This window comes from Oryza brachyantha, chromosome 2, assembly GCF_000231095.2.
Source record: "Oryza brachyantha chromosome 2, ObraRS2, whole genome shotgun sequence".
NCBI classification, from domain to species: Eukaryota; Viridiplantae; Streptophyta; class Magnoliopsida; order Poales; family Poaceae; genus Oryza; species Oryza brachyantha.
The window spans coordinates 18,987,905-19,038,914 of NC_023164.2; the positions used below are offsets into that span (position 1 = coordinate 18,987,905).

The window sequence follows — 51,010 nt, forward strand, 5'->3', positions numbered from 1 at the left end:
AAGCTATTCTATGTCCCCTCCCTCATAAGGTCCAAACCTACCTTCCACCTCTTTCTAAGGGCCTAGGACCCCTCAACTAGCCTAGTTAAAGCCTTCTCCCACCGGTCAAACCGCTCCTTTTGACCTTCCTCCACGCCCATCTTTGCCAACTCCCGTCTATCTAAAACATGCAGTAACATGAAAGCAAAATATAGTAACATGCCTTATGAAATGCAGTAACAACGTTAAAATATAGTCATGACGGATCTAGTTTTTTAAATCATATTTTTTAACCAATATGGTGAAAACGGTTTTGAAAAATAATATAAAACATATAAGATATTACTCTCTAAAGATTAGAGACTAGGAATACAATATTTTTAGCTCTCTCACATGTATTAGTTGTATTGCAATAATATACAGTCACGATGTTACTGTATTTCTATCGTGGCGTTACTGCAAATGTGCAACACACATATTACTGCACGTATATCGCGATGTTACTATACTTCTATCACGACGTTACTGCAATTCTGCAGTAACAATACACATATTTTATAGCAAAATAGCGTTATTACTACATAGAAGGCGCATCATTACTGCACTTATAGATATTTCTTAAGATTTTAAACTTTAAACAACTTTATTTCTCACCTATCACATAAAAAACTACACTATATCAACATATACAACATATTTTTTTCATTAAATTTTCTTAAATTTTTTAAATTCTCCTCAAATTTAAACTCGGTTACCGCGGCTTACCGAAGCCGTGCCTCGGCGAAGGGCACGGTTACCGCGGTTACCTTGGCGGTAACCGCGGTAACGCGAACCCTGGTCGTGATCAAATATAGGTTTTGAAGATCATATTGTTGCCTGATAAAAACATATAAATGGAAAAAAAAACTTAGCATTTTGATAAGCATGATAGTGGATTGAAAACATGAACAACCATTGAATTGGATCATAGGAGGTGTATGGAATTAAAGGAGCGATAATAAATCAAAGAAAAAAATCAATAGGTGGTACTCAAGCTAATTTTTGTCCCAAATCTCTCCTTCTGGAGCCATTCATAATTTTTATAAGATCCTTTAAATATCAATCTGTCACGCGCAGAAATTCCTCACCTGAATTTCTGAACTTAATTGTGTATTAAATCCCTGTCCAGGACCAGCCAGGGTATACAAAAAGACAATGTTGATTACATAACCATCGTTCTTAGAAACAACTGAAAATTACACTTATTCTAGCGGAAATGCAGCGAAAAGAAAAAAAACAAAGGGGTAGACTAGCTCCAGCGGGTACGGCTCCAGTCCACAGGCAACACTTCGACGGCGGAACAGCTCACTCCTGAGGGGCACCTCCATCGGACTCTGCTTCTAGCTCTGGGTTGGGAAAGTTAAGCAAGGCTGAGTACAAACCACCGTACTCAACAAGTAACACGGACAAGGGGGAAAAATAAATGATGCATAGGGGTTAACGAGGACGGGCTAGGGTTAGTTGCGACAAAGCAGCAGTTTAAATAAATAACAGAGACTGAAAGAATAAAGGTAATTTAAATACAGTAAAGCATAAATAAAATAAGCAGTTGTAAAATACCACAACACTGTCCAACGTTACACCACGTTGCAACAGGCCCAACCACTACTCAACGTTACACCACGCTGCAGTAGTCCCAAGTGATAACAGATTTTACTCAAGTTATTAGGATTCACTAATCACAGTGAAGCTGGGAGTTCGCCCGTAACCGTGGGCACGGCTATTCGAATAGTTTATACTCTGATCAGAGGTGTACTACTGTACCCACAAGACACGACTCCACTACACTTGAACGTGCGCCGACATACCACCACGGCATATCGGAAAGAAGACCGTGATAGGACCCGTTACACAACCCTCCCTATTTAATCGTACCACACTTCAGGTTTCACCCCCTCCTTTACACCAAGTCGGGCAGTCCACTCTTGTGCCTCGGTAGATCCGGAAGCAGGAGAAGCTTTCGTTACACCACGATTGCCCGTCCATACTCCATCACGCCTACCCTTGCCTGGGTACGTCAAATAGTTCGAAGTCATGCTCCAAATCCCACCTTACCCATTTCGGCATGTGGTTAGCACTTAACGACTTCCAGGGTTTCCCGTGAACCGGTCCTTAATCGCCATGGGTGCGAATCTCAAAACCATGCACCTATAGCCCACCATTATCAATATTTTAGTTGACATTAACCCGAACCAGGTAGTGAATCATTATCTCGGCTATTCAGAACTAAGCATAATTATATGTGATCCCATGAGCTATTTGTTCTAAGCATGGCTAAGCATTAACCTAGGCCTGACTCTAATCAAGTTACCCCTGGTCCAGCAACGAACAAAGTTGGATAAACAACGGCATACTAATAAGGTTTACCCGAAAATAGCATAAAGTAAGTATTTTAGTTAAAACAATGCATATTTGAAATAATAAAGCGGGGTATTTGCAATAATGGGTTCAATATGTTCAAGGATGAGTGTCACTTGCCTTGCTCTGGCCCTTGGGGAACTTCGGCGACGATCTCGAAGTAAACCGGCTCTTCGGCGGGGTCCGAATCTAAGCGACAAAGCACAAAAATAAATAAAACAGGCACAAACTCTACTAAAACAGCAAAAGAAACTATTTTTAATGGATTCTTGATAACTTTATGAATTTAATGAAATTTGAATGGACCTAAACGGAGACTAGATGAATTACTTATGAATTTTAGAAGTTTTCTAGGTTTTTAACTAAACAGAAAAGTCCTAAATCAATTATTGCGCAATTAATGGGGCTGCTGACGTCAGCGAGGAGAGAGGGTACTGACGGCTGACAGGTGGGGACCACCTGTCGGTGAGAGAGAGAGAGAGGCGCTGACAGCTGGGCCCGGGAGGAGAGAGAGAAGGCGGGCGCGGGGAGCGACTGACGAGTGGGACCCACTCGTCAGCGAGAGGGAACAGAGAGATGGGGGCCGAACGCGCGGTCGGGCGGACGGCGGCGACCGGCGGGAGCGGCGGGCGACGCGGCGGCGGCGGCGCACGGCGACGGCGACGACCGGCGAGCGGCGACGGCGCGACGGCGACGACGGCCGGGTCGGCGGCGCACGGGCGAGCGGCGAAGCAGTCACTGACAGGTGGGCCCCACCTGTCAGTGGCGCGGGAGAGAGGAGGGAGCGGCGATGGACTTCGCGGCGCGGACGACGGGCGAGCGGGCGAGCTGGGCCGGAGCCGCGGCCCAGGCGGGAGCGCGCGCGAAGGGAGGGAAGCGGCCGGCGCGGCAGGGCCGGCCGAGCGGGAAGACGGGCCGGCTCGGCTGGGCCGGCCCGGGAAGGAAAAGAAAAAGAAAAAGAAAAAGGAAAAAGAGAGAGGGAGGAAAATTGGACTTCGGCCCAATTTGAGAATGAAGGGAAAAAGAAAGGAAAAAGGAGGGAAAAAGGAAAACCCCATTTTTGCCGAGTTTTAAATTAATTTGTTTGGCCAAATTTTATACTTCTGCAATTTGAATTTAAATCCTGTTAGTCGATTTGCGAGCCTCGATTTAAGTGAATTAATTCCTTTTATAGGGATTTTTTTTCTGAGTTAATTAAGCCAATTATTATTTACGGATTTCTTTTTACGATTTTAGGCTTAGGACGAAACTCCAGGTGTGACACAATCCCTTGCTTAAATAGCCAGATACCCTTCCGTCCCAAAATGATTTTATTTTTTGGTTTTATATAGAGCGTTTGATCATCATCTTATTTAAAAGTTATAAAAAATTAAAAAATGGTCACACATAAAGTATTATTCATGTTTCATCATCTAATAATAAAAAATATTAACCGTAAAATTTTTTAAATAAGACGAAGAATCAAACATTAGAACGTAGTGAGTAGAAAACTTTCCTACAGGATCTAAGCCTGGATAGACTATTAAGTACAAATCAAATAGGCGTTGTTGTTCAATGCGTTTCTGTACCAGTGAGTTTCCTGTTCCTATGTTCACGGGCAAAATCACAAGAAATAATCCAGCGAGACCTCATTGTTTTATTTCCTGAGCGCGGTGACTGCACCATATGCCCTATTGCACATTTGCCTTCCGGTGTCATGTTGCCGTCAACCTTAAGCTGTGCATTCCCGAGAAGAACACGGGTTATATAGACCCCCCTTTTAAGCGAATATTTTAGGATTTGATACTCTTAGAAGCGACTTTTAACGATTTATCATTTATCTATATATATATATATATATATATATATATATATATATATATATATATATATGACATGTGACATGTGACATATGAGTGACAAGTTGTTAAACACAGCTACTATAGTATGGGCAAAAACTTAAATGTCCATGGAAGATTACAAAACACAACAACAATACATGATTGTGTCGTTTCATAGTATCCTTTAAATCCTAATCCTTTGTTTCAAATGACAACCAAACACATGAATTAGATACAAGATAATAACTCAAAGAAACGTTTCCAGGAGGTTAAAACTCATGCTACTTGCCCTCCAAAAGACCAAAACCTCTCCCTATTGATCCATTGCTTAGGATACTTTGAATCACAATCCTTTGTTTCAAATGACTAAATATGACTTTTCCTTATATGATCCAAACCATAAAACTTTCTGATGTTTTTAATACAAATCAAAGGGCCTCTTAATGAGTACTGACGCTTTGGTTGAGAGTAAGAAAAAAATTAGGATGATGTGATTAAATTACTCTTCTAAAATTTCTTCATCCCGAACACATATATGTTTATAGTTCCTATGTTTTACATTCATCAATTTTGCACCCACATTCTTATGTTTTATATTGGTGTGTTTTCTTTCCTATGTGTGTCCAACTTCATAGTTATCGTTGATATGGAAACTAGGGTTTTTTTACCAGTAGGCTCGTGACATCCTAAGTGTTGTCTACATCCCAATTGGGAGGGGTTCAAATGCTCCGATCCCCCTCAAGGCGTAAGTAGGTGTTGGGGTAGTCTGGCATCGGCGTTTGCCAACATGGCATACTATTAAAGGCCAGTTGAGAGGAACCGCCAAGAGAATGCTTCGAGGTAAAGGGACTACCGCATTTAGTTACCGACATGCACAATATCAACATGCATGGTGCCTAACACCAATTCTCTTGCCGCAACATTAAGTGTGACATGAAAGCTCCTATTCCTCGTTGGAGCGGGAAGTAGTGTTGCCCCTTGCTGGGTCCCATCATTCATGAATGATGTCAGCCGAGCTTAATGACTACTTGTTATTTGTCCTCACTGATAGGTGAGGGCCACGGTACTTGTTATTTGTCCTCACTGATAGGTGAGGGCCACGGGACGGATATCCAGATGTGTGCACAGAGGGCCACCGCCTCTGTCCATGCCCCAAGAGCATGGTACACGAGGCCCGACAACTACGCGTAAGGCTACCACTGGCCTTCCACATCTCTGGTCCCATCACGTGTCATGTTAATAAGGATAAATCATATGCGTTAAATGCTTATCCTAGAAGGTACTATATGAAGGAAATGAGTCTCTATAGCAGAACGTTCTTCATCTAGTACTAATCATCGTGGTATCTCCTTGGCAATAAAAGGAAGAACAAGTCATGTGAACGAGAGCAAAGCAACAAAAGATAAGATAGACAACATAAAAGGAAGGTAGCGAAACGTAACCAGAGTTCGAATAATAAGATTAAGAAGCTAGATGAAAAAGAATACAATTGGTAGCAATCCAGATTAATCAGTGTTCATGAGCTAACGAAGGAAACTATCGGGAGCTAGAAAAGGAGACTCACAACCACTGATAGAGAGCTCTCATAGTCTCATCACTTGTGTTACACACACATCATAAGAACATCTACGCTACCGTATTGTCCAAACATGTTTACTTGCTTTGTCCGTGTGATTTCTTCACACATTTACTACACCACCTACCATATTTGAACTAGCAATTTTTCCCATGCTCCCTGAGTGCAACACAAAAAAGAGTTCTTTGATCTCTTGCTTAAGGGTTTCACATTTGACAATAGTTTTTATGTCCTTTGGGAACTGAAATGTTATCTCTCTATTTCTTTCTCTGGTCCAACACAATGTAATAAAGGTAACTCAGGGTGTAATTTTCTTAATATAGAAATAGCTATATTTTAGTGAATTATTCAAACACGTGCTTGTTTTGGAGAAAAAACGTGTGTTCCCTCTATTCGAAAATATAATCGGTGAAAATTGCATACCACAATATAAACATTCTTGTGTTGATTTCTGAACCAACTAGATACATGTAAAGGGAATCTAAAGCATTCAAATTTAAAAATTGATCACCATTAAAATGACTAAAAGAAAATATTTTGATACAGCCTTAATATTTGCTAAACAACCCAGAAATACTTATATTTTAGAACAAAGAAAGTACTAGATTTTATCTCCTAAGAAACTCAACATGTTGTGATAATTCAATAACGTGATTTCATGTTCTTATGTTTTTACTAGATTAATGTGTTCTAAACAAGCCTAAACAGATAGCAGATGGGGGCATACTGTAAAAGGCGGATAAACCAATTTCGACACTGGAAAGACATGCAAAGTGTTGCTGTCTCTGGATAATTTAATTTTAGCCATAATTGCAGTTAAATAAAGTGAGAATTATTTGTTCTGGCTTTGAAATGGGGCAAGAATGTTCCTCCCTTGGCAAGGAAGAGCAAATAAAGAAGATTCTACAGCCTAGGTCGCGATTTATGTACCTACTGGTCAGATTATTATTTTTTCAGTAGTCATGCCATTACGTTTCTTATTTGTGATGACTGATGATAAGTATGAAAAGAACAAAAATTATGTTAAGATATTTAAATCCTAGATAGTGCTATATTTTCAGATGGATGAGTACTAGCTTTCTCGATTTGTAACTGTTTCCTAGTCTTTACTTTATATCATCGAGTGGTACGTTTGGAAAAGCACGGATCAATTAAGATGCTTTTAGGGAGCACACGATAAACGATCTTATCTCGGTGGCCGTAGTACTCGAACCTTTTGATGGCGGAAGGATCAAGTTCTTGTCCCTCCCCAGTGGATAAAACGAGTGGTTTGGAAGGGTCCATGAACACATTTTATACGTTGCAACTTGAAACAGTCGTGCTCCTAGGTACTCCTAAGGAGGGGAAGATATTGATAGGACAGACACGGCATAAGGAATAACATCCCCGTGATTTAACATAAATTAACAGATCTAACTAAACTTAAAAAGAGAGATTTTACGGAGAGTGTACACGTCCGTGTAAAAAGTCGCAATACATGATGGAGGGCAAGAATTCCAGGAAGCGGTAGCAGGAGCGGCACATGCATGACGCATGCGGTGCGGCGCAGAAGGGCCCGGGGCCCTGTTGCCCCTGTGACACATCAAGGCTAGGCAAGGACAGACAGGCACCGGTAAAGGTCAAATCGAGCCGCGCGGCGAGGGCCGGAGCCCGGGCGGAGCGATGGGATCATCTAGCGCGAGAGTTGCCGTGCGGCGACAGCTACGGCGACGGCTGCTACAGCGCTCCGTCGGGCCAAGGCGAGCCGTAGCCCGCGTAGCGGCGTAGGTGTGGTGACATCGCCTGCTAGAGTGGTGGCCTGGTGGGATGGGGCGCGCGCTCTGGGTCCTCGGCTTGCCGAAACGGTCCGTCCACCGTCCAAATCCAGCTCGAGATATGGCTGGCGCGCCCTTCAATCCATCGACCCGCTTCCCAACCCCAGACATGCACCTACGCCGACCATCCAGTTTTATAATGAAAGGAGAAAAAAATCATGCCTCTCCATTTTTTTATTGGGTGACGTCAACTTTTATATTTAACATATCGTTTTATTCCAAATATATATAATTATTAATTATTTTTTAATGTGATTTATTATTTAAAAAACCTGTGATGTGTATATTTGATAAAACTTTTTGAATAAAATGAACTATCAAAAACTTATAGTTAAAAGTCAATGACGTTATAAAAAAGAATGGAGCGAATACAATATATTGATAGCTACTTACTCCGTATTCTATTAACTTCACTTTTGGCTTTTTTATGTCCTAAAATAAGTTTATTTTAAGTAATCATTGCATCAAAGCGTGTGAAAATAGGGAATAATTGTATTTAGAGTAGATAAAATGATAAATAGTTGTATCGAGCTTCAATAAAACAAAGATATTCTAGTCTTTTGGGTTTGTTCTGGTATGTATGGGACGGGTGAAAATGAATTTATTTTAAGACGGATGTAGTACTTCCAGTACAATAACAAATATAATAAGAGCAAGCTTAATGGTAAAATTAACTTCCTGCTATAAACTCATATTAAAGTCATCACATATAATAGATGAGTATAAGATTGCTATAGTTTTTATCTGCTATCCATTTCTCACACATATGCATTTAATATATTTTTTGGAGTATGCATATAGCTAGCTCCGACATAAAATCCAATCTCACTTTTTTTTTCATTCTCTCACTACTCCACATCAGCTTATAGTCAACTTATAGACTACTATTATACTTACTCTAAGAATAAGTGTATTAGCTATAAACATACTATATATATGATTGAATGTCTATTAGAGGAGAAAACTGAGGATAGAGAGATTGAGTGGTTGTTTAGATACAGGGATTTTTTCAGTCCCTTATCACATCGAATGTTTGGACGTTAATTAGGAGTATTAAATATAGACTGATAACAAAATCAATTGCATAATAAAGTCTATTTCATTAGACAAATTTTTAAGTTAATTAATCCATGATTAACAAATATTTACTGTAGCATTACATTCGCTAATCATGGACTAATTAGGCTCAATAGATTCGTTTCGCGAAATAGTCCGGAGTATGGGGTGGGTTTTAAAAGTCAGAGGGAAACAAACACGGTCTGAGTATGCCACTAAATAGTAGTCAGCTACATGCGAGCTCCAATAAGATGAGACCTGCTGCTAATGCATGTAATAGGTTAATATAAAATTGAAAACCTATTTCAGTCGTGAGATGATTATTTTAGAAAAATGAGGTGATGAATTCTTATAGTAAAACTTTTTTAATTAGAAACTATACACGAAGAGCTCTGCGGTAGTAATGGAGTACGGACTACGGAGGTGTAGATCAGCTCATCATCCATGGCCCTCCTTGATTGAGCTTCTTTTTATTTCACTTCTACTTCACCAAAAATAGGCAGGAAAAGAGAAGGTGGCGCGCTGTCGGTTAAGGCCACGATCCATGCGATACTCCCGCAGTTAAGGTTCGCTCGAGTGTGACTGGGCTATAATGTCTTCGTGTTCGCCATCTCTACCTGTTTCGAGCAATTTGGGGTGTTCAGCGTTCAGACTGCACGGTCTTCGTGTTCTTACCAAACAGCGCAGCAAGTGAAAAGTCTGGGACCACGATAGTGGAATCATATCGTTGCTGTTACTCTTTATTCGGATGTTAAAAGAGCGGGTTTTCGCTCAGCAACATTAATCACAAATGTCCGGGCGTGTTCGTCCAGTGTCAGTGGCAACCAATTGCAACCGGAGCTAGTGCCTACAGAGGCGGCGCGAGACGGATCTGCGCACCGTGACCGCGTCAAGGCGACCTGCCGTTTGCGCGCTCGGCTCTCAGCTGGTCAGCCCACCTGTTGCCTGTCCGGCTTACAGGGAGACGCAGGTTTGCCGAAGGACTCGACCGCTTATCATTTATCAAATGGATCGATTGATACGAGTTTTGCCCGCAAGAGCGGCGACCGTTGGCGAACGTGTGCCGGTTGCCGACATCTCGTCGTCGAAAAACGTCCTAGGACGCTACGCACGAGAGGTGTCATCGGGGATAGATGTGCCGGCAACCTACGCTCGATCCAAGCTTCTGGGCGGCACGCTTCTGTGATCGTTTTCAGCGAAGACGACAAAGGCACCTCATAGAGGCACAAACGGCTCGTTCAGATTGGAGAAAACTTGCACGTACGACAATATTTTTCTGAATAAACTTTGTTAAGCAGTGAGAAAATAATGAAAGTCCGATGAAAACCATGATAAGAAGTGAGTACCTTAATTGTCTTTTAGCTGTCCTTCAGTTCTCCATGATTCATTTCAACCAAGAAACTCTGAAAGGGGAAAAATCTTGGCATATACATGGATCATTACAAATTCATTTAGCAAGATAAATAGCATGAATAATAATTCTTGGGACAGGAACATATTTAGATTCGAGGAGCACGTGAGCATACGTTTGTGATCTAGACAACATCGAAACTTCCAAGGTGGAAAGCTACCACATAATGATGTTATAACTTCGATTTGCTGATGAAAACTTGAGTCAGGACTGATAAAGTAAAAAAAATGTATAGATTCCTCCTTATAGTATAGCCAGGGTAACCAGATCTTTGAGGGAAAAAAATGTAAAAATTTGATGACACTTAAGTGTCCAATCCTGTCACTGAGGCATGTGAACCACACATCGCAAACACCTGTTTTCTAGCATCAGTTCAAATGCCTTGTTGATGTCACTGAATGGCATATCGTGTGTCACAAGGCCATCAACTTGGATTTCCTGAAAACGTGATATAAAAGTCAATGCATTTTTAAGATTCTTGCTTCCCAAACAATATTTGATATCAGAAGAAGTATTCAACCTATATATTGGAAAGAAAAACAATACTTTTGTTGTGTGTCACCTTAACTAAATATATTGCTATGTGATCAGACCAAAAATCCAACATGCCATCACGCATATAAATGTAATGTATTATGTTCACTTGCAATAACTGCTTCACACTACAGTAAAGGGTAATTCATTCACACCATTGCAAAATGATGGAGCTTGGCTTCTTAATTTAGAATTTTTTAACTGGAAATATAATTTAGCTTTATCAGGATGTTCCCCGCAACACATTGTTTCCATACCTTGTTTGCATACTTGTCCACTAACAAAGGAAGATCAGATTTTGGTTTCCATCCTCCAAACAAAGACCCCTTCAATGTTCTTCCAGATAGAAGTAGCGCATAATGAGCAGAAACCTCTGGCTTTGCTTTTGGTACACCAAGAGTTACAGTCAGTCCCCATCCCTGAGAACAAACATAACAGAAGATAATACATCTGGGCAGAATAAGTGAAATTGTATGGCACACGATTAGTACAAATGGGAAGGAACAACAATTACATCAGAACATGATTGCAGTGCAGTCGACACCACTCCTGTATCACCGACGCACTCAAAAGAGTAATCTGCACCTCCATTGGTCAGCCGCTTCACCACCTGAAATTATGTAAATAGATTATTTATGTTGTGCATATTAGGCTAGGAGCAAGATTATAGAAAACTATCCATTCTACTACAGGAGCTATCGACTTTTTTCTGAAAACTTGGGTCATGAAATAAGTGACTATAAGAGCGTACAGGCAAAAGAATGCATTTGAAATCTGTCTCAACCGTGTCATGTTCCAATCCTAAAATTAACTCCTGGACAAATGGCTTCTAAGGTCTTGTTTTATTTTATCATGGTTATATTCTAGTTCATGTGTATGATTTAGCACAACAGTTTGTTTGTGTAAAAGGAGTGCCAACAAAAACTATGCAGTTTTGATAAAATTGTAGATGGTGAGTGATCAGCAGTTTAGTTTTCTCAGCAAACATAAGGACGTACCTGCTGAACAGGTTCATTCAGGTTTTCCGGATTAATAAAATCTGTGATGCCAAAAGCTTTCCCTGTGCCATGAATAAAGTACGTTAGTACATGGGAAGAGCTCATGATTGAAGTTTACAGATTGAAATTGCAACATACCCTTTGCTTGCTTTTCAGGATTAGTATCAACACCTATAATTATAGAAGCCCCGCGCAGCTTAGCACCTTGAGCAACCTAAGTCAGAAGATATGGTTATAAATATTATATTTCCTAGTATGTTTTCATTAACTAATACCATAGCCTCTATACAAACTTACAGAAAGTCCTACGGTTCCAAGACCAAATATAACCACAGTCGACCCCTCTGAGATATCAGCAACCTTCCATGCTGCACCAAGTCCTAGTGAAACACAACAATGAATAAAAGCACAATCAGATTCAGTCAAAGCGTGTAACCATGCAGAACATAAAGCAGCACACAAATTCTTTCATCAGGTAAACCAAGCATAATCTGCAGAAAAAGCAAGGAAGCTAAGGTAAAAACACTGAGGCCATCTGAATCCTTAAAATTTACCCGCAGATACACCACAGCTCAACAAGCATATCCTGTCCATCGGCACGGTTGGGCTGACCTTCACCGCACAACCGGAATGCACAACCGTGTACTCGCTGAAACTTGACACTGCACAGTAATGGTACACGGGTTTCCCCCTGATCGAGAAGCGGGTCCTCTGATCGCTGTGCATGACACCCTTCCTCTCCAGGCCGAGCTTCTGGCACATGTTGCTCTTCCCTGAAACGCAGTGCTTGCAGCTCATGCACTCTCCGATGAAGACGGTGAGCACGTGGTCTCCCACTTTGAACTCGGTCACTCCTTCACCGACACTCTCAACGACTCTACACATCAGAGCGTCCCATTGTCAGCATTCTGAGCAACTTGAGAGACATAGCGCCAACAGAAAGAGACTAGATCAGCGTACAGACCCGGAAGCTTCGTGCCCGAAAATTCTGGGGAACAGATCGGGCTGGGCCTGCGTTTGGGAGAAGGCATAATCGACGAGCGCGTCAGGAGGATCAGACTGGATGCTAGTAGGTATGGAGAAGCGGAAGCTGCAAAAGTTGGCGTACCGTGGACTGCCACTGGGTGACGTCGCTGCGGCAGATGGAGGTGGAGACGACCCTGACGCGGATCTCCATGGCCTCCGGCGACGCCACCTCCACCTCCTCCATCACCAGCGCCCGCCCCGGCGCCCACGCCACCGCCGCTGCACGCGGGCACCCACCGAATCACACCACAACGGTCCACGGAACCACGTAACGACACAGGCCGGGAGGGGACTCTGGCGAGGCGGGCTCGTACCTCGGCAGGTGATGGCCGCCGGAGACGAAGCTCCGGCCATTCCGGCAGACTCGCGCACCGGCTGCCTCCTTCCTGGGCGGAGGTGGGTACGGACGGACGGTGGAGAAGTCAAACCGTCGTACTGCTCCTTGAACCCTTGATGGCTGATGCGCTCCCAAATTTGGTGCTGGCGGTGTTTAGATAGCAAAATGTTTTGGGGAAGAGGTCACATCGAACGTTTGACCGGATATCGAAAGGAATTTTGGTCACGAATAAAAAACGAATTTTACAGCTCGACTGGAAACCGCGAGACGAATTTTTTGAGCATAATTAAGTCGTCATTAGCATATGTTGGTTACTGTAGCATTTATAGCTAATTATGAACTAATTAGGCTCAAAAGATTCGTCTCAAGATTTCTTTCTTAACTGTGCAATTAATTTTTAATTCATCTATATTTAATACTTATTTAGATGTTCAAAATTTTGATGTGATGTTAAAAAAAAAGAGTTAGAAACTAAACAAGGCTTCGTAGGAAGCCAGTAAGGGTTAGGTAATACGAGTACTACCTACCACCACTGGGCCACTACCTACCACAGGTCCACAGTTGGTCGTTGCTACCCGCCAGCGATGGGTTCTCGCGAGGAGCGAAGCTAGGATTCGTGATGGAAGCAAAATTGACTAGTGTGACAGTGCACTTAAGAGGTCTTTTACCGTGTTCCATCCACCTTACCACCATGGAGGTAACAGTGCACTTAAATCTTAGGGTGTGTTTAGATCTTACTGAGTTTTTTTAAGTCTCCGTCACATCAAATGTTTAAACATCAATTAAAAGTATTAAATATAGACTATTAATAAAACTTACCTCATACTCTGAACTATTTCGGAAGACGAATCTATTAAGCCTGATTAGTCCATGATTGGCGAATGTGATACTATAGTAAACATTTGCTAATCATGGATTAATTAGGCTTAAAAAATTTGTCTAATAAAATAGTCTTTATTTATGCGATTAGTTTTATTATCAGTCTATATTTAATATTTCTAATTAACGTCCAAACATCCGACGTGACAAGGGATTTAAAAAAGTCCATGATCCAAACAACCACTTACTCCGTATTAGGCATTGGTTGACCAAGGATAGTTTTGGGTTCAAAGAAAAATGCTGCTAGCATGGAAACGCCTAATAAATTAGTAAAGCATAAAGTGGGCATACCAGGAAATTTAACTTTTTACCACTCTTTCAAAACAGATTTGCCACTCGCTGTCTATGATATGTGGACTCTCATGAGTCTATAATATGTGGGTCCAATAACAAATCTATTATGATAAAAAGTTAATGCCCCTTTTAAATCATATAATGAGTTAAACAATTTTTAAAATATCACGTACGCCACCGACATATTTGATCAAAGGGACTTGTTTAGCTTTTTATGGAAAAAAACTAAATGATATATTTGTAAATGAAAAATAGTTTGTGGATAAAAATATTATAAACACATTCTTAGCGATCTAAAAGTTGAGGCTGAAAATAATCTTCGATGACAAAAATCAAATCAACTTCAAATTTAAGATTGAAAATTCAAATTTTGACTCATAGGGGTTATAAACCGACAAACCTTGGCTAGGCTCCGAGAATAATTCATTTTTAAATTAGTTATCAACCGTAGTAGGGATTAGGTAATAATTTATTTTTTGTCCACAAAACTTTAAATCATGGCTGATGTAGACAGATTACAAATTTCATATTTGAAGTTTTGCATAATATGCTGTAGAATTCAACATGAAAGGCTAGATTTAGAAGTCCGCAAATATTTAAAATCTGGACAATCTGTTATTTTTTAAAATAGAAATAACGATTGAATTTCAAATTCAAAAGTAGTTCAAAAGTTATCACTACACCAACAGCTCCATTTAATGAATTTAAGCAAATTTCCACTCCCCATATTTTGGCTTACCCTTATGCTTATGTTTATAAGCAATGTTTTTTAATTCTTAACCGTGTTGATTTTGGGGTTTTTTTTCATCGAAGTTTATTTCCAGCATTGCTTTTTAGATCGCTAAAAATATGCATATAAAATTTTTATCATAAACTATTTTTTGTTTGCAAATATATCGTTTGGCTTTTTCCGTGAAACACCCAAACAATCACTCCTTCATGTAGTCTAAAATTGTCTAGCCGGTGGGCACAAGATACACATACATAAAGTCATGATACACATGCATAAAGCCCAATTTTTTAGCCCAGGTATGATCTAAAGTCCATTATTTTAGCTCATTACCCCTCTTGTGTAGTATATACATAAGTAAAAACTGAAATCCTAATCCTCGGTACCTCCCTAGCCGTCACCAACCACAATCCCCAACCAAGTCAACCATCGGTAGGCCCCAACCATCGTGGCGATCTCCCTTAATTGCCCCTAGCCAGTGACCCCAATGCTCTTACCCCATCCCCAACCCGGCGACCACACCCTCCCCCGTCAGCGACCCCGTCACCCTCACCCCCTACTTGGCGGTCTCACCCCTTCCCAATGCCCTTACCCTCTCTCAATGGTGATCCCAGACTGACGCACTTACCTGGTGGCTAACCCAGGCCGGTCCCAGGCCAGCGTAGCACCCAATGGCGACCCTAAGCCCTCTACCTCATCCCAGCGGTGACCTTACCTTAGCTCGATAGCATCCCCAGGCCATCGACCTCACTCATAATTTGAAGCATTGACCCAATTTCGAGGGCATCGGTATCCATTTGGGGCCTGAGTTGGGGCACAATTTCATCCCAAATTCAATTTTGGGCTTGGGGGCAAAAATTAGGGTCGGGGCTAAGCCCGTTCTTACCCAACCTAGCCCCAACCGGCCTCGTTACCAACCCTAATCCTCCATATCATAGACAACTATATTTTATTAATATATATCAACTCTACATTCTTCTTTAAGCATACAAGTCTTATATCCCCATTTGAAGTAAAGAGAATCCTCATTTGTAGTAAGGCCAGAAAACTTTAAATTTGAAGTTTTTCTCTTCCCATATGGATGATAACTAAGAATAGAAGATGGAAAAGGTGTTTTCCCGTATGGATGATAGCTAAGAATACAAGATGTGTTAGAGGAACTGATGAACCACACATATTTTACCCTCCATGCTGTATTTTATAGAGAAAGTATGAAATGAATGAGCTGCTAGACATACTTTTAGAAATTACAGCAAAGTAGTGGTAAAAAACATAGCAGCACCTGCTTTTTTTCACTCAGATTAGTACTGAAGGAGGCATCATAAATTCATAACCACTGCAATGATGCTAACTTATAAAAATTCCTTCCCTTCTCGTACTGATTATGAGCATGTTTATCACTCGGATTCCAGAATTAATTTATCACTCGGGATTGTTCACAGAACTCCCAGGAACTTATATGCACAGCAAAGAGTTACACAATCACTCATATTTGTACACTCATAGCAAGGACTTTGTGCATTGATTAGTATTATGGTTAGCTTGATAAGTAAGAATATCTCTATAATGACTACAAGAGGGTTCGGAACATGCACAGGTTATCTGGTCAGGTAAAAATCAGAAACGGGGAAAATTGTGAGCTCTTCGTTTGCAACAGCACGGAGCAAGTGATCATCGTTTTTTCTTGTTTTCGTTAGGTTTGATCATCTGAACAGGAGCGGCTGGAATGCGTGCCCACCACTCTCTAATCCGCCGGCGGAACTTTTCAGTGTTCTGTTTCCTTAGCGGCATCTCTCTTGTGTACACCTCCAGGACTGCAATCAGGAGAACATGCCTCCAGGGTACAAAGACAAGAAATGCAGCTGCAGCAAGAAGTGCCACCGCAACCATTTCTGTTGTCTGAGTGGACCAAGAAAAAAGAGAGAAATTAGCATTTGGTGGATTAATCTCTTGTACATTTCAAAACCACTTCATTTCACAATGGTGTTTCAGCAGCCAGAACTTCAGGAACAACTACCAAAACAGTTCATGTCTGATGAATCAAACCGATAATTCATTGCCGAATTGTGTCAAAACATACAAGAAAAAGTAACTATAGGAAGTGTTAGGCATGTCAAGACTTGAGATTGTTCATCCATAGGTTTATTTATGAACTATGAGGTCGAAAGGTTATGTATCTTAGATGGAAAAAAATAACCAAAGGAAAGCAAATATATTAAACAATATAGACAAACCTTTGGAACAGCTGCAAACAAGACGGCTCTGAACTTGAGAAGAACAATATTTATAGCCTGTAGAGCTTCTTCCAACTTGGATATAGCATCCTGCAAGGTTAAGATTTGCTCAACAGTGTTTTTCCTTGGAGGAGTTCTGACTTCAAGCACTCCCAATAATTGTTCCCTTCCATTGTACTTATGCCAGAGCATAACAACAGCAAAAACCAAAAGGAATATGGGCAAGATGTAAGCAATAAATCCCCTACATAACAAAAAGGAATATGTTAAGCGATGAGATATTTTTAAGCATACTTGCCAAGAGCGATGAGATATTTTTAAGCATACTTGCCAAGATCCAAAATTCACAAAGAAATTACCTTTGAATAACATACAGGGTAAAAGCTAAGAACAGAAATGATTTGAGAGGATCTTCCCACTTGGTCAGAGAGTAGATAAGTTTCACTACTTGAATGAATGGGAAAAGTAACTCCTGGGAATATAGGCACAATCCATCAGAACTCGAATCACAACTAAGGTGTATCAGTAAACATCTGGGTGACATTTAAGTTCATGAAAATACACCAGATAACTAGTAAAAACATGCTACTTTTCTTCGTGCACTCCAAAAAACTGTTCAATCGCAAACCAATAAGAACAATTTAAGTTCAATTATCACCGACACACCTGCATGAGGGCAAGATTTGCATCCACACCTTCCACCTTTACTTGATCTATAGTTGCACGTGCTGCTTCTATTCTCTCAGAGTAACAAATTGACTCTTTCAAAGCAGCCTCTAGAGATTTTGTTACACCAAAGCAAACAGCACAAAAGCTTATCTCACTTTGGGCTTCATCTTTCCTCTTCAGTAATATAAATCCCATCCTAGAGAGAGAATACAATGAGAATGGTAATGAATGATTCTGTAGCCTGTTGTCAACTGGTGACTCAGTTGCCAAATGACTCATCGAAGTGTCCAACAGTTGAAAGTAGTTATCATATAATGCTTTCAAGACCATGTCTCCTTTTGGAAGTTTTTCTGCTAAGCTAAAAGTGAGAGTTGTCTTAAAGTGAGAAGGAGAAATATGAAAAGCTTCTTTCACAGCAGAGTATCTCAAGATGCCCAGGATAGCTTTTGATAGTGCTTCCGCTTTCGGAACATCTTCAAGATTGAACTTCCTGATGAATCTATTCACCTGCAATACTTCACGAATGATTGCTAACCAATAGTCTCTTCGTGAGGGACCGCCTAATTCAGGGAAGTCAAAACAAATTGGCTCTGTTCTGCAGATAATTTATTGTTAGGTTTAATGGCGAGCCATTTAAGTATAATAAGTACTCAGCAAAACAGAAATGAGTCCCACTGGCCCTTTCAATACTTACAAAGTGCTCGACTTGTACATCACAGCCTTATCAAACAGGCGAACACCTAATGGTCCAGTAAAATCACGCTTGATAACCTGATCAGAATCTGTTGCTAAATCATACTTAACTGTCTTGTCACCATAACCCACTCTGATACTCTGAAAGTAAAGAGCATGAGTTGTAAGAATTAATCTTCCTGCGAAAAAGAATGGAAACATTAATATCTTGCCAAAGTGAAGCATGGTTGCAAATTGTGAGGTCAAATGCAAATTCAACCAATTCACCTGGCCATGCTGATATTCCAATATGTTGAAATACAGGATGAATAGGCCTGTCTCCATCCATAGCTAAGATGCATTCCCCAGAATCAAGATGAAAAGTTGAAGCAAGTGGTGACTGCATCATACCTTTGATAGATCTGAATACCCTGCATGTAAGAATAGCAATAATGCCTCTTTTAGTTTCAGTTATTGACTTGATCACAATCATAGATTTAAAGCAGAAGAATTACCAAAGATCTCGAACCCCCCCTTCCCCATGTATCTCACAATAACTATCCAAGAATCAAGAGATACATGCAACATTCACCAGTTTTGCCCAACCAGCAGTTCAATTATCTGTAGTAAATGGCCAGCTATGTTCCTAAAAGAAGATCCATTCTACAATAGAACGCCTACCACTGTGCAAATTCCATATGCAGTGTTAGAACTTGGTTAGTTCAACTAAATACCATCACTATTTCAACCCCAGCGATTACAAGATAACTATGCACAGATTCAGAAGACACTAACAAACAGACCAGAAAATGAACTTCGAGACCTCAATAACCTAATAAGCTATATTCCTTACTTGTCTAAGCTTTTGATATACTTGTCAAACACGAAGAAGTGCAATCGTCCACCAGACGAGCATGTGAGTGCATCAAACAGATTGTGGACAGTAACCAAGTCAGCTATGATAGGGCATGAAGGTGCAATTTGTGCAAAAGCACCTAAACCAACTGTTTTCTTGTCATTTACCTGAAAATGAACAGCAATTGATCATGTGTATGCACGCTGAAGAATTATAAAGTAAAGAGATGTAGTTCACAAACAGAACTAACTTGAACTGCCAATCTTGTGGAATTTGCATAAAAAATTGATCCCTCATCCTCATCTTCAATCTCAGTAGTACGCAAACCAGAATGCTGACCATCATAGCACATTAGAATGATTACTAAATATCACTCATACATTCTGAATTTTTTACACAAAATGCAGATTTGGCAATATTAAATGCTTCTCACATTTTCTAGTAATTCATCCTCAGAAACGGCACCTGGGGTTTCCCATGCTAGCATCATATCAAACATTAAACGGCAAAGATTCTTATCAGCCAAATGATCTGGACATGTAGTCACTTCATGAAGAACTTTGTGGCAGCAGTACTCTAAAAACTCCTTTGCATATGTATTGGACTCCTTAACACTATCTGGGAAATCAGCTTCAAAGTTTTGCTGCAATGTTTCAGTTGCAACAGCAAGAACCCTGAAAATGTTAATTTCAGGAAGCTAAGCACTTTAACTTCAATTTAGTGTCTTCAGGAGAAATGAGTTTGAAGTTTGCCAGACATAACAACAAAACTACGATTAAAATGATATAAGAATGGCCAAATAGAGCAGAAACAGCATCATGTTAATGTATTTAAAAAATTAAAGATAAATCTTACTACAGCAGTAAGCTGTGGAAGTTGATACGCTTATGGCAAGCTTATGATGCTCACAACTCCCCTTAACAAAATGATTGCCTAGTAAGGGTCTAAGGGGCATTATGTATCTACGGATTCCATGCTCTGTTGCACTCACATTGGCAAAGTGTCCAGAAATAACAAGCTAATATTGCCCTCCCCATTTCCAGCAGTATCAATGTTGATCCTAAATAGTACGCCAGTGCACCGAATCAAATATATCCATCTTGAGCATAGACGATAGATGAAACAAGTAACGGCCAGAATACAACTATAGAAACACGATGTTCTACTGGCGAACTATATCAACTGCCTAATAAGCAAGGATGGATTATGGCGCTGAGCAACATACACTGGATTAGCATCCGTTTGGTAAAAATAAGGTTGAGTTTGGGTGTTATACAATCTCCGACAGCCAAGTGCTATTTTAGCGTGATCATGCGAGAGAAATGCAACCCACACCAATCGAAGGCACCAAAATCGGTCGAGCTAACCCTTGCCGTCGTTGCCGATGAGCAAAAGCAAACAGTTAAAAAAGTATCCCCTCCACTAAATGGATTGAATCAACTTCCATCACCAAACCCCCGAGTGGACTAGGGTAGCAGATTCGTGGCCCGGGGAGCCTCATACCTGGAGCAGCGGGAGACGACGGAGTTGGCGATGGAGGAGAGCTGAGGGATGCTCCGGTCGGCTGCCTCGCCGTCGGCTGAGCCCGCGGCGGCGGATGAAGCGGTTAGCGCCGCGGCCCCCCGGCGGCTGGAGAGCTGGGCGAGGAAGGTGCGGATGGGCTTCTCCCGCATCCACGTCTCCACGATCCCCATGGCCGCTCTCGCGCTCGGCTTGCTTCGACTGGAAGCCTCCGCTCCGGGGGGCTTTTCAGCCGGCAGCGGCAGGCAGGCAGACTCGTGTTATTTCCGCCCGCCGCTTCGTTCCGTCCGTGCCGTTTTGCTGGTCAGTTCCCCGTGCGGAGAGAAGAGACGAGCATTATTGGTTAAACTGCAACGGAAAGACTGCAGAACGGGTGTCCGTCCGAACGGGAGGAATTATTGAGCCGCTGGCGCCGCGTGGTCCGTTGCCGCCGTTGCTCTCTCCTGCGCTCGCGTCACAGGGCGTCCTTCCCTGTGCACCCGTGACACTCCGCTCCCCATGTGTTGCTTGCCGGCGTCGTCCCCTCCATGCTCCCCCAGGCTGCCGGGCCACCGTCCTCCTCTTCCATTGGAGACTCAGGTGACTAGCAGTTCTTCATAGGAAAGCCATATATTTTTTTCTGTTGTTGGTTCTTTCTTTGTTTGTTTCTTTCTTATTCACTTTGATTCGATGTATCCGAGGTAGAGTTCTTTCTCCACCTAGAACGTTTCTTTGACTGCCCTGCGTTGTGATTTTTGACTACATTAAATCATGTGTTCCCTCTCTGCTTTCTTGGATTCATCAATATGGATGTGTTGATGGCTTGATTTTGTTTTCTTTTATATTTTGGTGATTTCTTGTTCTTGCCTTGCCCTACGTGGCTGAAGCGTTGTCACATCGCTACGATTCCTTTGTTGTTCTCTTCCTTCTTATCAATAACTCGGTCAGAAAACCATATGATACTGCCTGGTACCACCTGATATCATGTGGTACATACATCCTTCGAGTTGCCCTTTGTCGTGCGGCGCCATGATACCAAATAATGTCAACTGGTATTATCTAGTGCCACATGATACCAGTTGGTATTATCTAGTATCATACAAGTGGTATCATATGATACCAGTTGGTATCATCCGGTATCACACCGGTAGATATCATGTGATACCACTTAGTACCTAATGAATATTGTATTTGATACTGGATGATAGCGTAACTTTTAGTATCACCTGACACTTGTTGATACTAAATGGTATCATGTGATAAACTTATTAACATATGATATATGTTTATACTATCTAGTGATACCTGTTGATACTCACTGATACCATATGATATTACATATCACTAGGCTCAGCTAGCCACTAGCATCAACTCGTTCCTGTACGGTACATGCAAGACCATCGCCGGCGGCAGCAGGCTCATTGGCGTGACGTTCTGCATCGACGCGCTTAGCTCGACCTCCTTAGGACCAACGCGACGAGCACCAAGTTCAAGATAGACGGCATGCTCCCGAACGATGACGATAACGCCGCGACGCAGTGCCTCCGGCCATGCCAAGCAGCGTACGATGGCATACTGCAAGCTCAGCCCATCGTCGGCGCCGCGGTAAAGGGCGGTCTACATAATCTATACAGTAAGAATGGTATTCCGTCCGCTAGCAGTCCTCAGACTGCAATGGGTATGGCCGTATGGATTCGCCGGTTAACTCTGGTTCCCGTGAGGCCATGACACGAGGCCTGAGGCCATGCACAATGCATGGAGGAGCCTTGTCTTCCACATAGGACTGAGCCACTCAAAGGGAACTATTCCCACAGTGCAGCACATGGTTTCAGGTGGGACCGAAACTTTTTTATTTCCCTGTTGCTGTGCACTCCCCTCTCTCCGTCGCACTCTCTCTCTGTCCCCTCTTCTATCTCTCTCTCTCTGGCGCGGGGAGGCGGCAGACAAAGCGCGTGGGCGGCGGATCGATTCAGGCCGCGGCGGACGGAGCTCGGCGGCGGCCGACGGACTGAGCCGATGGGGGCGGATCTCTCCAGGCTGTCTCCGGCGATCGGCGCGGCGGCGCGTCGGCACAACGGCACCTCCCCTCGGAGCAGCGGCACATCCCCTCGGCGACCTGTGGCGGAGCTCGGCGGCAGAGCGACGGATCTGGGCCGTCGAGCTCCGAGCGACCTCGGCAGCGGATCTGGCCGTGACCTAGGCGGCGGACGATGGCCGTGACTTCGGCGACGACGGACACAGCCCGGACGACGGATCTGGGCCACCCAGCTCCGGGCGACCACGGCGGCGCTAGGGGTGGGCGATGGGCGACGGCCGTGACCTCGGCTGCGACGAACACGGCCCGGGTGGCGACCGACAACCTCGACGGGCGACAGCCGCGGCGCGGGCGACGAATCGACCTTGGCGGCCTGTTTCCTCCGTCCCACCTTCTGACGCTCGTCTGACAAGGCTCCGATACCTTCTGCAAGCTGCGCGCTGCTCTATGAGGAGACGGTGTATGGCCAGCTGTCATGTGTGCGCCGACGTGGTGGGTTGTGGCTACTCGCCACGTCGGCGCACTGTGCATGACCTGAGGGCCGTTTTGCGGACCATTCTAGTTTTCGCCGCTACAAACGGTGGTCATTTTTGGCTGTTTGTAGAGAAAAATTAAAATGGTTTATTTATAGATAAAAATATTTTATAAATAATATATATATATGATATAAAAACCATGACTAAACAGTAAAGTAATAAAACATCAAAATGTAACAATATGGCTAATGTATAAGCGTATAAATAAAAGCAAAAAAGATGGAGCGGTATATATCTATGGCTAATGTAATAATACGTTGATATAAGATCTGTATGATGTAAGTAAATAGTAAATTCCTCGGTTTGGCAAATCTTAAATAATTGTCCTCCATCTTTTCGCTTTTGTTTATGTTTATAAGCCAAAATTTAAATTTTTAATCTTAGTTTGGAGTTAATTTTTGGATTTTTTTATCAAAATTTATTTTTTAGTTTTAACTTTTAGATCATTAAGAATACATATATATATTAATTTTACACAAAATATTTTTATTTGTAAATATATAGTTTGATTTTTTTTTCTAGACCAAATCTTGCTATGAGGAACCGCGAAGAGGTGCCTCTCCTTTACGATGAGTTTTATTTTTCGTAGATTTTTTTAGATAATTGGTATCAAAAAAAATCTCAAATTTACCTATGGAGGTGAGCGCGTGCCGCGTGGCTGGTTTGCGTGTGCGTTTGTGTTTAAAACAACAAGCAAAATAGTATAATTTTAGTTTTTTTCCAAGAAAACAGTTTCAGGCTTCAAGATGGGCTATGGCCCATCTAGACTTTGGAGACTCCACAGCTTGAGTTTTGAGCAGATCATTCCGGCCTGCTTACGCAAAATCCCATCTTACCAGGCACCACCCCAACACGGCCACACGAGGCAATCTCGAACTCTCGAAGCTTCTATCCCGGAGCTAGGGTTAGGGTCTCCGAGCCTCCGACCTTGCGATTCCTCCCCGTCGGCAGCCATGTCCGGGCGCGAGGTCCGCGAGTACACTAACCTCAGCGATCCGAAAGGTTTTGCGATTGCGGCGCATATCCTTCCATCTTCTCCGGCTGTTCTCTCCCTTTGGGTGTTCTCTACGATTTTCTTTCTTTCTTTTTTTTTTTTCATTTTCAATACCACCGGTTTTGTTCTCTACAGATAGGAAGTGGGGGAAGGGGAAGGACAAGATTGATGATGAGGATATCACCTTCCAGCGCATGGTTGCAAAGGTTAGACCAGATCGTATTGCTACCCTCCGCTACAGCTTGCTGCGTTATTTTAGATGCCCGTTCTAGCGTTTTCTTGTTTAATGCAAACGTGCGTTATTTAGATGCTCGTTTCCAGCGTTTTCTCGTTTAATGCAAACGTGTTAAAGATTACGCGTATGTATATCGGTGAAATATGCTGGTGCATTTGTAGGTACCTTAATTATATTTTTATGGGTTTTTTTAGTGTATTTCCGAGCTAATTAGTGATATTTGATGGCAATTTTTGGGTCGAGTGCTTCAATCTCACCATCTTGATTTTGAATAGACGCTTAGCTTTGGTGCAAATGGTGTCAATTTGGCATAATATATGTTGTGCTCTGGTGGACTATTGTGTACTTTACCCATGTTGCTTGTTGCAGAATAGTAATCTCAATTCAGCCTTTTCTTTTCAACTCAGCTCCTTCAGCTCGATTCAGTTTTCACTACCCTGAGCGCTGAATAATCTAGCTAAATTGTACAAAAGCAATCTTCAAGATTGAAAAATATGGTTCCATCATTTGCCCTTCAGCCTATAAGCATAAGCGAACATTTGAATTTTAGAACTTAATTTTGAGGGTTTTTTCGTCGTAATTTGTTTTCCATCGTTTGCTTTTAAATCACTAAGGACATTATATAAAAGTTTTATCTATAAATTATTTTTTTGATTGCTAATAAGCCAATAAGCATTATGGCTTATAATAAGCATAAGTGAGACGACGAGGTTAATGGTTATAGTAGAAAGTTAGTTCATAAACACCATAACCGGTTGGAAATAATTGAATTGCTAGTTTTGAACTAAAATATTGTATTCATATTATCTTGTTTTTTACCCCCTGAATTTGAGCTGCTCACAAGTTATGACCCATGTCCATTAGTCCTTTTGGGGGCATCTTACTTGTGCTTAATCAGCATCAGGGGATACTGCTGATTTCTATGTCATGAGGTGATAGGAATATAGGATGGAAGGTTGCCTCTGCTTGTTTTTATGAAGATGATTTATATATTGAACTGTGGGAGCAATAGCACTTAAATTGTTTAATGTCATGGGAAATTGAAATTATTTACTTTTTTTCATGGGCGATTGAAATGATTTATGGTTTGTTTCGAAGGCCTGTTTTCTTACTCAGTCCTTCCAGTGGGCATCTGTGTGCAATGTTCTTATAACATGCCCTGACAGGGATTTTGGCTCTCTACTTGGCGGTTGATAATGACAGATGCAGGAGGTTGCTGGTGAGCGTGGAGGCTACCTTCATGGGCGAGGAGGTATTTCATGCTCTCGGTTTTTGTATGAATTCCTGTAATTTTCTCATTAACTTTGTTTTATGTATTCCCTTGATGTTTTTCAGCATTGGACAGTGATGATTTGTTGTACCTAAAAGAGCAAATGGAAGCTGAGGAAGATGCGGAGCGGCTTCTTCGCCGTACTGAGAAGCGTGCATTTGCTGCATTTAAGATATCCTCTTTTTTAAGGTTATATAGCTTTTGTTTTAGTACAGTTTCATTAAAATAAAAGAAATATTCGCTCAATATGATCAAAGCAGTCTTTTTATGTCAAAAAATTGCAAGTTTCACATATTTAGCTAATTTCCTTTCACAGTTTGGAATAGCAGTATAGCCTGATATAAATAGGCAACATGTGTTTCTAATTTTCAATATATGGTACTCTCTTTAACTCTGACATCACAAAGCAGCAATTTTGGCTGATTCTACACCTGTTGTTCCTGTGGCTCTCCGAGTTGAACCTAAACCTAAAAGTGATATCAGGTAAGCCGTGTGTGGCAAAAGTTTTATTTCCATCTACAGTCCTTATTCTTATGTCGGGGACATTTTGTCTGGACAGGCAACAGGATCTCTTGAAGAATATTGTCGGGATCAAACCAAAACGGCCAAAAGTTAGCAGCCCTTCGCAACCAGCAGATAGCGATAAACCTAAGCACAACACAGAAGATACCGTCAAAGAATCATCATCCCAGAGTCCATCAGGATCTAGGAAGGAATCATCTCCGGGAGTTGCCAGTTTTGGGCAGCCTTTGTTGAAACCAGTTGAAACGAGCGAGGCCAAGCCAACGAATGCAACTGGAAGCCTGCTTGGTTTGGCCTACGAAAGTTCTGATGAAGAATGATCATTGGTGGAGGGAAAGCAGAACGTTGTGTAGATTGTATATTAGGTGTTGTGCATCACTTGCTGCCTTGCTGGAGTACATGTTTTGTACCTGGATTTGTTGAAAAGATGCTTAACGTTGTTTTTAACATTTTTCATATCTAGACTAAAGGTTCAAATCCACAAGCTTCTAGCACTCATTTTGTTTCGATTGAACACATTCCAGTTTTCCAACCAATGTACAGTTAACCCCTCCCCAACAAAATATAGTAGTATTAGTTTATGCATGGAAAGTTGAGCACGATTACACTGTGGCCCTTTTCTATTGATTATGATTATTGGATTTTCATCTGCGAGCTTCACGAGCAACTAACAATTGTGTTTTATGTAAACTTTCTATTTAAAATTTTCATGGAGTATCTTTTAGAACTTTTCAACTATGTAGTAATTCATTCTTTTATACCCTCATCAAATAACTATCACAAAAACCAGATAATGCATCAATTTCAACTATCTACTCTCAAACGGGGCAATATGTTCTGGTGTTCTTCCGACGATATGAGGCAAGAATTTGTAATGGCATATCAAGACAGCCCGCAGAACAAAACTACTGGTCCCGTCAATAACTAAAATTATTATGATCGCCCCATGGATACTGGATACTCACATATATATCTTCTCAGTAAAGTGACGGAATGAATTAGACCATAGTTCGGCAGCATAGAGAACTTTACAATTTGCTTCAGTCTCATAAATGGTCAAAGGAGGAGCAGAATATAAATTTGCCCCATGCTCACAAATTCATAGCAGCAAGTTTCTTCTAGCCATAACAAGACATTCACAGCTTTCTCCAAAAGTTTCTGATCCCATTAGCAAAAGATTTCAGGCTCCCAAAAATACTTTTCTCTGGCTCAGGCTTGAGGTTCTCTTCTCTGTATGAGAACAGATAAAAGGATACAGAAGTTATTAACCAAGACATCCAACATTAACATCAAACAAAAGAACTGAAATACTCAACATATTGTACTAAACAATTTGACCACGAGTGCACCTCCAAAAAGTATTCTAACAATCCAATTCACATAATGAAGCATTTTCCATGGTTGCTATCTAACTAGCGGAAACAGGGATGCACTGTCCTATCTGATCTATGGAATCAAAATACTAAGTCCAAGGCTATATAAAGTAGTCATTCTGAGAACATCTGCCAATGGAACTAGAATGAGTTGATTTGAAATCGCTGGTTGATGCAAGGAATAATCCTCCATCCAAGTAACCAAGTAGTTGATCATACAAAAGAACTGAATAGTGCAAATATAACTAGTTAAATTCTAATAGTGATTAGCAAATCACTTGACAGTATGTTTGGCTTCAACATCCAAATAAATATATACAATTTAATAAGTAATACCTGTCTAGTATGTTTGACTTGATCATCTTATCACCTTCAATTTGATTCGATGCAGTTGGTTCAATGGCATCCTTGAAACTTTCTGTACTATTCAGTACTAACCTGTTACCTTTGCTTTCTCCTAGTCCTTGGTCACATGGACCTGATTTAGTATCTAGTCCTAATGATATAGAATCTTCATTCTGCATACACACACAATTACTCTGAGAAAAATGGCTACATAATCTTGTCTCAGCACAAAACAATAAACTTGGGGGACATTTTGAGTTCATAACATTAGAACCTTAATGCCACCACTTTCTGTTTGACGTGATAACATTGATTCATTTGAGATCTTTAAATTATCTGCAGCGTGCATATCTTGTTTGACAGCTTCTGTTTCTCCAGTGTAATCAGTAGAACCTGATGTCATCTGCGGTTCTTCTAATCTCAATGTTTCAGCCTGAACAACCACATATTAGGGAAATGAAAATTAAGGTCATCGGTAGCATGTAAGATGGTTGAATAGTGTTTTCAATTGCAGGCTTGCAGCACATAAGTCACACAAAAGTTCCTGAAAGGCTTGGCAACATAAAGGCAAAACAGGGAGAAACAAACCTTATCAATGATTTCAGTGCTAGTAGCAGAAACTTTCTGGGAGAGGTGAAGATCATCTGTATCATGGTTTACACTAAAGCTTTCAGACTTAAAGTTGGCATTTCCATTGTCATCCTTGGGCTTCAAATCCTCGGAAAATTCACTCGAGTCAGGCAGCTGAGCTTCCTTTGACATATCCAATGGTAACTGTGTCTGATTATACTCAAGTTCCTGAAATATCTCCCTCACTGTGTAGTGAGACCCTCCAACATGTTGACGAACAGTTGTCATATTAGGGAATTTACCATCATTTGATGCCTTATATCTGCACTAGATAGAACCATACAAAGAAGATTGAACTATTAGACTCTTGTGCCTCACTGCATTTCACCCATCTATTCCGTGTCAGTATGTGCAATCACCACAGAATACATAGGTCCAGTTACATTTCACTTATTGGTTTCTAATTCAAAGTTCCAAGTAGTGAAATGGTAAAGCACGCTCTCCTTAAATGCAAAGCCGTCAATAAATCTCCTAACTCAAATAGGCACAAAATAAGCCAAAATTCATAGATAGATACTAAGGATAAAGCCACCTACTCCTCAATAAATTTCTCTATTTTAACCCTTCTCTCCTGCTTGGTAATCCTCTTCGACCCCTTGGGAGCCTCCTGAGCAGGTAGAGGCGCGGCGGCATGCGACTTCCCTCGGCAAGTACGATGGCACGACCGCGCGATCGTGCTAGAGACGCCCGCAATCACTGGAAAACAGGAAACGCAAATTACGAACAACGAATCAGCACCGCAGCCACCTCCAAGGGAACAGGAATCAAGCACGGCTATGCGCCGCCGGCGGTAACCCACTACAGAGTACAGATGCAGACAATCCATTCGGAGGCCCGTTTCACTCACCCCGCTTGGAGGCGGCGGGGGAGGAGAGGCGCGCGGAAGCCTGCATCGGGGAGGGCAATGGCGGATTGGGCGGGGGATTGGGGTCTTAGGGTTTCATGGGTGGTTTTGACTCGACGAGGTTTTAGCGCGGTGGACTGGTGGGGAAGCCGCAGCGGGGGAAGAGGGGGGCGGTGTTCTCGGTGGCTTTGGGCCGATCTCGGCCTAGGTAAATCCAGCAAAATGCTTGTTTCGTCTCGATTTAGTGGGCCATCTCGCCACACAAGTACGCCTAAGGAAACACTTTGCTCCATTTTTATTTTTTATATTTATTTTAAAAGATTTATAATAGTATATTTCTGTTCAAAGTATTTCATATATAATTATCTCTAGGGAAAATTTGGAGAAAGTATTTAATATATATACACCGAACGTTCTGGCTGACGTAAAACCGTTTGGGGAGATCGACCGAGCTAGACTTTTATAACGAGTTCACTTCACACTGTACTAGAGGTCGTGTTTTGGTTACCCAATGACTGCCATCCGGTAGATTAACGTAATGAACGAAGCATATTTGCAGGTAGCCTCTTTCCAACTAAAAAGCATTGTTTCCAAGGACGTTAAAGAGATCACCAAAAAAATCCATTTGCATCGTCCATCACTTAAAAAATCCACCTATGTCCCCTTCGTCTTTAAGGTTGTAAAAAGAAAAGATCAAATAGCATATTTACAAACAGAACATGATTTGTAAATAAAACTTTAATATACAAGTTATAACAATATAAAAACCAAAGCTGAAAAATAAACTTCGTTGAAAAACCTTAAAATCAACTCAAAAAATAAAGTTACAAAATCAAATTTTGGGTTATAATTATAATCCAAAGCCAAAAAACAGGGGCGACTTGCCGCCAACTATCATCTGCCACATCGTAAAAAATCCTCGAGTGTATAGATCTATAAATACTTCAAACAAAAAATATTTTTCATAAATATTTTAATTAGTAAATAAAATTCACTTTGTTTTTTTATGTATGGGATGAATTTCCACCCTATCTTTTCGCTCATAGTTATGTTATGGTTATAAGCAAAAATTTGGATTCTCAACCTTTAATTTGTATTTGATTTTGGGGTTTTCACTGTAGTTTATTTTTCAGCCTTAACTTTTATATCACTAAAAATATGTTCTAACAAGTTTTATTTGTAAATTATTTTTTGGTATATCAAACAAGCATACTCGCTTTGCCTTTTTTTGTACACCATTGATTTTTGAGTCTATATTTGGGTGTTTATCTTATTCAAAAATTTTATATAGTTATAAACCATTTTATTACGTCTGATTTATTATAAAAGAGGCTTTAAGAATAACTTATAATTTTGTATAATTTATGAATGAAAAATAATTTATAAATAAAACTTTTATATGCTTGTTTTTATCGATATAAAAGCAAAAAAACGGAAAACTAATTCTAATAATGAAACCCCAAAATTAAGGTTTAAAAATTATTTTTTGTTGAAAAAAGGTGAAGTGCTTTCATTGAACGATGTGCAAGATGAAACTTAAACAGCATATTAAAAGAAAATGGTCGAAAATAAACTTAAAACCTAAAATGAAGGTTAAAATTTATTAAGAAAACAGTTAAGTGAACTCAAGACCTCCCGCTTACTAAACGGGTGCTCTAACCAACTGAGCTACGAAAGCATCTTAATTTTTAATTTTTGCAAAGCTTTTTTAATACAACTATACATGCCCTGTTAATTGCCTTGTCAAATGATTTATGCAGTCGCGAGAACCAATGATTATTCGTTTAGTAAACCAACCCGGAATTTGGTATTTTGAAATAAGCCAATGTGATTGATGACAATAAAATTTATAACAATATATTATTCTTTATTTGTTAATAAGTCATTTTACTTGTTCTTCTAAAAAGTATAAAGATGAGGTTTAAAGGCTATATGCACAACTATTTTCCTACTCGGCTCCTAGAAGCGCCTATATTATGGTATGCTGGGACTTGGGAGTAGATATAGGTTTACAATGGGCGCGTTGCAGAGTAAGGGGTTGTTTGATTTCATAAGTCCTAAGACTAAAAAGTACTAAAACATAAGTTTCTTTTAGTCCTATCATGTTTATTTGGAGGGACTAAAGGGGACTAAAAACTTATTAAATGACACTCAATAGTACACATCACACACACAGTTATATGTCTAAAGTAGTAGAGTAGGTGTACTATAGGTCTTTAGTCCCTTTTAGCACCTCCCCTAAGGACTTGTGGACCTAGATAGTTATAGTCTCTTTTAGTCCCTCCTGTTAGGTATTTTAGAGGCTAAAAGAGACTAAAGTGAAGGGATTTATAAATTAGTCCCTCCAAACAAACAGCCCCTAAGGTTGGAAGTGGTGCTAAATAGCACACGCTAAACGAGAAATGTCATTAGCATATGATTAATTAAGTATTGAGTATTATAAACTTGAAAATGGATTAATCTGATTTTTTTAAACAACTTTCATATAAACTTTTTTAGCAATATATGCATCATTTAACAGTTTGAAAACGTGCGCGTGAAAATCAAGGAAAACATTAGCCGGCTCATGTCTTTGCGAACGCGCTCAATAAATCTCACCTAGTTAAAACAAAACGGTTGAAAATTCTCTTTGTAAGAATGGAAAATGTATCTAATATATTATGATCTAGAAGAACCTGGTAATTAACTAGTAGAAGTCTAGAATTACATGTGAAATCAATGTGACAAAATTTCAAAAGTGCAGCCTAACACAGTGTACATTGCCAATGTCACACGATGATTACATCTGAACAACGTATCACCAAACCAAAATAATCGGCCACAATACACTGAAGCGGCAATCCATCTTGCCACTGACTAGCAACACAATCTACCAAATCAACAGCAAATGAAATCATCCTGAGCAGTGATCAGTGATCACAAATGCTGCAACCTAACAGCAGCATAACAAGAAAAAATTTACTTCGTTACGAGATCGCCGAGACGGCACGAACGCCCGACCGGCCACTGACCAGGCTGCCGCCGCCGCCGCCGCTGCTACGATGAGCACTGCGTCCACGACGAGCGTTGTTGCTGTTGCCACCAGAGCTGCCGGCACGTGACCGGACGCTGGGATCCGGCTGCGCGGACCTCTGCTTGCTGCTCTGCCGGGAGCGGTTGAGCGGGCTGCGCGCGCCGCTGCGGCTGCTGCCCTGCTCGACGACCTCGTCGCCGTTGTTCGTCGACCGCGAGGCGCTCCACGTCCGGTCCGTGGACTCCACTGAGTTAGGCTCCCACGACGGCGTCCACGGGTTGCCGGAGACGCTGTTGCTCCCGGCGGACTCCTGCGGTTCGGTCTCGCCGTGGATGTCCCGCACCGCGGAGACGTACCTCTTGTGCACGCTCGGCTCCGCGAGGTCGTCCATGCCGCCGAGTGGCGCGTTGACCGAGCCCTTGTCGTTGGCGGAGCGGCTGGGCTCGCAGGCGCGGCTCTCCGACGACGAGGAGGAGTTGAGGTCGGCCACGGCCTCGACGATGGAGCATGCCTTGGAGACGCAGGCTGGGAGCGAGAAGTTCGGCAGCGTCGCGGCGGTGGCGGCCACGGAGGTGTTCTGTTGCTGGTGGTAGCTCTGGATGTCCTCGAGGAGCTGGGTGGCGTACGAGTTGGGGTTCTGGTCGAAGTCGCGCGACGCCCGCCGCGACCGGCAGCCTGGCCCGGTGGCCTTCGTGCTGAGGCTCTCGGCTACGACGCTGGCCGTGCGCGTCGCCGTCATCTTAGACGAGGGCACTTTCGTCTCTGACGCCGCAACGGTGGCTGTCTCCTCCGCGAGCTTCGGCTTCTCCTTTGCACGCTCCGTTAACTTCTGGGGAGCGGCGGCGAGGGCGTTTTCCGAAGATTTCTGGATTCATCCGAGGAATTTGAGATAAGAGGGGGTTGTGGGGGGAGTTGAGGCAAAAGCTGGCATAGAAAAATTGCAACTTTGTGTGATTGTTACCTTGTGGGGATTGCCATTGTTGTTGTGGAGCGAGTTCTCGTCGATCTCCGCCATCGGGCTACGCCTGTACGGTGATTGCTCGGCTTTCCTTGACGAGCTCCGGCTCAGCGAAGGCGTCTGCCCCGCCGTCACCTGCCCACCTCCAGCATTCTCGTTCCCTACTGCAGCGGCCCTCGCAGGCGAGCCTGCTCTCGGAGACGCGCACCTCTTGCCGGACGCGGCTGCAGGCGACGCCGCGCGCGCCTTCTCCCTCGGCGGGACGGACACCATCTTCCCCGGCTGCTGTCTCGCCCGCTCTCCGCCTCCTCCGCCGGAACCAACAGGAGCTGCTGCAGAGGATGAGCCCTCCGCACGCCGCCCAGGCGATCGGCTCGCCCTACGGCTGCCGCTGCCGCTCCTTTCCCGACTACCAGATCGCTTCCGCTGCGGCGATCCACGGTGGGGCGACGCCCTGGACACCGCGCCACCCTGCCTCTCCCAATCGCGCTCCTCGTCCCCACAGCCACCGCCCCCGGCCCTCCTCTCCTGATCAAAGTCGTAGCTCCTTTTCGACCTCCGGTGGCCGCCCCCCGTCTCGCTCGACGCCGCCCTCCCGGACGAGCTCCGGCTCAGCCGCCCGCACTGGATGAGGATCGCGTCCACCTCCTCCTTGGTGCAGCTCGACGTCCGCACCGGCATGATTGGCAACACCACCGGTCTCGCCTCTCCGCCCGGCCGCTTCTTCTCCTCTACATTTACAAGCCCCGACTTAGTCTTCACGACGAACACCGCCTTCTTGTCGGGCGCGGGCTCCACCGCCTTGCCCACCCTCTTCGATTGCGGCGTCTTCTTGCCCTTGCCGTCGGCGACCACCACGGCGATCTTGCCCGGCTTTTTCTTCGACTTGGGAGAGGTGGCCTCCGCACTGGACAGTGGCTTCTCCTTCTTCTTCTTGCTAAAGCAGAGGCCCATGCTGGAGATGTTTCGGTTGGTAGATGAGTGGAGAATTGGGAAGAAGAGGAGGAGGAGGAAGAGGAAGAGGAAGATTGAGCTGGAGTGCGAGGAAGTGGTATTTATGCTGCGCTTGGGGAGAAGTGGATTAGGGAATTAACTATGTTTAAATGCTTTGTGCTTTGTGCTTAGCGGCTGCGTGCTGCGTGCATGGGCGTGGCTGATGGCTGCTGATGTGTGCTGTGATGATGGGGGGATTTCAAATCTTCTCTCGCTGATTGCATCGGGGATCGCGGCCGCACGGAGGGGGAGAGCCGTTGAGGAGACTGTAGACCTGGCGTTGTGGACAGAACAAGCGTACTGTGCTAAGACCGTGGCATTGATGGTCCATGAGTAACGGCTGCACGGTCCACGGTGAGGGAGCTGTGCCTGGCTCTGATCAATACTATAACCAACTACCAACTCTAATTTATAATTTATTTATAGTTAATCTAATAATTCATTTATACCAGAGTTATCTATAAAGTAATAATAGCTGATCCCACATATCATACATACTAAGCGTCTTGAAGCTCATGCTACAGCTGACTATAAATTAGTAGTCCACTACTCTCTTTCTTCTTCCTTTTCTCTTTAAAATATGTTTATAGTCAGCTTATAGTCTATACCTGCTCTTATCCATCTCAAATTCTCATCAATTGTCCTTCAAAACAGACAGCGATGTATCGTATAGCTGTACCAGCAGATTAGGGATGTAGGAGTATCTGGCTTTGATTATCGTTTACCAGTACTGCCGGCCAACAGATCAACACGGGTTCAAATCCTTTGCATTAGTGACCAATGATATATACTCCGATCGACCGATCACTTGCATTCCATTGCATACATAAATTAATGTGCATGATATTTTCGCCTTGTGCGTATAGTCTAAAATTTAGAGTTAATTCTAGTATATTTTTTTATCATATTTTATTATTTTAGTTTTGTTTTAGAACGCTAAGAACAAGTATTTAAAAATTTTATCATAAAATATTTTTTGTTTGTAAATATATCAGTTGACTTTTTCACATGAAAACTAAATAATGAGCTAACTGCACACTTGGTACAGATGGTACACTTGGTACATGATTGCGAACAACTTATTACCTTCATCCAAAATACTTGTTTTTTATATTCAAAACTTGTTCCAGAATATTTCACATCAATTACCTATCATTCAAATTTCTCCCTACCTACTCACTCACTTCTAACCATAGGATATTTAATAAAGTGTATTATATAGTTTTCTTCTTCTTAAACATTATTATATGGAAAACAATCTAGAAATAGAAGAATAATGAGAGTGAGGAAGTATCAATTTTAAAAACATAGTAAATCAATGCTCTCAATGCTCACCCTTCGGTGGTGAAAAAACGACCATTTCGCTCGGCATCAACCATGCGGGTCCCCCGCTGTTGTCACAAAAATCAGTCCACTGTATCTACACGGCGCGACGTCGCCGGCGATTCAAATCGGCGGACGCGAGCGAGCCCGATCTAGATTCACCCAACGGCTGCCTGCCTACGACACGCAGGGGAGGGGGGATTGGATTCCTTTTTGCACTCCTGCCCGAAGCAGAATTCGACCGTTGCGTTAAAATACGCTTCTTTTGAACGCCGGGGAGAAGGAGCCAGCCGACCGTTGCCACGACCCACGCGCGCGCACGCCAAAAAGCCCAAAACGCCACCCGCGTCATCCGTCGCCGGAAAAAGAAGCCCCCCCGCCCTCCTTGATCGGATCGGCGCTTCCGGGAGCGCGAGATTCGCGCAGCCGAGAGAGGGAGCCAGTTTTTTGGTTTTCACGTGGACCGCGTGAGAGGGGGTTGCAGCGAAGTGGATCAGGCGCAGCCATTGATTGACTGGCTGATGGATTCATCAACTCGTCTGCAGTTTAGCAATTCAATTAGTGGGCCTGATGACCCCAGGTGGCATCATGGATTCATGATCCACGATTTTACGTATGCGTACGACTGAATTGCTATTTGCTGCAGCAGCTCATACGGCCATACGAAACGACAGGATTTATGTACGTTCAGAACACGCTCACATGGACTGAAAACATAGAGGCGACATGGCCGATGGCCGACGGCCGATGGAGATTCAAATGGTAAGCAGGAGAATCCAAAGCAAGCAAAGAGCATCTGGATCTTCCAAGTTGACCGTTCCGATCCGGGCTATGCAAAATCGAAGGAAATATTTAAATGCACAGGTAGATTGTCAGCGAAGAGCGAACAGACGTAGCTCCACAAAGGCTGAACACGTAAAGAGATAAAGTGGACGACGTAAAATAATGCGAAAAAGAAAAGGATGCGTGCCTTTCTCCTCAGACGAACCAAACAAAGCAGAATCATGTCTGGAGTCACTGCCCATAGCTTTGAGCGGTTTCATCGAAATTCATGCATGAAAGGCACAAACCTATACTGGAGTACGGTATAAAGTAGAGAGTTTGATTCATGACAGAAGGAAACCTGTAACGGACAACAAACGTAGAATACAAAATGCATCAATCATAGCACAAAATAAATACTGTAGACTTGTAGAGCAGAATGTTTGAGAGGACAAATTGATTTTATTTCAGTGATATCGGCCAAAAAAAACTGTGCTAAATATCTAAAGTACGTCAGGAAATGCAAGTCTTCAGAGTTCACCGGACAATGACGCCTCAGGATCGTTATTCAAAATATTAAAACAATGTTCGCAGATGTTCAAGTCATGCAGTTGAGAACTTGAGACAGTGACACCTCAGGGTTATAAAGAGGAAAGTGAAGTACACCATTTGCAGTTGTTAAACTACAGATAACAATTTGCAGATTCTGTCTAATTTGATATTTCAACAGAGCATTAGTTCACCATGCAAAAACTTAAGAAATTTTAGAACAAAATGTTGTAGATAGTAAATGAAAATGCTGTCCACTTCTGCATGGTGAATACTTGACCAACAGACTCTTTCGCTAGTCTATCTAGCCATACAGCAACATTTTTCAGTTGTCAACTCGATATTGTCACATGCAAAGATGCACAATCATGAAACCACATAGAGCACAGAAGCACCATTCCTCTTTTGCAGAAGATGGAGCAAAATTTGAAATGGACTGCAGTAAAAAAATTTCCTGGAAAAACTTGCACACATTATCAAACTGCAACGATCAATTTTTTTTTTGTGAATACAACTGTGATGATCCTTACAGTCATTGTTCATTAAAGCCTTAACACAAATCTTACTTGATGTTTAGTTCCAGTTGCTACAGTATGTATTATGTGTTCAACCATAATCACATGAGAAACAGAATTATACATTCCTACAGAATAAGATGTTTCTGATTAATTCCATATCGCTAGAATTACCTCTTAACCAAAGCATCAACTTTGTTTTGAATTGATGTCCCCTTGTTGATTCAGTGCAAATAATTTCAGTCTATTTTATCAGATTGATGATTCCCTAGAAATCTATGAAAATCACATGAGTAAGTTTCAAACATCAAATCATGAAAATTTCATAACTAGTGTTCTCTTCTAATTGAAATATCAAGTTTCCAGGTAATTCCTAAAAGTTTAAGCAAATAAAAGAATATTTTTTTTACATAGGCTGTCATGTTCCCCAAACCCTCCATTTACACAAATTTATATTGTACCAAATTTATGCTTATGACTAAATTTGGTCAAAACATGTATGGTACTAGGTGATAGATAGTTCACTCTAGCGTATTTGAAACCTTTTTCTCCTTTTGTTCTAGATTTGGATATGTGTATAAAGATTGGCTTAAAATGATCAGGAAACATTATGCAAAGGCATGGATCAAAATGAAAGTTTCTACTTTCATACGACAATGCACAAGAGTTCTACATTTTATTTCAAGTAGCTCCTCCATTTGCTCTGCAGTTTGTTTTGAGACATCTATATACAGCCAACAGTCCCAAGAAGTCATATCGCATTCTCGATCAGAACAACAACGGCATAAAACAAATTAGCACATCTTGAAGACTATATCCTGAAAAATATTAGTTTACATGTATCTGTATGCTGTACCACTTTATAGCATCTGATAGACTGATATCATGTCTTCCTACCCAACTTGGGACATAGAGAATGCAAGAAACTAAAACATTTAATGCATTCTCTAGCTCTCTTCATATGTTTAAGCTATCTTGCAAATCTTAATAGCATTAACAACTTTTTTCAGGATAGACTAGAGATTGAACTCTCAGTCTTACTGCCACTTTGGACAGGAGGAATTTGGATTGAGATCATCGAAACATATTCTTCATAATTTGTTCTTCTGTAAGCCTACAAGTTGTGTTTAAAGAGAACTTAGTTAACTAAGATGTATGCTCTGTGATCAAAAAATTTGGGTGTTTCATGGATTCAGCATATGATGATTTGCATGTTCCTAGTAATGCTTTCAAAAATGCTCTACTTGCCTAGCTAATTCCCACGCAACAAACATTAGTGTTGTTTGCATTTAATAGCACAGTAGAGCATCTTCCTAGTATCTGCACTAGAACTAAACTTAATCAGAAGAATCAGCAAAAGCATAGCCGTCAATATGAAAAAACGATCACTATTTATAGCTATCGATCATCATCATCATCCAAACATTTTCCCACATCTGAAAAATTAGATGTCGAACTGGAGGAGGAAGAGCACAGCAATAAGCAAACAACTTACTTGCTATGTCCCCTACTCTCGTGATCTCGTCAGTCTCATCTTTCTCACCGCACAATTGAAACAATATACACATGCCACCACTGCGGCCATTATTGTATAACAAAGGCGCTAGGCTTACTTGGCCAACCCGGTCTCATTCGTCGATGAACTCGAACTCGTCCTCGCGGAGATGGACGAAGAACCTGACCGGCTTGGGCTGGCCCTCCACGCTGAGGTTGAACTCCACCTTGAAGGGGAAATTGGCTGTGATGCGCTTCCCCTTCCAGATTGCCACGTACTGCTTGATGACACCCTCCATGCCCTCGATGTCCAGGTCGGGCGCCTTCATGACGTGGTACACGCGCAAGGGCGCCGTGACGCGGACGCGCTTGCCGATCTTAGGCGCGACGGCGGCCTCCTCCGCGGCCACGTCCTCGGGGGAGGACACGTCACTGGTGAGGGCGACGTGGCGCGCGGTCCGGAGGCGCGCACGGCAGGGCAGCGGCCCGAGGCCGCGGGGGGCGGCGGCTGTGGTGGAGGAAGAGGAGGAGGAAGGGAGGCGGCGGCGGAGGAGGACGGAGGAGGTCGAGGTGGAAGGCGGCGCCAAGGCTGCGGTGGTGGTCGCCATTGCGAGAGGCTAAGCTGCGGCGCAGGCGCGGGTGGAGGCGGTTGAGCTCGGGGTCGAACAGGTGGTGGGCGCGGGAGAGACGAGCAAAGAGGATAGACGTGGGGGAACGAAAGGTGGAGGCGCCGGGAGGCAGGAGAGGTGTGCAATTCTCAGGTTGCGTAAAAATTTCTCCGATGCCTTGGATTTGTTGCTTCTGGGCCCTGGAAATGTCGAGAATTAAGGATTTGGGGGATAAAATCCAGGACCCCTGTCTCTGTCGCTTGCCTCCGAATATCTATAGCTTTATTATGACTAACCGCTCTTATAGTTATATTTATAAGCCAAAATTTAAATTTAAATTTTGTAGTTATATTTATAAGCCAAAATTTAAATTTTATAGTTATATTTATAAGCCAAATTTTAAATTTAAATTTGAATTTGATTTTAGGTTTTTTATCTAAGTTTATTTTTCAGCGTTGATTTTAGATCGCTAAAAATATGTATATAAAAGTTTATTTCATAATTTTTTTTATTTGCAAATATGTCTTGATTTTTTAATGAAAAATCCAACCAATCATTCTTAAGTTGTTATTATTATTTTCGATAATGTGTCAGTCCTATGTTAGGACTTAGACATTTGACATGCATATCAGCCAAGGGTGCACTTTGGCAATGTTTCATCCCATTTCAATGCAACTGCAGGAGATGAGGTGGAAGTGGATCGAACGGAAGCAGAAATTTTCTTTTGGTGCTGGAAAGAGGTTATGTATGCAAATGCTCAGCTCGAGTTATTAGTTAATGGATGGATAAGGCCGGAGCACACGCTTGGCTGTGGTTGGTCGCCGCGCCCGTGCCAGCCATCATCCACTTGGACCAAAATTAGCACCTCTTCATGTATTTCATAAAAAACCAAGCTAGTACTACTAGATATGACATATTTTAGTACTATAAATCTGAATATATTTCTGTCTAGATTTATTATACTATATATGATATATCATATCCAGTACTAAATTCATTCTTTGCGAGACGAAGGAAGCAGTGATCACGAGAGGAGAACGTGATCTCTACAGGAATTCTGTTGCATATAGATGAGCCTAAAAGCATTTGAAGCATACTCTCTTCATTCTAAATAAGCAAACATAGAATTAGAATAGACATATTCTACTTATATGAATCTAATTATCTAAACATACCCTATATTCAAATTCATAATATTAGTATATGTTCTATGTAATGCTAGGTTTATTAAATTTGAGACGGAGTAAATATATGTCACTGAACAGGAGAGCGGGTGAGTACCACAGACAACCCACATCTTACAAAAGTGGCATGATGGGTCGACTTTTCATTGGTCTCGATAGTGTGGTTCATCACGCTTGTGGAGTTGTGATTGCCGTTGGCGACGACAGAACTTGCTTAACATTGCATTCGCCTGTCATAGCCATATGGACACTTCTCCAATAAAGCAGACATTTGCAACCTATAAGCCAACATCAAAGAGTACATGCTATGGATAAATATTGTTCAGTAAACTTTTTGTTACCGCCGAAATGCCCAAGCCTATCCCAATTTGATCTCAGCTGACTAGCCAAGGCCAATGAGCTCCTGATTTCCCAAGCTCCAAGAGGTATTTGCTACATTGGAGAATGACGTTCTCAAGAATAAATCATATCTATGAAGGTTTCATGATCTTAAATAACATCGTTGTAGCTAGGGTTCGCTAGGATTATCAGCAGCTTAGAAGGGGTAATTTGTCTTATCATACCATAAACAAGTTTAAGCGAGGTAGACGTTGGATTGATTCATGTATATGTCACAAAATTTATTTACCACTTTAAGAGTCCTACATGTTAACTACTTATGAAAATATGACAAATTGTCGTGTTCTAAGTAAGGTTGGACTTCAATTTTACTGGCCAGATGTTAAGCTTAGCCAATAAAAAGTATGGATAATCTTAAGAAGTTTAAGTATGTCATCCAGATAGCCCCAAACAATACTACTCCATTCAAAAAAAAAAAGAATTTCTAGGTTTTTTAGTCGAGCGTTTGACCATCCGTCTTATTTAAAAAATTTATTAAAAAATTAAAAAAAATTAGTCGCGCGTAAAGTACTATTCATGTTTTATCATGTAGTAATAAAAATATTAATCATAAAATTTTTCAAATAAGACGAAGAGTCAAAAAATCTATCAAAAACTCAAAAATTCATTTATTTTGGAACGAAAGTCGTACAAAGATAAAAAAAGAATAATTAAAGAGGTCAGTCTGCAAATTTCTGCCTAGGGTTTACTTTGATCTTCAGCTAGGATGCATGTTTTGATCTAACGGTTGGCTGTATTCTAGGGATCCAAGCCCACAAGTTTGTTGCACGAGTCCAGAATTAATCAGAACAGTCTATGTTTCGGTGGCTATCAACGACAGCAGGTCAAACAAGGGATGCATTTGAACAATTAAGGGTGGCAAAAAAAAGACCTTGTCACTACCAAATATGAAAATTTGTTCTTTGTTTCCTGTCTAACCAACGAGAGGAATTTCTAATTGTCGGATCAACATAACTTTCCTGCTTATATCGGTACGTGTCAATCAATTAACTAGTCTATCAAAATTTTGCACCCAATTTGTATAAATTCCTGAATTTACCACCGGAGTTACATATTATTTTCCTTGATGCCACCATCACCTCCACCCACATACAGCTAACTCAGTCCCATCTTTATCACCATAGCGTTGATCAGGTTTACCTACCTCGATACCACTATTGTGGGCTCCTGACCTTGAGCTCTTCTGTCTGGTAGCCTATCATGATGAAAGTGTGGTGATGTGAGGTTGAGAGTAGATCGACAAGCTCACACGGAATGGGAGCAGCAAAGTGAGCTAGTATAGTACTATTTCTGTCCCATAATAATCGTAGCCATGTAGTTTAAATTTGAACTACAAAGTTGTAATTATTATAGAGCGGAGGTAATAATCTAGGATTATGGCCCACAATCATGATGGACTAGACAACAATGGTGTGCCCTACATGGCTTTGTTGTTGTTGTCGATGCCGATGGCGTATGTCGTACGCGATGGTGGTGGAGTCATGTGAGGGCTTATCGTGGATTTTTTTTTTCTTTCCATGGCGATGGCATGCAAAATGACATTTGGTTGTTGTGCAGGTGTTGCTTTGATTCAATATGGTTTGGTCTCCCACTACCAATGTAGATCCTAACCCCTAGATATAACAACATTAAATCCTTTAAGTTTATTGGAGCATGAATCACTTATGTTGACAACGACGGTGGGGTGGGGCCGATGACATGGCGCCACACAATGGCCATGGATGGAAGCATGTAGTAACGAAAAGACCAAAAACATGATTTTGAATGGATGGAGCAACATGAAATGAAACAATTCATATCCTCGATAGCAAAGTCCAAGAGACTTGCAAATTGAATGGTATGTACTAAAATTTCTCCCATACGAAATCATGACTCCACCAAGTCACGAATGTCCTCACTCTCCTCATCGCCTAACGGTCACTTAACAAAAACCCTCCAACTCCGCTCTTTGCCAAATGCTTCGGAGTGACCAAGACACATTACTTAGAAATTGTACCTTTTGTGTCTCCTCCAGCACTGCCTTCCTCCATGCACTCGGTGCATATCATCATGAAAAGTTGGCTTCTCTCAATATCATCCCATAAATGAGATTCACTAAATTTCCGCTCTCAACCACACAAGAATGCATCCTAGACGAATATGTCCTTCGACTCCTTTCACCCCATGGTGTTTGCAATGGTGGCCATTGCAGCCTTGAACATGGTGTCCAAGCTAGTAGCTATGATGTTTCTAGATAGAGGTGTCATCTATGTTATCTTAGGATGCCGTGCAGTGGTGGCTATGTTAGTCATGGCAGTCCATCAACAAGATGCCAAGGTAGCGGCACTCGCTCCGACTACTCATGCTTTCTCACCATCGTATACCCATGTGATGTTGTTGCCACTTATGCCTAGGTTTGTACTGCTTCGAGACATGGACTCGTTCATGGGTACAACGCTCATTGACGCCGCATGGGCCGTGGTGGTGATGATGGTGAACAAGGAGTCACAACCCTCGCCCGTCCGTTGCCACGCCAGCCGTTGAGAACCCACTTGAGGAGATACCATAGGCAGAGGTCTAAGGACATTTTTATCCAGGATGGCATTTTACTGTGTAGATATATGTTGAGAGTGACAATTTAGCTAATCTTATTTGTGAGATGGCATTTAGATGAAGCTTGTCTTTGGCTTTGATAATAGCATAATACAAATTTCTTAACTCTACGGATAGGACAATGCGAAAGACCCGGCAATACCTTTGGGCGGTGTGATGTTGAAAAGACTAATGGGTGAATGCCCGCACGCCCGCCTGCTAGCATAAACACAACTTTCTATATACAAATTTTAGTATATAATATGATATTTTTAATATAGATGTTTTTCCCATTATAAGTACACGTTCGTGCCGGCAGACAAACATGCGGGTGTTCGTTCATTAGACCCACCCGCGTGAAGGAGGAAGACGACGCCCCGTGTGTGGAAGATAGAGATGGCAAGGAACTCGTTGTGGCGCCAGTCGAGCTTGTCGCAGAGGAAGAGAAGAGGACGTCGTCTCCAGCCTCGAGCAGCAAGGCGGCCTCCCAGCGCCACCACCCTAGCCAGAACAGTCGTCTCCTCGCTGTTAGTCGGCGCTAAACCAAAGAAAAGGTTAGCGCTTGTGTAGTCCCACTGCAAGTAGATCATGTTGAGTTTAAGATAATTTTGAGTATTTTCTGGGATTACAAACGAGTGTTCTGAACAGAGATTCAATCGTAAGCAGAAAGAAGCTACCCCGTATGTACACGTTTCTACACCGAAACAGCCAGGAGTAAAGACAAGTCATTTGTACATGTTGCGAACATAGGCTAACTTAAACAAAACATGCATAGGACAAGTTTGGTTGATACAAACAGTTTAAGAGCGCCATTTAGCAAAATTTACAAACCAAATGCTGCAATGACCGACCGTAGTACATGTAGCCTTAGTACGGATCCCAGACTTCCAGTGGTAGAGATGAGTGACCTCGGTGAGTTCACCAGCACGATTATTCAGTACATTGACTTATCCATATATAAACACTTGAATAGCACACATAGTAGAAATTACTGACAAAATGCTGCACTTTTTCATAACATTCTTGCAAAAATGTTACGTGCCACCGTGATGAATCAACCATGTTAGCCACAATAACAAACCACAATGATATTATGGCAATAATAATTTCAGGCACAGTAACCACCAGTACAGGTTCTTGTGACTATTTACACCCCCAGAAATTAAACAAATAAATCGTTATTGGCCCTGCAATTCGCTGCAGCAGACAATCTTTAACATAATGCAGTAGTACACATGTGGTTCCTTCATTTCCAGCAAGAGGGGTTTGTTTACGATGATTGATGACCGGTTTCTGTCTTCACATCTAAGATCTCACTTATGGAAGCAGGCCGGACAAGTGAAGCTGCTGGAAGAGGAGCTAGTAGTTTGGCTGCTGGGACTCGCAGAAGATAGATGCGGTAGTTCTCATTCAGTGCTCTCTCCAAATTCTCGTTCATATGCTGTTCGAGTTGGGACGCAGCATCATAAAGGCCTCCAGGGGCTCCCCGGGCAGTTCTCTTTGCATCAACAATTGCATTAATTCCAAACTGCAGTCGAGCTATCTCTTCACCAATTTCTGTTTTCTCATGCAGTTCAATAGCATAACGATAGCTAGCTTCTGCATTGAATAGAGCAACTTTGAGCTGGACATGTGATACCCAAGATCTTTCAAAGTGGTTCTGCAGTGGAGGGAGAGCCAATGAAGCATAAACTTCTTCATAGTACAAGGCAGCCTGCACACAGACAAATGCACAACGTTTCATATTTTTTGATGTGGATGTTTTTCTACTCATTATGCATCATACAGAAATGAAAACGCAGCAATGTACAGAATATAAAAGTTAGGGTGTTAACTTTGCCACTCCAATAACTTGATGGAAACAGCAAGTAGTACGTCCGCAAACTTTCATTTTTATAGTTTTTTATTTTTAATTTCTTGTAGATCAGCTGATCAAACTTTCAAAGTAGTTGGAAAGAGTTTGAAATTCAGCATTTTCTTTGTCTAATAATTAAGTCACAGTAAATTTTCCTCGTTGGATGCCAGTGCAATATCAATTGAGGCATAATATTTATTACCACGTTCACTTTGCAACACGTGCTGCACTGCTTGAAGAAGTAAATCTAGCAATAAGGTCTTGGGTAACATAGGTATGGCCCATTGACGCCAACTGGAGACCAGACAGAATCATGTTAGAGGCTTAAGTCTAACGTGATCTTTGTTTTCATTAAGGAAATACTTCACGATCTACGGAAATGAAATGAATACTTCCAACAATCTGTGAAGAGCATTAAATGTTCTAATTTGATTTTCTTCTGAGCCGGTAGATTTAATATGGGCAATACAGGATGGTAAGGCAAGTGAATAAGTGATGGGCTGAGACATGTTAGGTGATGTTACTAACAGTTGTCCTGATGTTACTACCCATTAAAAGCTGGTCATGAACTTCCTTCAGACAGATTTTCTGTTCTCTTGTTGTCTATTCATTAATTGATATGTTTTTCAAACTTTACTTCATAGTTCAAGACTGATGATCTAAAGTTGAAATTACATCAGTAAGCTACTTATAAAACAATCCCAACCTGCATTATGGGCATGGATATCATAGAAAAGCATGTACATTCTGCAAACTAAGGGTGCTTCGGATTTTACTGCAAGTTTCTGTCAGTGTAATTCAGCAAAAACAGTAAGCAGTAAGCACACACCATCATATTCACGACCAGACTAGCTCCAACTCAGCTCCCAAGAACTGGTGGCTTCACAAAGCTTAAGCTAATGTCTCATGATCTAACTGGAAGCAGGAAAGTTTTAGGGGGCTATTTTCGATACTGCAATCGGCACAAACTTAAATTTTCTGCTAATGTCCCACGGTCTCAACTTTGCACGACGTAGCAAATCTAGAACATCCATCCTTGTAGCAGTCCTCATGGATCACGAGTATGTCTCATTGTCTGTCTAAAGGGATGAGTATCTAAAATTTTACTTTGCACAATTCCTCTACCCGTCATAAATCCCCAACAGGCAACAGACATAAAAAGAACCAATACAATGTCACTACGGAAGATGGCAGACCAAGACTGCATTGCCAATCTCACCTGCTTCGCGACCTTGGAGCACGCCGCCGGCGACGTTCCCGCGGCGAGAGCGCGCTCGAAGCAGCACTCCTGCGCTTGCGCGAGCATGAGCCGCTCCAGCATCGCGGAGGCCTCCGGGCCCATATCCACCGTGTCCTCTTCCCCCTCCATCATCTCCCCCGCCGCCCTGAACGCCCCCGCGGCTCGCTGGAACTCCCCGCACGCCGCCTTGACTCCACCCTCCGCCGCCCGGTCGACGGCGGCCGCGATCCTCGATGAGCAGGCGCCCAGGTTGAACACGACGGCGGCCTTCTCGAAGCGGAGGGACGCGGCGGCGCGCTTGAGGTGGGGCCTGAAGGCGTCGTGCCAGGTGAAGGCGAGGTTGTCGTCGAAGTCGCAGGGGTCGTCACGTGCGGAGGAGAGGAGGCGGTGGTACCGGAGGAGGAGCGCGCGGCGGGAGGAGGGGTCCTGGGTCGACGCCTGGGAGCCCGGAGAGGAGAGGGACGCGCGTGCCTCGCGGAGGTCGGTGAAGAAGGCTGAGTTGAAGAAGTGGCGGTCCCGGAAGAGCTCGGCAGCGGCCGTCTTCTTCTCCGGGACGGAGAGCATCGGGGACGGCGGCCGCGACATTGCACGCCTCTGGGCTTTGACGGCGAAGGGGGAGAGAACCCCTGCAACTGCAAGTCTTCGGTACGTTTCCCTAGAAACAAAGGAAGAAGTACACGTGAGCCTGGCCCATCTATGTGGAGCTCGGCCCGTCTGATTTGTATCCTTTTCGGCCTCGTTCTTAGGCCTAATTACAATTTCGGTAATTAATTCCTTCCTGGGCCAATTTTCTGGCCCAAATTTGTCGCAAACAGTTTGAAATTCCAGTGATCACTCGCGCGGTGGCACCTTCTTGTGACCTTGTCAACATTTGTGTCCATGCTCATGGCCACGATGACATCAAGACGAAAACCAAGAGTTCAACAAGCCATGCAACTATCAGTTCATTATTAATCATAGGACTATAGTACATATAAGAACCTTACGATGGCACATCTCTTCCAAATCAAGAACACACACATGAGTACATGATAGTACGTGCAAGAAAAAAACAAGCATCAAGTAAGAACAGAGGAGAGCATAAAACCCGTCTCCTCTTTTCTAAGCCTCTTTCAAGAATCCCTAAACCCTTACATGCTACATTCAACTGCAGATTCTGCAGGGGCAGACACTGATATGATCACTAGCTAGTCAAATGTCTAAAAGAGTTCATCTTTGAACAATCATGGGAAGATCGATAAGGATGGCGCTTGTAATATTTGACCATCCTTATCCCAGCCTAAAAAATGCAGCTGGGTTTCTCCTTGTGGTTTTCCGGTGGAAATTGGTCAGAGAGGAAGGTCGGGAATGGAAATGCCCTCGAGAAGTTGAGATGTTCCTGCGACGTGATAACTAATCATACTGTGCGATGCCACAAGCTGTCTCAAAAAAATTGCAACCTGTGTGCATCCCACAACCTAGGTGTTCCTGCTTGTGACGCTGTAGAAGAAATAGTGAGCATGCTCAGTCCTTCCATGTGAAGGTTGGACTGTGCTGAGGGGGAGGACGAGGAGGCAGAGGAGAGGACGAAGCGACAGTGGCCATGGCTGTCCCTACCGCCGGCACCGGTGCCACGAGGACTTCCGGCGCGGTGTAGGCGTAGTCCATGCCGATCTGCTCACCGGCGAAGCGAGACTGGAGGAGGAGGCCGTGGGCGCTGTCGATGTCGTAGTCCCAGACGGAGCTCCCTGGCCCCCACGCGCTGAACCACGCCTCGTCAGCTGGCCCCCATATGCCGCCGGACGTCGCCGACGGCTGGAACATGGCCGTGTTGCCGTTGCTGCCCTGTTGTTCGGCTGTCTGGAGCAGAGGATTTGGCTCGGGTTCCGGAATGCCGTCCTGCTCTGCTGCGGAGGAAAGCAGAGGCTTCTGTTCAGGGTTGGACGAATCTTCTGTATGTTGCTGCGGCTGCTGAGGTTGCTGCTGCGTGTTGCTCTCGTCCGGCGTTGGTGGAGCTGAAGACGAGGAGGAGGAGCAGGAGGCCGCTGCGCTGGCGCTGGTGCGTCCGCTCCCCCCAGTGCGGCCTTTGCCAAGAAAGAGGTCGGGGAAGTTGAGACGCGCGTTCTCGCCGCGGAGCTTGAAGGCCTCGCGGTCATACGCCATGGCCGCATCCTCCGCGGTGTCGAAGGTGCCAAGCCACAGCCTGGTGCGGTTCCGTGGTAGGCGGATCTCAGCCACCCATTTCCCCCAGTGGCGCTGACGCACGCCGCGGTACAGCTTGGGCGGCCCAGGCGCGCGCAGCAGGTGCTGGTACAGCGACGGCGGCACGGCGCCTCCGCGCACGCCTCGGGGGCTCAGGTTCAGCGCCTCGCTCCAGTAGCGCAGCAGCAGGCGTTGCTGCTCCTCCGGCGGCAGGAACTGCGGCGGGAACAGAGGAGACGCCGCCGACCCGAATTGCGGCTGCTGCTGCTGCTGCTGCTGGCTACTGCCGAACGATATCATTTGCTGATGCTGCAAATGCGGTTGCTGGTGCTGCTGCGGAGGCAGGAGAGGCTGCGGGTACAAGCTGGAGTGCTGCAGCAGCGGGAGGAGCCTTGGTACCGCGGCGGCGCCCGGAGACTGATCGTACGCGAACGGAAATATATGTCGCGTCGATGGCGGCGGCTGATTCGGCAAGGACATCGACGGAGGAGACATGGGGTTGGAGACAGTGGACGAGTCGGGGGAAGCAGGGGCCGACGACAGCGAGGACACGGAGCGCTGGAGGCCGCGATCGGGGCTGCGGATCTTCTTCAGGGGACGAAGCAATGCTGCGGCCGCCGGCGCGTTTTCTAAAACTGGCGCCGGCTGCTGCCGCGTCTCCGCAGCGGGGGAGGAGGCCGCGGCGCTCACTCCCTTCCCCTTCCATTTCCGCCCGCGCCCACGCGGTCCTCCGCCGCCGCCTCTGTCCGCCTGGTCCATCCGATTCTCGAACGCCAACACACACACGCGTGGCTCTTTCCTCAACACCACCGGGTGAAATCAACCCGGCCGCCCGCTACAACAACAAAATGCTGCGGAAAACGGAGCGAGAGACGGCGAGGAGAGAAAAGCTTTTTGGCGGGCGACCGGAGCGCGCGTGTTTGCGCGGTGGAGGGAGGCGTCGAGCCAATGGGGCGCGCGGTTCTGATTCGGGGACGATTGCCACGGATCGAAACGGGCTTATAAAGGTGGGCGATCGCACAGTCGAAAGGCGAGGTGGGATTTTTTTCTCTCTTCCAGCGCGTGGAGGAAGAGGAGAAAAAAAAAGCATGCGTCGTTTGTGTGGCGGGAACGGATCGTGGTCGGTGCTCGGGCCCCACGCGCATTGACCCCGTCGGCTCCGCTCGCCTCGCGACACGGCGGACGTCACGATGCGTGCCGCGGCGGATGGGGCGACGCACGGATCTCGAGGCGTTTCGCTTGGCCCAGGACGTAGCTTTCGGCCGCTGTCGCGGGTAGACATGGACGGCACTGATCGAGAAAGAAGCCTTAGACTGATCCGTCCGTTGCTTTCCTTGCACTCCAGTATTCTTCTTCTAGTCTCAACTCAAGTCCCTCTCCACTTCAAAAAAATCGCGTTTGCGCCTCTTCTCTAACTCCAGCAGTCCAGCTAAGCAGAGAGACATATCAGCGAACGTCGCAACTTTCAACGATCGGATCGCAGCTCGAAATAATTTGACGGTTTTGGACGATCTGTGCGATCAATGGAAGCAAGATGAGCATATACTCCTACCTCGCGGAACACATAGCAACGTGTTATTGGGCTGTAGTGTGCATGATTATGGTTGTGTAAGAGCTGTGTGCCGAAAGGGAGTGAGGAAACTAACTAAATCAGCTTATCGTCTCAATTGTTTAGTGGAAGCAGTAGCTTTAGCCACAGAAGGTAGAAATGATTACATAATTTGGACTTTTGCTGCTAACAATAGCCACAGAAGCTAGTAGACTAACGCAAGGCATCAAGGATAACGATGAACTGAATG

General features: G+C 43.3%; 8 protein-coding genes across 10 annotated transcripts; 1 reads left to right on the top strand and 7 right to left on the bottom strand.

The window, feature by feature from the left end:
• Window positions 1-9,964: 9,964 nt before the first annotated feature.
• On the bottom strand, window positions 9,965-13,065 carry LOC102703840 (alcohol dehydrogenase-like 6). The gene is made up of 10 exons (XM_006647514.3): window positions 12,926-13,065; window positions 12,694-12,830; window positions 12,550-12,596; window positions 12,140-12,462; window positions 11,883-11,965; window positions 11,724-11,799; window positions 11,586-11,647; window positions 11,102-11,197; window positions 10,845-11,006; window positions 9,965-10,491 (listed from the first exon to the last, which is right to left on the bottom strand). The coding sequence occupies exons 1-10, from the start codon at window positions 12,963-12,965 to the stop codon at window positions 10,375-10,377; spliced, it is 1,143 nt and encodes a 380-aa protein (XP_006647577.1). The 5' UTR covers window positions 12,966-13,065; the 3' UTR covers window positions 9,965-10,374.
• Window positions 13,066-16,199: 3,134 nt separating this feature from the next.
• On the bottom strand, window positions 16,200-21,091 carry LOC102720212. The gene is made up of 10 exons (XM_006648806.3): window positions 20,786-21,091; window positions 19,716-19,956; window positions 19,533-19,616; window positions 19,280-19,449; window positions 18,715-18,857; window positions 18,449-18,626; window positions 17,752-18,349; window positions 17,445-17,557; window positions 17,086-17,329; window positions 16,200-16,750 (listed from the first exon to the last, which is right to left on the bottom strand). The coding sequence occupies exons 1-10, from the start codon at window positions 20,974-20,976 to the stop codon at window positions 16,523-16,525; spliced, it is 2,190 nt and encodes a 729-aa protein (XP_006648869.1). The 5' UTR covers window positions 20,977-21,091; the 3' UTR covers window positions 16,200-16,522.
• A 3,111-nt stretch (window positions 21,092-24,202) lies between these two features.
• On the top strand, window positions 24,203-27,009 carry LOC102704121. Of its 2 annotated transcripts, none has more exons than XM_006647515.3 (6): window positions 24,203-24,355; window positions 24,483-24,553; window positions 25,786-25,834; window positions 25,918-26,024; window positions 26,256-26,335; window positions 26,412-27,009. In XM_006647515.3, exons 1-6 carry the CDS (start codon window positions 24,307-24,309, stop codon window positions 26,692-26,694), a joined length of 639 nt encoding a protein of 212 aa, XP_006647578.1. In that variant the 5' UTR covers window positions 24,203-24,306; the 3' UTR covers window positions 26,695-27,009. The 2 variants fall into 2 exon arrangements, with proteins under 2 accessions (XP_006647578.1, XP_006647579.1); XM_006647516.3 differs by having other exon boundaries at window positions 24,223-24,355; window positions 25,749-25,834; window positions 26,412-27,008.
• Window positions 27,010-27,141: 132 nt separating this feature from the next.
• Window positions 27,142-29,716, bottom strand: LOC102720772. Of its 2 annotated transcripts, none has more exons than XM_006648808.3 (6): window positions 29,570-29,716; window positions 29,259-29,418; window positions 28,681-28,984; window positions 28,367-28,525; window positions 28,084-28,265; window positions 27,142-27,604 (listed from the first exon to the last, which is right to left on the bottom strand). In XM_006648808.3, exons 1-6 carry the CDS (start codon window positions 29,613-29,615, stop codon window positions 27,511-27,513), a joined length of 945 nt encoding a protein of 314 aa, XP_006648871.1. In that variant the 5' UTR covers window positions 29,616-29,716; the 3' UTR covers window positions 27,142-27,510. The 2 variants fall into 2 exon arrangements, with proteins under 2 accessions (XP_006648871.1, XP_015689018.1); XM_015833532.2 differs by having other exon boundaries at window positions 27,143-27,604; window positions 29,522-29,580.
• A 2,523-nt stretch (window positions 29,717-32,239) lies between these two features.
• Window positions 32,240-34,534, bottom strand: LOC102721054 (uncharacterized protein At1g65710-like). The gene is made up of 2 exons (XM_040521109.1): window positions 33,541-34,534; window positions 32,240-33,444 (listed from the first exon to the last, which is right to left on the bottom strand). The coding sequence occupies exons 1-2, from the start codon at window positions 34,489-34,491 to the stop codon at window positions 32,533-32,535; spliced, it is 1,863 nt and encodes a 620-aa protein (XP_040377043.1). The 5' UTR covers window positions 34,492-34,534; the 3' UTR covers window positions 32,240-32,532.
• Window positions 34,535-39,053: 4,519 nt separating this feature from the next.
• Window positions 39,054-39,971, bottom strand: LOC102721340 (ferredoxin-thioredoxin reductase, variable chain-like). The gene has a single exon (XM_040520971.1). The coding sequence runs from the start codon at window positions 39,779-39,781 to the stop codon at window positions 39,308-39,310; it is 474 nt and encodes a 157-aa protein (XP_040376905.1). The 5' UTR covers window positions 39,782-39,971; the 3' UTR covers window positions 39,054-39,307.
• A 4,737-nt stretch (window positions 39,972-44,708) lies between these two features.
• LOC102704586 (vacuolar-sorting protein BRO1-like) lies at window positions 44,709-47,677 on the bottom strand. Its single transcript, XM_006647517.3, has 2 exons — window positions 47,010-47,677; window positions 44,709-45,649 (listed from the first exon to the last, which is right to left on the bottom strand). The coding sequence occupies exons 1-2, from the start codon at window positions 47,613-47,615 to the stop codon at window positions 45,206-45,208; spliced, it is 1,050 nt and encodes a 349-aa protein (XP_006647580.1). The 5' UTR covers window positions 47,616-47,677; the 3' UTR covers window positions 44,709-45,205.
• A 316-nt stretch (window positions 47,678-47,993) lies between these two features.
• LOC102704863 (ethylene-responsive transcription factor ERF054-like) lies at window positions 47,994-50,178 on the bottom strand. The gene has a single exon (XM_015833478.2). It carries the CDS (start codon window positions 49,968-49,970, stop codon window positions 48,534-48,536), a length of 1,437 nt encoding a protein of 478 aa, XP_015688964.2. The 5' UTR covers window positions 49,971-50,178; the 3' UTR covers window positions 47,994-48,533.
• Window positions 50,179-51,010: the final 832 nt, after the last annotated feature.

What these genes read in the sequence shown, in the direction of transcription:
- LOC102703840 (XM_006647514.3), bottom strand. Translation starts at nt 12,965, where the DNA reads ATGGCCGGAGCTTCGTCTCCGGCGGCCATCACCTGCCGAG. An exon ending in CACTGCAATCATGTTCTGAT is followed by an intron (nt 11,007 to 11,101) that starts GTAATTGTTGTT and finishes GTTTGTTCTCAG; the next exon opens with GGATGGGGACTGACTGTAAC. An exon ending in TGGACAAGTATGCAAACAAG is followed by an intron (nt 10,492 to 10,844) that starts GTATGGAAACAA and finishes TCACGTTTTCAG; the next exon opens with GAAATCCAAGTTGATGGCCT.
- LOC102720212 (XM_006648806.3), bottom strand. Translation starts at nt 20,976, where the DNA reads ATGGGGATCGTGGAGACGTGGATGCGGGAGAAGCCCATCCGCACCTTC. An exon ending in ATGTACAAGTCGAGCACTTT is followed by an intron (nt 18,350 to 18,448) that starts GTAAGTATTGAA and finishes AATTATCTGCAG; the next exon opens with AACAGAGCCAATTTGTTTTG. An exon ending in ACCCTGTATGTTATTCAAAG is followed by an intron (nt 17,330 to 17,444) that starts GTAATTTCTTTG and finishes TTTGTTATGTAG; the next exon opens with GGGATTTATTGCTTACATCT.
- LOC102704121 (XM_006647515.3), top strand. Translation starts at nt 24,307, where the DNA reads ATGTCCGGGCGCGAGGTCCGCGAGTACACTAACCTCAGCGATCCGAAA. An exon ending in TAACCTCAGCGATCCGAAAG is followed by an intron (nt 24,356 to 24,482) that starts GTTTTGCGATTG and finishes TGTTCTCTACAG; the next exon opens with ATAGGAAGTGGGGGAAGGGG. An exon ending in CTACCTTCATGGGCGAGGAG is followed by an intron (nt 25,835 to 25,917) that starts GTATTTCATGCT and finishes GATGTTTTTCAG; the next exon opens with CATTGGACAGTGATGATTTG.
- LOC102720772 (XM_006648808.3), bottom strand. Translation starts at nt 29,615, where the DNA reads ATGCAGGCTTCCGCGCGCCTCTCCTCCCCCGCCGCCTCCAAGCGGG. An exon ending in ATAGAGAAATTTATTGAGGA is followed by an intron (nt 28,985 to 29,258) that starts GTAGGTGGCTTT and finishes TATCTAGTGCAG; the next exon opens with ATATAAGGCATCAAATGATG. An exon ending in GCACTGAAATCATTGATAAG is followed by an intron (nt 28,526 to 28,680) that starts GTTTGTTTCTCC and finishes GTGGTTGTTCAG; the next exon opens with GCTGAAACATTGAGATTAGA.
- LOC102721054 (XM_040521109.1), bottom strand. Translation starts at nt 34,491, where the DNA reads ATGGGCCTCTGCTTTAGCAAGAAGAAGAAGGAGAAGCCACTGTCCAGT. An exon ending in ACAATGGCAATCCCCACAAG is followed by an intron (nt 33,445 to 33,540) that starts GTAACAATCACA and finishes GGATGAATCCAG; the next exon opens with AAATCTTCGGAAAACGCCCT.
- LOC102721340 (XM_040520971.1), bottom strand. Translation starts at nt 39,781, where the DNA reads ATGGCGACCACCACCGCAGCCTTGGCGCCGCCTTCCACCTCGACCTCC.
- LOC102704586 (XM_006647517.3), bottom strand. Translation starts at nt 47,615, where the DNA reads ATGTCGCGGCCGCCGTCCCCGATGCTCTCCGTCCCGGAGAAGAAGACG. An exon ending in GCTCCAAGGTCGCGAAGCAG is followed by an intron (nt 45,650 to 47,009) that starts GTGAGATTGGCA and finishes GTCTGTGTGCAG; the next exon opens with GCTGCCTTGTACTATGAAGA.
- LOC102704863 (XM_015833478.2), bottom strand. Translation starts at nt 49,970, where the DNA reads ATGGACCAGGCGGACAGAGGCGGCGGCGGAGGACCGCGTGGGCGCGGG.